Raw genomic sequence first — 72,089 nt, 5'->3', positions numbered from 1 at the left:
CATAAAACTATAGTCTAGTATATTTTTTGCCAGTATTTTATGTTAGGGATTTTTCAATTTTAGTATCACCTTTTTTTTTCATGCTGAAATAGAAAACTATCACCATAAATATCCTTGAGGTCCTGAATCCATGCAATTAGTTTCAAAAATACTTAATGCTTCTTGTGCGTTGTCACTTTAAGCACAGAATATAATTTGAGTTTAAATGCAGTGAAAGTCAAGAGCACAACAGTCACCATAAACATATGGGTCAAGCAGCAGACCTACTACAGGGTTGCATTTCACTTGCATCTCCTAGTACCAGTAGAAAGAGGTTTCTAATCAAACACCCCTGGTGAACTCCAAAAAAGACTTGTTAGTGAGAGAATTAAGCAATATTAAGCCAAACTACAGCAAATGCTGGCATATAATTAACATAGCATTGTCAAAGATATCTCATAGTTTAATTTTAGTGGATAAAATGTGGTATCTCAGATACCATGATATGGGTGTTTGTTCACAGCCACTGTACCTGTCAACTATTATTACACTGAAGCTGCCGTGTTCCCTAAACAGTTTTGATTTCCCAGCAAGAAGAGAATTTTCTCTGATGTGCCATCTGCAAGGTACAGTTTACCAAAGGAAAAATTTATCTCAATTTTTTAATAATTTTCTTTCAATTCCAATAAAATCTGATATATTTTTATAATACTTAGAAAATAATAGCAAATGTGACTCACCACATGTGCCAGTATTTCATTTGATATTCCTCTTCTCCCACTGACTTTTCTTTCCAGCACAAAATGTAATTTAAATGTCAAGTTAGACTAAAAAAGTTACATTCCTGTGGAGATTGCTGGGTTCTCATACAATCCCAAATAATTCAACTGCCTTCCACTCCTTTACCTAATTTCTTCTATTTTAGTACCCCATTCTGCAGATTCTAAAAATAACAAACAGCAGAAGGGATAAAGTAATGCACAGTTTGTTTACATATGTGACAGGAGAAAATATACTTTCATGCCTAAAAAGCAATGGTCCCAATTCATCATAGGGTCCAAAGTTCATATACCAGTGAACACTGAAAGATTATGATGTTTTTAGCAAGGCCACTGCTAGCTGTATAAAATGAGGAATATAAAGCAAGTGGGAAAATGGTAGAGATAATAAAAATATAAAGGAGATTTATCTTATATTTAGCACCCACTTGCCACTCAAGTGCATAGGCAGCATAGAGGATGTCCATGGCACAGGAGATGCAGGTCTGCTTTGTGCAGGTCAGGAGACCTTATGTTTTGGAAATCCATTAAAGACTGTAAGGATATTTAGAGTCTTAGATTTTGGATTTAGGCCACACCGAGACTTTCAGGTTCCCCCAGGAAAGTTGTCATGCATACACAGAGATATTTGCACTTTGCACAAACTTGTCTTTCACTGGGGTAGAACCAGAGGCACTGAACACGGACCCCATCAGCACCTCAGTGCTCAGCTCAGGCTCTCCCTTCTGGGTCACAGCACAGAAGGCAATTTCAGCTCAATCTCACTGTCATATAGTCAGGAAAAAAATGATGGAAACCAACCACCCTGAGTTAATGCTAGAACTCAAAAATCCTTTATTTCACTGCTAAATTTGTTCACATCTTTTCACTTCTATAAAAAATTCTTCTTCATGAAGCCAGATTTTTCATGAACTTTCTTGCTTAAAGATATTTTTTTTCCTCTGCACTTCTAGGAGCATTTCTGAATGCACTCCCTGCAACATTGCACAACAGGCATGGGAAACCTGGGGAAAACAGCTTTGCCTGCTGATATCAGTTAAACATCAGAAAGTTTAGTATTGTGAAAACTAAGACCTGAAATTTATCCCTAATCTTTGTGTCTTAATTCCCCACATACAACAGCATTCGCTGGTTTGTGAGGATATACTGCAGACCAAGACAACCAGTTTCTGCATTACTGGTATCATAGAAATAATTTGGACTGTACACTGAGGTTTCACTCCTCCCTGAATTTGAAAAAATGGATTTTTCTTAGACTAAATGCAAATTAGAGGTGCAATATCTCAAAGACACTAAAAACACCGCAAAGTGTAGTAAACAGCTAGCTTAGGGTTCAAAAAGAATTCAAAACTCACCTGGAACTGCCATAGGAAACAGCTGCTGGAAGAGCCAGCTAGAAAAAAGCCTTCAACGGAAGAGTTAGAAGCTAACCTGCATGGGCCCTTTACCCTTTCTGTATACAAAATTTTGTTATAGGCATAAAAAACCCAGCTATGGCACAGAAGATTTCCATGGTCTTGACGGTGTCTGCAGCAGTGGACAAGACCTGCTATCAAGAGGTGTTCCATGTGAGATTTTTAGAATTATTTTCTAGTGAAAATATTGAAAATATAATCTACAGTCAAGTTCTGCTGACTCTCACTGACTTCAGGGGCCATTTGCGCAACTGAAAACTCACTTTTACTTGCTTTCTCTGGAAATCTCTGCATCATCCACTGCTGTCACAGCTTCTGCAGCAAACAGGTGAGGACCTTGTCAGCTCCCCAGGTTTGACGAATTCCTGTAGTCAAGCTCATCCTTTGCAACCAAGGAGTGATGATCCTGCAGGAAAAGTTTTTAGGCTACATTTTACTACCAAGTATCTCATTCTAGATTTAATGCATCTTTGTTTTGCCTTAGCTCAACAGCCGTAAAAGAGGCTCCATCCTAAAAGAGACTCTGGAGCCTGATCAGTCTTGCACAAGCATTTAAGATTGTGTATTTTTCTGAAGCTTTGTGAAAGAGTACTTTCAAAGTGAGAAGCATGTATGCTGATAAAGGTCATCTTCCCTTTTTGGACACACCCATGAAGGTTCATGTTCTACCTTATCGCATTTTTATCCTAAGTCACCACTACACGAAGTGATGCAAAGTGTTGTTTCAAGGAATAAGGGTATAAAATACAAAAGAAGAGATCATTAGTACAACTCCAGGTCCAGTAAGTGGATTTCATTCACCTAAAAAAGAAGTAAATATATAAAAAAGACAGACAAAAGCTCACCATCCACTGCACATCATGCCCGTGGGGTAGAGTAGGTCCAACTCACCAATGCACTGCTCTCAGGTTAGCATCTCTGCTGTTTATATAAACAGCAAAATCAGAGAACCGTCAACAAATCAAACCCCATATGTAACTACTAGACACAGATTCCATGTGCCATCAGAGGCTGTTCAAAACTAATGGTGGAAGTGGAAAGGTCTCCTGCAGCCCCCTGTATCTTCCAGGGGTTCATCAGGTTACTCTGCTTCACAGAGAGATGAAAAGCACCTCACACTGCCTACATTTACCTCACAGAGGTGTTGGAGGCCATAATTAATTACTGTTGGTAGAACTCATTGAAATTGTCAGAGAAAGGCGCTAGAGAGTGCTGTTATAAATTATTACACTTGAAAACATTTAAACTCTTCAGCTTTCCAGTGACTGCCTTCTCACAAACTTGAAGCATTTCCTTTTCTCCTCCTGAAATAAAATTTGCCCTCTTGACATGCACAAACCGTTAGAGAGGCTGTATTTACAAGAACCTAACAGTATTTTCTCAAGTTTATTTTGACATTGACTTTTAATCAACATGATGATGGTTGAAAAAGCTAGTCCAATGTTTCACTAAAAAGGAATATTAAAACTACATTGATTGTGTCTACAAAGATATGCAATTAAAAAGTATGAGTCAAGTGTTGTTATTTAACACTTGACTTTACTTATTTTGAACTCATGTGGCCCTGTTGTGTACATGGTTAAATGTGTAGTGCTGTGTGTTTCAAGTAAATCGGCTGTAAGCAATTTTATATTTTAATGAAAATAATTACAGTTTGAGTAATATGAAGTGTATCTGAAGTATAACCCCTGATGCTACTTCCCCAGAATTGGCTGTGATATAAATTATCATGATTTATTATGGTTACTCTGTGCTTTATGTGTTTATAGGGGATCCTGGCTAGCAATGATGATTCTTAACTAACAAAGAATTGCATTTCAAAAGCAATTTTTTCTTGGATCTCATCTGTAATTCTTCCACAAAAGTGATATGATTTAACTGTGTTGCAGTATGTGATATTGCAAAGATGGCATTATTGTGCTGTCATTTTGACAGCTTACTTTAATTTGCACCATTTAATGGATGAATACATTTTTTTTTTTTAAGTCTGGTGTTATTCTTTCTTAATATACCATATGCCATCGATCCCACATGCACTTCTTTGCATAAACACACCAAATTGCATAGTGGTATAAAACAACCTATGTGTCATATACAACCTATCTTTTGAATGACACTTCAGAAGCCGAAGTCCTGTCTGTTCTTCAAGGATACTGTGGATCCTATGACATTTCTGAGCCCCTAGCTGAAATATGTTATACAACATGTTATGTACCAATTGGCATCTGTCCACCTCAGAGATGGGCAGTGTATTTTTCAGATACACTGTAGAAAAGACATATATGAAAGTCATTTGCCTTGCAAGAAGCAGCACTATAGAAAGTGTAAAGATTATAATTACATTACTGCAAAAGCTAATATCTGCAGCAGGTGGTTTCAATTGCAACCACTATTTTAAACTATTTTGTCAAACAAAATCTCTTTCAGCTCCTAACACATTTTGCCAGCTAATGGTAACTCCACATTAGTACTCTCAAAGGTTGGACAATCATTCCTTTTGTGTTCTTTCAGGGAGAGCAGCCTGATCATTCCTTATTGGGGAAGTTATGATGTCACCTTCAAAGGGAACAGAGAATACAACAGTCTGACCCAGGCCTGTGCCCACGCCTCTCACAAATGTACACCTCAGCTGAGCAAACCTCAGCTCAACAGAGATTCAACACCCAAACTCTTCTAAAGACAGATACTTAGTCTACTGCTCAGAAGTTGTGCAGCTGCATAAGATAGAATCATAGAACAGTTAGGGTTGGAAAGGACCTTAAGATCATCAAGTTCCAACCCCCCTGCCATGGGCAGGGACACCCTGCTGTAAACCATATCACCCAAGGCCTTGTCCAACCTGGCCTTGAACACTGCCAGGGATGGAGCATTCACAGCCTCCTTGGGCAGCCTGTTCCAGTGCCTCACCACCCTAACAGGAAAGAATTTCCTCCTTATATCCAATCTAAACTTCCCCTGTTTAAGTTTTAACCCATTAGCCCTTGTCCTATCACTACAGTCCCTAATGAAGAGTCCATCCCTAGCATCCCTATATGACCCCTTCAGATACTGAAAGGCTGCTATGAGGTCTCCACGCAGCCTTCTCTTCTCCAAGCTGAACAGTCCCAACTTTCTCAGCCTATCTTCATATGGGAGGTGCTCCAGTCCCCTGATCATTCTCGTGACCCTCCTCTGGACTTGTTCCAACAGGTCCATGTCCTTTTTATGTTGAGGACACCAGAACTGCACACAATACTCCAAGTGAGGTCTCAGGAGAGCAGAGTAGAGGGGCAGGATCACCTCCTTCGACCTGCTGGTCACACTCCTTTTGATGCAGCCCAGGATACAGCTGGCTTTCTGGGCTGCAAGAGCACACTGCTGGCTCATGTTCATTTTCTTCTCGACCAGCACCCCCACGTCCTCCTCTGCAGGGCTGCTCTAAATCTCTTCTCTGCCCAGCCTGTAGCTGTGTCTGGGATTGCTCTGACCCAGGTGTAGGACCTTGCACTTGGCATGGTTAAACTTCATGAAGTTGGCATCCGCCCACCTCACAGGCATGTCAAGGTCCCTCTGGATGACATTCCTTCCCTCCAGCATATCAACCAAACCACACAGCTTGGTGTCATCAGCAAACTTGCTGAGGGCACACTCTATCCCGCTGTCCATGTTAGCAACAAAGATGTTAAACAAGACCAGTCCCAACACCAATCCCTGAGGGACACCACTCGTTACTGGTCTCCAGGCGGACATTGAGCCATTGACCACAACTCTTTGTGTGTGGCCATCCAGCCAGTTCTTTATCCACCGAGTAGTCCATTCATCAAATTGATGTCTCTCCAATTTATAGGCAAGAATGCCACTAAGCTCTTCATTCTCAGAAGGACCTTTATCCCAGGTTCATATGAGATGAAAATGTCTACACAGTTTCAGTGTCACACCTGCTTTACTTGAGTCAGTCCACAAAAACCTCTGTCAATGTGTTCAGTAGAGCTTGCATTCATGGCACAGGGGTAACACCTGAAGGCTTCAAGGAAATCTTCTGTGAGGCATTAACTCCTTAGGGGAAAATTTCATGGTGTCTTTGGGAAATATTCCAATTTCAGAAAATGATTTCATGGCAGGATGGGAAGCAAGCTGATCATACCATGAGAACTTACCTTTATTTTGTAGACTTTTGTCCCCTTGCCAAGGACACCTAAGAGTTAAATAATTTAAAGCTATAATAAAACACAACAACAAAAAAGATATCCTAGTAGTTCTATTTTCCTTTTACAAATATTATTTTTGGACAGAAATGCTGCAAACAAAAATGCAATAAGAGCTAAAGATATTAGTGGGAGGTATCCAAGTTTGGAAACGATTTTGTTGATGCAAACTGAAGAAATACAGCATACCCATAACTAACTTAGCTCTTTGATGTTATACATGATACTTAGTATAACATTGCAATCAATTGTACATGTCATAAAAATACAGAGATTCAATGTAGATTAAGCCTGCCATGAATTAATACTTCTGTCAAGGTGTATCCTGGGATGTATTAAGCCATCCTTACTTCAAATTCCATTTCACACATTCTCTACAACTCACATGACCAAGAACATGCAATCGTTTCAGCAAGAGCAGAAAGAGTTTATTTTAAATTCCATCATACTGACTACCAGTACATTTGGAATGAGAAAATACATGAGATATTTAGAAAATTATGTGCTTATTCATAAATGTTAATTATTGTGGAAAAATAAATAAAATTTTTTTAAACTTAAAGCAGTAGCAAGGGTTTAATCGGTGACACACCTAAAAAAACTGTTAGGAGTTTTGTATGACCAGAAATAAGGTATTTGTACATAACCACAAAAGACATAGTGGGAACTGACACACACTTCCAGCACCTACTGAAAATTATCAGAATTTTAAATTATCTTCAGATGCATATTAAGAGAGCTGCAGAATATTGAACAGCAGATCAGAAAAATGACACAAACATGATTTTTAATTTATTATTTTTTTTTCTAATCACATTAGTTTGAGTTGTCACTTTAAGTAGAAAAATATCAGAGTTAAACAGTAAAGAAAAAAACAGTGAATACTTATGTGTCAGGAAAGCTGCTTCCATCTCCAGTGACAGATGAGATGGATGGTGGTGAGGGGGGAAATGGTGGTGAGGGGTGGATGGTGGTGAGGCACTGGAACAGGTTGCCCAGGGAGGTTGTGAATGCTCCATCCCTGGCAGTGCTCAAGGCCAGGTTGGACAAGGCCTTGGGTGATATGATTTAGAGCAAGGTGTCCCTGTCCATGGCAGGGGGTTTGGAACTTGATGATCTTAAGATCCTTTCCAACCCTAACTATTCTATGATTCTATGATTCTATGATCAGACAATCAGCCTCCTGATACGCATGATGCTGGATAACCCTCTGCAGTGTCAAACAATGGATCAACTTACCTTCTACCTGCAAAGCAGACTTTTCTTGTGTGCGTGGAAAGGACACTTACCTATGTCTGGGACAGACCTCCCCCCATCCTACTTAACCTGTTGAAGAAAAAACAAAACAAAATCCAGCAAACAAAGAAAAACCACCACCACAAAACCAAAACCAACAGAACAAAGGGAAAGTTTATAGAAAATTGAAGGCAAAGCCAAAAATGTCTCCCAAACCGGCCTTGGCAGGGGAAATTTCTAGGCATTTCCATCCCTCTTTCAGGGTGAGAATGGATCTCTGCAAAAATGCAGCCGGTTTGGGGACCCTGATGGAGAGCTTTTCTGGACACTGAGAAAAGCACTGAGGCAGACTGGTATGAGTATTGTAAACTCATTTCTGATGGATTGAGTTGGTCAGCCCTCTTCCTCCTTCCATTAAATATGAGAACACTGATCTATAACACACACATATGGACATCAGCATATAGGCAGCAAATGCCAGATCAGATATAGTAATACTAAATTTAAGAGGTTACAAATGTTTTTTTCTTAATAGTACATATTCAATATTGTCACTAACGACAAGCCCACAGATATAACTTGAATACTTTTCTCCTCTTTTATGTGGTAACATTATGAAAGAGAATAATTTCAATTCAATTTAGTAATGGCTTTGCTGCATTGTCATTAGAAGGTGATTAAAAAAGCAAAGCAACTTTCATTTTGAATCTCTAAGGACAACCACTGTTTTAGTGAAAATTAGTCAAAAAGTTTCATTGCTGCCATTGGGTTATAAAAAGATGAAAGATTTTCAGTGAGGAGGAGGACAAGGGAAGTGGTAACCTGCAGGACTGTGATGTCGTTGGTACTGCCCACCACATCAAGGGAGAGACCAAAGTCTTGTGAAATCAGTACTGTATCACCTTTACAGCTGTGTCCAGCCCTCCCTCTTCATGCTTTTAAACACAATTTTAGCATTGTATACATGCAGCAGGATTGCCACAGAAGCATTTTGTTCAGAGATGTGAGATTTTCTGTATCAGATAATGCTACAGTCCTGTCTGATGTGGTACATGAGGAAAGAGATGCTTAAAAACACTCTAAATTTCTCTTTATTCCACCCACATATGCAGTCATTACTTAGCCAAAACTGTGTGCTGCTTTCACATACTGCAGAACATCTCTGCCCCTCACTCCGCTGAGGGAAGCCTACAGAGGAACAACACCATCAGCCATTTGTTCAGCTGCTGCAAGGCTGCCAAATGCACAGAGCCGGATTTCCCCAAGGCCTCCCTTCTCTTTTCAGGACAGAGATCAGCACACTTACTGTGTTTTGGGTGTTCTCAGTAGAAATCCTGGCCACAAGATTTAGAATCAAAGGCACTGAGTTTCAAACTCTGATGAAAACTTGACACTTGTAGAGAAGTTGGAGTACTTATGGTCAGAATATGGCCATAATATGATTCTATGATTCCATGATAATCTCTAAAATATACAGTTGCTGTTCATAGCCAACAGTACTTGCCCACACAAACAGTTTAATTAACTTCAGTCACAGGAAACAGTAATTTTGTCTGACACTGGAAAGGATTTCTAAAACCTGGAAGAGAGCAACACCTTAAATAGTATTAAGACAGAGCTATCTTTGCCCAGCCATTACGGCTGTATGACTACAATTTCAGTGGAAAAAAAAACAGAATCAGTGTTAACTGTACAAGTATTTCTGCATCACCTCACCAGTGTGCGGGAGCAAGAACTGGGCTTCTTTTAGTCCTTGGAAAACATAAAGCAAAGGAATAGTAGAGGGAAAGGTGGAGATCTCAGAGTACAGTAACATATTTGCAAAGCATGAAACAGTGACACAGTACCTGAAAAATGAAAAAAAAAATAATTCCTGTATGAGTTTTCATTTTGTTCAATCTCAAAATGCAGTTACACAGTTGAGGTACTCAACGTCTGAATTTTAAAATGACTTTTCTGGGATAGTCACTCATTAAGGGATTGGTTCTATGAGGTATCAACAAATGGACTAGTGTCCACCACCAGTTAAGTGATAGGTATACTTCAAGTCAAACGTATGCTCCACTATTTGCTTTTAATGTTTTTTTGAATGTAGACTACACTAAGGTCCTGGTTTAGATCAGACATATAGTCCTGCAATATTTTCTTAAAGTAATGCCCAGTCTTGGAAATAGAACTTAGCATCTTGGATTCTTCTCATAAAGTGAAAAGGGCCATGTGTCTTATAAAGACTAGCCCCAAGGGAACTGAGGTAAAGTATTTTTGTAGCCTTAACACAAATTTTCCTTGTGTTTATAGCTTCATTATTTTAGTGGGTATGTTATTTCAGTGTGTTTTTCTGCTACTTATTTTCTATCTTTTTTACAGTTCTTTTTTTTTCCTCTCTTTAAATAAGGAAAATGAACACAACAGATGATATAGAAGTAGCTTTATAGCAGAGCTACTGATTTTTATTTCTGTTTTCTGAATGTTGAACAGTCAGTTGCTTAATAGGCTCAAAGAATATTTCTGTAACATTATAATATTAAAGTTGCTGTTAGTGTCTAGTTAGTTTCTGGAGCTAGAGAAAGCTCCCTATATGAACAGAGGTGAAAATTTCTAGGCATATGTCTTCTGTTAAACATAGTTAAAGAGTTAAATGAATTAAAGCAATACACCTGACAACAAAAGAATTGTTTCTGATTAACAGGAAAATCCAAGATTAAGATGCTGTTACTCTATAATTGCAAAATCCGATCTTTGGTAATATCTGTCAGGATAGAAGAGGAAAAAGAGCAGTGAAAGCACTAAAAATTAACACTTAGCTCTTCTAAGGCAAATTTATCCAAAGTACTGGTCTTCATATCTATGAGTTGCTCCCTACTTCTGTAGCAACCTATTGACATTGGTAGGACAGACACTATCTAGCATGTCTGTCAAGTCTGAGCAGTGTAATTTCCACATAAGTGCCATTTTTGCTTTATGCCAAAAGTAGGTGAATTGGTACAGCTTCCACCAAAATGCACAAAGACAGCAGTTATTAAGCAAGCATAGCTAAACCAATGTATTTTTTACTCTGATCACCCATCCAAGTTTCCAGCATATTAATTATTACATATACTTTACCTAATGTCAACTCACCTGCCATATCTGCTTTACTAGTAGCTCATTTGCCTAATTAGCAGCAATCTGCATATTAACTGAGCCTATAAGTTCCCCGTACAGTCTGTGGTTTGGGACTCCAGTGATCACCAAGCTGTTGGTAAAAGTACTGATAAAGAAGTAATGCTTGAGTAAATTCTACAAGCCATCACTCTAAGGAAAAATAACTTCATAGTAGGGATGACTGGGTAAAATAAGGAAGCCTGAAGGTTTTCCCAAACCTCAAGCAAAACTTTGAGCCAGATCTTTTACAAGATGAAATCCATCCGGGGGTCCTGAAGGAGCTGGAAAATGAAGTTGCTAAGCCACTGGCCATCATATTTGAAAAATCATGGCAGTCACGTGAAGATCCCAATGACTGGAAAAAGGGAAATATAACCCCATTTTCAAGAAGGGGAAAATGGATGACTCGGGCAATTACAGACCAGTCAGTCTTACCTCTGGGCCTGGCAATACCTTCGAGCAGATTCTCCTGGAAAGCATGCTAAGGCACATGAAAATCAACAAGGTGCTTGGTGACAGCCAGCATGGCTTCACTAAGGGGAAATCCTGCTTGACCAGTTTGGTGGCCTTTTATGATGGGGCTACAGAATTGATGGACAGGGGTAGAGCAGTTGATGTCATCTACCTGGACTTGTGTAAAGCGTTCGACACTGTCCCACATGACATTCTTGTCTCTAAATTGGAGAGACATCAATTTGATGAATGGACCACTCGGTGGATAAAGAACTGGCTAGATGGGCACACACAAAGAGTTGTGTTCAACGGCTCAATGTCTGGCTGGAGACCAGTAACGAGTGGTGTCCCTCAGGGATCGGTGTTGGGACCAGTCTTTTTTAACATCTTCATCGCTGACATGGACAGTGGGATTGAGTGTGCCCTCAGCAAGTTTGCTGATGACACCAAGCTGTGTGGTTTGCTTGATACGCTGGATGGAAGGAATGCCATCCAGAGGGACCTTGACACGCTTGTGAGGTGGGCTGATGCCAACCTCATGAAGTTTAACCATGCCAAGTGGAAGGTCCTACACCTGGGTCGGAGCAATCCCAGACACAGCTACAGGCTGGGCAGAGAAGAGATTCAGAGCAGCCCTGCAGAGGAGGACTTGGAGGTGCTAGTTGATGAGAAAATGAACATGAGCCAGCAGTGTGCTCTTGCAGCCCAGAAAGCCAACTGTATCCTGGGCTGCATCAAAAGGAGTGTGACCAGCAGGTCGAAGGAGGTGATCCTGCCCCTTTATTCTGCTCTCGTGAGACCTCACTTGGAGTATTGTGTGCAGTTCTGGTGTCCTCAACATAAAAAGGACATGGACCTGTTGGAACAAGTCCAGAGGAGGGTCACGAGAATGATCAGGGGACTGGAGCACCTCCCATATGAAGATAGGCTGAGAAAGTTGGGACTGTTCAGCCTGGAGAAGAGAAGGCTGCGTGGAGACCTCGTAGCAGCCTTCCAGTATCTGAAGGGGGCCTATAGGGATGCTAGGGATGGACTCTTCATTAGGGACTGTAGTGATAGGACAAGGGCTAATGGGTTAAAACTTAAACAGGGGACGTTTAGATTGGATATAAGGAGGAAATTATTTCCTGCTAGGGTGGTGAGGCACTGGAACAGGCTGCCCAAGGAGGTTGTGAATGCTCCATCCCTGGCAGTGTTCAAGGCCAGGTTGGACGAGGCCTTGGATGATATAGTTTAGAGCAAGGTGTCCCTGCCCATGGCAGGGGGGTTGGAACTTGATGATCTTAAGGTCCTTTCCAACCCTAACTGTTCTATGATTCTACGATTCTAAGATGTGAAGTTTGTGGGGTTTGGGGGGGATTATTTTGTTTTGTTTTGTTTTAATTTGTCATACCCTCTTGTTCTGTGCCCAAAAATCATAAATACCAAAATATCAAGACAAAAGGCTCTTTATGACATGAGAAATTCCAGGAAGGAAAGGAGACTTCATGAGAAAGCACAACATTTTCACATAGATTTCAATGTGTGTGTATGTGTGTACAGAGGGGCAGAAAGGGGTACGTCGAGCTAACAAAACAAAATGTACCGTAACATGATGAGTTGCTTTGCTTACCAAGTCAAAATAGCCAGCACAATGCATTAAAACCTGGCAGAGTCCTTACGTTCCTGTCCCATGATGTGTAGACTACGTCTTCAGTGGGAGCTTGTTAACATCAAGTTGTCCAGTACTCAGCAAGAGCCCAGCAGAGCCATGGCTTTGCAGAGAGCAAAGCACCACAGAGCTCTCCTCTTACAGCTAGATGTATCTCAAAAGCTCTCTTGAGTTCATTCAAATATTTTAAAAGTACTTTGGAGAGGTATATATGTATAGGCATAGGAAAAATTTCAAGGCAACAGGCAGAAGTATGCTCAATAGACAGTAGAGCATAGGAAAAACAAGGCAACAGGCAGAAATACGCTCAAAGGAGAGCAGATATGTAAGTTGCTGTAGTTAATGTTTTACTGCTTCAAAAAAAAACAAGTATACGACAAAACCAAATAAATGCAATAGATTTAATACACAGAACAGTTTGGTAGGAAACACAATGCATAACTGATTCCATTGAAGCAGTCTAGCAGAAGGACTACTGCTTTATTAGGTTATTTTAAGAGGCAACTGATGTGACTTCTTCTCTCACAACTACTGCAACATGATTGTAATTGCCATGGACAAGATTGAACTCAGTGTGGACCAAATAAATGGTACCCAATGCATATCAAAGAAATTAATTAAGAATGTAAAGTCTAACACTAATAATTACAGCTTTTTCTTTTGTTTCCTTTTAATTTTGGAGTTTCAGAGAACACTTGAGTTTGAAATTCTCTTACACACAGGACTATACATTGCACTTGACCTATCTCATGTTGCTTCTGCTGAAATATCTCAGTCCTCATGAAATAACCTAATTCTACTTGCAGGCCCCTTTGATTAGACAGTCCTTGTTGATTGAGATCTGATTAGTGGAAAACTAGGGAGGATGTATTAAAAAAAAAAAAGACATTACTCACTGACAAAAGTGAAATAACAACCAAAGGTTCCTCCCTGCAAATGCTTTATACTACAGTTATAAAACTTCTATCCTACAGAGACCAGCCTTGTGAGTCAGCTCAAAGTTGGAGCGGGAGAGCTCAGCACTGGTTATAAATGAGTTTGCATAGGTGGCCAGGATCTGGCCACTGAGCTGGATAGACGTTATCATCCCTTCCATTACGAAGAACTCTTCTGAGCCTGTTTTTCATACCTGGTGTAGGCAGCTGTTGAAATCTGGCCATGTGGGACAGCAACCTTATAAAAGTGGATATTAGTGTCATTTATACGCATTCATCTAACTACTTTTCCTAGAAAAGCACACATGTGGGAAGCTGCCCCTCATCATGGTCTAACAGTCTAGCCAAGGGTTAAAATATTGATCTTTACCTGGAATGTAACATAGCTTTGCATGTTTCATCAGGCATGTGGTTCTCACTTCAGTTCCAGAGCTCTTCTCTGGGAATTAAAAACAGAAAAAAAGAAAACCCAACCCTGAAGCAGTTGAGATCACTAACATAGACTATATTTAAGCAAAACAAAATAACAGAGAATATGTTTTCTATTGTTAGTACAATAGAAACTTAAACACCAAAGTTTAAACAAATTGTGCCATTCTCTTTTGCAGCAAAGACTTCATTATTTCACTATTTCATCTCACCTTGTGTTATTAAAATATAGGACACAAGTAGTAAAACACAAAGTAAATATGCACATATCTTTACACCATGTAGTGTAGCTATAAATCTTACCCTTTGATAACAGCTGTACTACAGCAATCATTTGAGTAGTGCAGCTGCCACAACAATATCAAATTTTATAGTTAAAAAGCAGTCAAAACTTTAATGGTACAGTGGAGGTAGAATATATATTGTGCTATAAATAAACATTATCTAATGAAGAAATGAAACATTTTTATTTTTTCTTGACATATTCTATATCATATATCTTTTCTCCTGTAAGCTGCTATAATAGCAGCCATTATACTTCAGCATGTATTACAACAAAGTCTGTAGTTGTACTAATTATGCTGGATTTAAATGAGGAATAAGAGAACTTCGGACAATGTAGCCTTGAAAGCAAGGCCTTCATTTTATTAAATCAGTATCTTAAAATGTTATCAGAGTTAACATATGCTGGCAGAGGATCTGAAACAATTGGGAATGCAATGAGAAATGAGTGGGTTTTCCCCTTAGATGATGACTTCTGCTGTGTTTGTCTGACATGGTGTAACTGATCTGGTGAGCAGAAGACTATGAGAACTGATGTACTTGGTTTAGACAAGTAGTCACTGCCCCATTATTCAAAACTATGAAAAACCTCCAAAATGGTATAGTAACACACGTCTAGTGGAGGCATGCTCATGTTCCTCCCAAGGCAATATGTGCCTTAAAGGGTCCCCTTAAACTGACTTTGGTTTGGGGGATTACTAGTGTGCTTACTTTGCGCCCAAAGATGCAGTGACAGCATTGGTGGAATTTATGGAGACGGTCACCTGCCTACTGCATAAAGAGTGAATGAGTACAGAAGACCTTCAGCAAACATGCTAGAAACATCTAATCTTGAAGAGACCACAGAACGTGACTTATTATGCTACATAAGGAAGAGCCATAAAACAGTGTCTAACATTCAGGTGTGTGTTTCTACAAGCATTTTTACTTGACTGCAGACTGAACTTCCAAAAGATATATCCCAGTTCCTTCTACCCACCACATCAGGAGCCACTACAAAGAGCTATCTGAAAACCCCAAACTGGATGCCCTATGAAAGGCACTAGAATTCGGGTACACACCAAGGGCAGACCCCGTACAGTCTGACCACTAACAGAGGGTCTGTCCATGGGACTACACTAGTCTCAGTCCAAGGCTAACTCTAAAACATAAGCATGGTAGATTCTAGGTCCTCAACACCATTTATTCTGCCCTTCAGATCCATTCTTACTGCTCCACTGCTCACTAACATAGATGTAGCCTCAGACCACTAAATAAAAGACCAAAATCCCCAACTACAGTACGTCACAAGATGAGAAAGACGGATGAAATATCAGGAGGGAACAAATATCCTGGGTTCCAGCAACACTAGGGAATTTGGAAAGTAAAACTCAAACTCCATTCTCTTAAAAATCTTCTTTGGAAAGCTGTGCTTCCCCTCTTCACATCAGAAATATTATGCTAGAAGCATCTTTGCCAAAAGGGAGATTACCAACTTGCCTGGAGTTTGCCTCCTGTTCAGTGTGAGTTTCTCTAAAGGTGACACATGGATGTCCTTGTGGGAACTGCAGCAACCTGGGGAAGCTGATCCTATGGAGATCAAATCCCTGACAAACAGCTTACTGCAGTTAAACTTTTTGTGTGCCCACCACCAGAGATCCTCAGGGTGCTTTCGCTTGCCATCAACAGTGCATTTATCTGAAAAACCCCAGGAGATTCTATAAGCTCAACAGCTGTTAGCAGAAATGACAAATCCTAGATACCTTTTTGTCACATTGCAGCCTATATAATTTACTCCATGTTTACAAACAAATTATTACAGAAAAATATTAAGTCCTGGCATTTAGAAAAGCTCTTGAAATTACTCACTCCCCTGGAATTCATGACAAATTAAGACTATGCTTCAACTCCTAATAAATGTAGCTAGAGCAGAGTTTCATAAACATTCTTGAGATTTCTTCTGTAACAGCTTTATTTTGGCTCCTCACTTTTCTTGCTTAAACAAATGGAAAGGTTGGCTGATATTGTCAAAATACAACACTTCTCATGAACCAGGAATCATTTATTAATGTAATTTATTGAGCCTGCACTGTAAAACATAAAATCATGTTTCTATGGGGATGCGCAGGGAGAGGGGAGGATGGGAGCTTATTACCCTAAGCTAAGATTATTTTCTTTAAAAAGACAAATTATTGAGATTGTGGATTCTGTAGATGTGCCTCTAGAACTTGCTTTCAGAAGCCAATAGGGTAAGTTTTATGAACCGTGCAGTGTTCGGTAAGAACAGATGTCTGCACAACCATCAGGTAGACTTTTGTTTATATAAATACACCACAGTAGATAATAGCTAATACCTTTCTCATGGTTTGAAATAACCTTCCCACTAAAAATACAAACAGGCTTTTTCCCAGTTGTGAACATGCTTAAAATCTAATTAATACAGGTGATTTCAAACCCACGAAACTGTTCAAGCAGGGTCGGATGTGTCACCCACTATCACCTCTTTCATGACACAGTCTTAATCTCCATCTTTGTTGTTATATTGCAGCTTTTGCTCTAAAGGTTTCTGCACTAAAAAAGTGAGAAGGTGAAACCACAGTTCAATTCAATTTATTTTTATATTGCCTCTCATACGAAGTCTTTCAAAATGTTTTACAGTGAGAGATAAAATAATCATATAACACTAGCTAGAATTCAGAACGGTGACTCACACACAGGGTAAAAGCTACATACCAGGAAAACAAAATTTAGAAAATTTAGAAACACAAGAAGCATTCATAAATAAGCATTGGTTCCACACTGTACAGCAATGAGAAGAGGGAAGAAGATCCTTGTTAGGATGCGATGATAGCCCTTCTTTTGGACCCTCCCAGCTCTGCAGAGACACAGAGAGGAATGTGCATGGAGGAGTGTAAGCAGGGCTGACCGAAGGAGTAAGCGTCACCCAACTGAGCCCTCTATAACTGTGATGGGCTCAGAAACAAGAGTCAGTTGTTTCCCCCAGCTATGTAAATCACAATTTCCATTCAGAAAACAGGGTAACTTCAGCCTGTCTTGAAAAAATAGTGGAAAAATGTACCACATCACTGGTCTTCATCATATGAGAAACACAATGAGAAACAGGAATGAGCCCCACAACTAGGGAGGGAAATGTTTCTGAAAAAGAAAGGCCTATAATAGGCAGCAAAGAAAAAAATGTTTATGGCAATGCCATTATTGTATAAATACAATAAATAAATATAATAAATTTATAAATAATTTTAAACCTGGTTCAAAACATGACTGTATATTAATTATTAACAGTCACAGGAAAGTTGCCTCTTGAGGTCCTAAAGTAATTCTATCCATATCTAAGCAAAACCTGACTCAGAACACTCACCCAGTTTATTCCACTATAACCTCAAGCAGCATAAGGGAAAGATGCTCCCCAAAGCACCCCTATCATAAAACAATGGCTGTTATAAACTGTGATTTCTGAAAGTTTGCTACATGTCTGAGGTTCATCGCTTCCACAGCCCACACACACAGAAGCCTGGTAAAAGAACATTTAAGAAAATATTTGGGCAAGAGCTAATATTTCTTCCTACCTATCTTCATGACCATGCTGCTCAGCCCAAGTCACATCTTCATAATGCATATAAGAAAATACAATATATAGTAACTCATTTTCTGACCTTTTAATATTTCTGTCATTGATTGTCAGAAGTGAGGACTGCTCTCTATCCTTAGGTGATGGATTATTTAATTAACTATTGACCTTTTCAGTATCACATGTTGACAATGAATGCAGTCCTATGTAAGCTGCCTCCTCTGGATGTTGTTCAGTTCTCCCATTGCACGTTGATTTGTCTCACATTCTGGGCTTAGACTTAACATTTCTATTATGTTTGTTTAAAAACAAGTCAAAATCTTGTATTTAGTGAGGGGTACTTTTATGATTTAATGCTTAGAGTTTTCTTTTGAACACTGTATTTATAGCAGTATTCATATGAATAGTAACAGAATTAAGTCTTTCATAGATAAAACAGTTTCTGCTGCTTACCTATTACTTATGTTTCTGGCATGCTTTCAGGAAACTTCTGCACCAGGAGGCAAAAAAAGCCAACACAGAAAGGAAAATTGCTCATCAACTGTGCACACGGGTCAAGAGACATCCCAAACTGAAAGCTGTAAGAGTCATTTGATATTACTCTTTGCCTTTGGGTCCAGTAAAGACTCCAGCCAGGAATATGACATTTATACTGAGCACCTTTATAAGAAAAAATAAAATTAAAAAAAGAAATTCACTACTTTCTTACATGACAGACAGCGTGAGACCTTGTGTACACATGAGCAAACTGACTGAAGACTTTGTATTCCAAAAAAGAGATTAAAAAAAATTAAAAATCCAGATCTTCATCCTAGACACACAGGACCCCAGTGTTCCATTCTCAGCAATTGCACATTCAGCTAAAATCTTTTTATAAACAAATAATGTATTTTCCTCTATAAGTATGTTGCTGGAACTGAATGTTGGACAAATGATCCATGCCTCTATGTTGTCAGAGATATTTACATGTGACTACACCACCATTTGGGTTTTCAACTGTGATTTCTCACCAGGGCTCAGAGAGCTGATTAATCTAACATATTCCTGGAAGAAACTCTCCAGTGCTTCTCCAGGAAAATAAGTTTGCAGTCTGATACACCTTCACAATAAATATTCTCTGCTAATTTCATCTGTTCACTTAGAAAACACTTTTTTGCTGAATCCAGTACCAGATAGAAGTTTTGGGGGTTTTTATGTGCTAAACGGTCATTAGCAGTTTTTCAAAGTGTTCCATTTCCTCAATTATTTTGGTAACTATATAACCACACAGTCATTTAATAGGCATAAAGCCCATAAAGTATCCCTGCACCAGCAGATAATAGCAATCAACAAATTTTCAGAAGGGCTGTTTACAAAAAATCACCCTGCTTGCCTCATTTTTTTAATATTTTTTTTTAATATGAAATTATAAGCAGCATACACAGCAGTAAATATTATTTGCACTGACGGATTTGGTAAGTGGTTTTAATCAGAAGCTTTCCTTCTGCATCAATCAGCTTTCCCTATAACCTAAAAGAGACCCTTACATATGTCATCTATATACCCAGATAGCGAAGTTATAAGTCTGATTTTTTGCGATGTTAATGCAATATTATGATGGATATCTATTAGTGGGGAGAGCAGAGTACAGACTCCAGAAAGCTTGACAGCAGCTGCTCTTTCTGTGTCAGTGTCAATCCGTGCTGGAATAGTGAGGAATGAGCGAATGTGACAGGAGAGGACTGCACCAATTATGGATGAAGGGATACTATCTACTCCCACTGGTTGATGTGATTTATTCAACGGTCCTTCTGCATTTACAGAACAGCAGATTGTAGCTGCTTATGAAGTGACAAATAGTGCTCAATGACATTGACTGACTTGTCTGATCAATTTAGCTTGTCTAAAAAGTAGCCGTGAATGGCTGTCCTTGTTGAATGACAGTCCCCGTTCAACTTTACCAATGTGAAATTTCAAATGCCATTAGAAAACTGATTAAAGATGACTTCCTTTAAACAAATAACACTACAGTCCTGTACAAGGAGTGAAAAATAGTAACTTTTCCTACAGCTTTGCTTTGAAATGCATCTCAGTGATTTTTTTTGTTTTGAGACACTGTCAGAACATTTTTATACTTTTATAAGTTCTTGAATATTAGATATATTTTGCTGGAGAAGCAATGTATTTGAGGGAGGGTAAACAAGTGAAACTTTCTTGCAAGAAGCAGCAAAACGACTTTTCATATTTTTTAGTAAAGTTCCCAGCTGTTCTGATTTATTGAACCTTGAGTCAATAGATTAATTTTTAAATGGTGATGATGCAATTCAGCTTTCATGTTAAAATGAAAAAGAAAAAAGCAAATTCCTGGTCTTGTGGCCAGAGAGCAACTTGAAGATGTGATTTCAGTGAACTCAGAGCAATCAAAATCCAAAAGAAATTGGAAACCAGATTACAAATGCTGAGGGGTTTTGTGTTTTTTTGAAGGTTCTGGAGAAGCAATCTTAGTACTATAGGAGCTTGATGGGACTGTCTCCACACTTAGGGTTGACAGCACAGGAGCTTCTTAGAAGTCTGGCTTATTTTGATAGAGCTGTTGCATTAATAACCTAACACTGAAAACTCAAACTTTCAGTGGCTTGTAGCCCTTCTGGCAGGAGGAGCTGTTAAATATGAAGAAGTGGCAGAGCCAGGCTATTGGGTGCTATATAATTCTTGCTGCTTTATAGAGCCTCAACACAGTCCATTCTAATAATGTTGTAATTGCATGATAAGGTGTTACTCGTTATAAGTAGAGACTGCACAATATGGTCTTTAAACAAACTTTGAATTAAAAACCACTGAGAAACCGTTAACAAATTGTATTTTATCTAGCATTAGATTAGTATTTTTATAAAGTCATGTCACACCTTATAAATAATACTTCTAATATTTTTTCTATGAAGCAGGCACAGGAGTTGCCTGCAAATGGTAATTACATGTATAAATATATACAAAATCATGAGTGGGTCTATACACACATATCAATATATATACAGTCATACCTACGTATAAATCAATGCCTGCATGTGGGGGGTGCATGAGCAGCATTCATTACATATTACAATATTAAACTGTTATCCATGCACAAGTATATTTATGTATATATTTCAATTTATTAGAACTAGGCAGTCCTTTATAGACTTAATAAAGAGCAGCAGCATTATAAGCCAAGAACCATTTTTCCCTTTCCCTGTATTATTCAAATTTATTAAACAATATTTCACATTTGTTTGACACAATGTCAAACTCAGGACTCCTAAAGAACTGCTGCAGCTTTGGAACTGTTATGCTTTCTTGGACTTTAATCATTTTTGGCAAAGCTCCATTTCCTGTCAGAAAGTGAAACAGCTTAGGAATGTCATTTTCACGAAAGAAAACAGAGAGAATCCGAGAGGAAGTTCTCCTCCACTCCAGAGCCCCTAAGATACTCAAACACACTCGCAGGAGGGCTGGAATACATCAAACATTAGCAGAGGGAAAAGGACACACTTTTCCCACATTAAAATACATGGATAAAGTTGAACTTTTGCTAAAAATAGTTCCCATGACTAATCCTATTAAGTTTTTAAAAAATTGGGCCGTATCTCCCTTGAAGTCAAATTGGTTTTTAGCTTCAGAATGACATTAGAAAAAGACTTTAAAGTGCCTTTGCTTAGGTCAAAGTCCATGGAAGATTATTTTTTCTTTTTTTAAGTGAGATATAAGAAATGAGGACAGGAGCATGGATCACTCTTCTAAAAAGGCAATCTACCTATTGAAGAGGTGGGTAGTATCAGTACCTCTCTGATCATTGCTTGTGATTTACGCTTTAAGTGAAACTCCCTGAGGGAAGAGGTTAAAGGGAGCAGATTAAAACTAACCCTTAGCTCTTCCAGCCCAGGGCCTACAGAAGCTGAGCACAGCTACAGGGCAAGAGGTGTACAAATCTCTGTAATACTTTGGGACAAGAGTTATCTATTTGATTCGTTCAGAGGCCTACTTATGTAAAAACCACCTTGACTACCTGTTGTGATAAAGAGACAAGCAATGGCCAGATGGATTTTGAGAATACAACCCACGCCCCAGCTGGAAAAAGACACTCTGCCAGCAAGCTTACCAATTCCCACCACATCCTGGCCACATTAGCAGTAAATATAACTAAGGACTTCTGACAACGACCAGATCCATGTACAATTTAAGAATCCTATTTGAGGCTCATCTGGCTGGTTTTCTATCAGACCAAACACTTTGACTTTATTCTGAGGTTGAGAGAATCCTTTTTTGCTTGTGTTAACCCACTAGACAGAAATCCCAAGCTAAGATAATATCACAATTGCTTCACAAGGAGATCAGAAGGAAGCTGGCGGCAAAGGAGGGGAAGAATCTATTTCTAAAGGAAAGCCATTTGCAGCAGGACACAGAGAAAAAGGGTGTTTAGCTCTTCCAAAGGATTTGGTCTAAATCCAAATAACTCATACATGACCAGGAAATGCAGGTAAATTCATCTGTTGCACTGTTGCTAGGATTACATTAAAAAACAAGTGATGGGATTTTAGGAGCCTTGCAAATGTCTTAGCCCTGTCTGCTTTGGTTTCAGCGTGTACTTAAATCTGTGTATTACAAAGCCCAGTGGAGCACATACTGCTCTGTGGACTGGTGTGCAGCAAGCTATCAGGTCAGTGAGCCTGTGCTGAAAGAACATCCCAGCACCATGTTCCACACAACCCATACGCAGGAGCCACAGAAGAGAGCATCCAGCTGTCAAAACCTAAGCAGAGAATGTGACACGTTTGCAAGGAAAAGGCAAAGAATAAAGGGAAAAAACATGACCCATACTCATGCCACAAGAAGCACTCATGCTTCTAGCTAAGGCCTGAGAAAGGTCAGGATTCAGTATTAATGAAATCCTTCTCCAGCTGAAGCACTGGAGAAGGAGGTTAGAGAAGGGCAAGTAAAATGAAAATAAATCAACGAACTTACATAGCAATAAATCTGCACTTTCTACAGTTTAGTAGTGGATTTTTCTATGAATAGACGAGCATGAAGCATGAGAGGATGAAGAATGGATGGGTCACAAGACTTGTCTTCTTCCATAAACTTTCACAGCTCCAGGTTTAAGTGCATCCTCCACTCACCTTGTGATAACTACTGAACAGGAAGCAAACGTGAACAGCATAAGCATGCATTCCATTTTGTCCAGGTAAAGACACACAGGCATGTCTTTAGGGAGGGCAAAGGGCAGAGCAGGTTATAGTAGGAAAATAACCCCCCTCACATGTGTTTTTTCTCTCCATCTCTCTAGCAGCATGGGTCAGGTATGACCAGGTGGTCCCAGCACATGACACACACACCAGGGGACTGTACAGACTCTCAGCATTGGCCTACCTATGCTTGCACTGAAGTTGTCCCCTCCCAACTTCAATGACAGTTGAGTTAGGTCAGTATAAAAATGCTTGTGGACACATCACTTGCAGCATAGTTTCTTCTCATCCCCCAAAACCCCTCCAGCAGCATAGTTTTCCTTTCTGCCCCCAGATGAACATTCGTGGTGCTCTCTGATATTCCTGCAAAAATAAATCATTCCCCCAGCCCAAACCTGTGCAATAGGTACCTTTAGTCTTCCCACCACACCACTGCCAGTTGTCCCAACAGTATCTTGTGCTTCAGACCAGCTTCACTGTTGAATCTCAAATTCAAAAGTAGTGCGTGAAATTTTGTTGTTTTCATAACTTTATGTTAATCACAGAATTGCTGAATGGTTGAAGCTGGAAGGGACACTTGTAGCAAGCTAGTCACCAAGAAACATTTCCAGTCATCTCTTTTCCAGCACAAACTGCAAGTTTCTATGGCTATATTCCACAGGAAAAAAAAAAAAAAAAAGGAAAAGGAAAAAAAAGAAAAAGAAGAAAAAAAATCCGATTTCATGAGTAGATTAAATACTTCAAAGTCTAAAACTATCAAGCCATCACTAACACATGCAATAATATGAGCATGCTGTATACCCAACAACCAAATTTTGTTTGTTCCTCCAAGAACCTATCCATTCCTCAGCACCCAGTCTTCATTCAAACCCATTTTTAAGTTTATGGTGCTGCATATGTTTTCCTGCCCATTATAGCAAACACTGACCCTCATTTACTGCAGAGTCATCCAAATCCCTTACCTTCAACAGCTACTCTGCAAAGCTGCTGCTTGTGCACCTTGATAATAAACTGAGCATCCATTTCTTCAACAGAGTCTATGAAATCTTTTTTAGTAAATCACTGTTATAAGTTTTGTTCGTATTACAGAAGGAATCATCTTTTGTACTGAGGGGAAGGAGTTTGGGGAGTGAAATCTAGATCTGGAGCTATACTATTTCTCTGCACAGTTAAATATAATCAGGGATTTAATGAAAAAAAAAAAAAAAAACAAAACCCAAAACCCAAAAACACAGCTCACAACAAACCATACCATTAATAATTTAAGTGATCACCATGCTCATTCTTCTTTATATCTTATGTCACTTAAATCCCAGCCTTTTCACATTCCCATTGTTATAGGTGGCTCCAAAACACACGTTATGCTTCGTCCTCCTGCTTTCTGTCCCAGCCTTGTACCTCCTCAAGAGTGTTGCACACAGCCACCCATTTATCTTCCCCTTTTACCACCTCACTGCCCTTTGAAGGTGGTCAGAACTTCCTGTGACCTCCCCTTTCACTCCCCCCAAATTTCCATTTATATCTAGATCTTTGCAAGCCCAACATAATCTAATGGGCAGGAGAAGGCCTGAGCCCAGATTGTTTAACAATGCCTTGAGGGGCTTATTCACCAAAGTTTGATGCTATGACAAACAGCTTGCAGCAGCTCTGAGGGTAAGGCATATAAAATGCATCATACATTAAATTTAATGTTGCCTCATTAGTCTTAATTAGATTCCTACATTACACCAGGATTATAGTTTCTTCATGTTTATGTTTGCTCTTAAAATAAAGTCTACACTAGACAACAGTTGAGTACTTTTTAACCTTTGAATAAATATGTCCTGAATTGCTACCTACCAATATTCTTAACATTGAAGAAACAGAAATTAGCTGGTCTTACAACTGGCTTTTGGACAAAGAAGGTACGTAGTGTCGGTCACAAAGGAATAAATTTCAAGAAATAAAATAGTATGAGAACATTAGAAATTACTCCTCCTGTGTTTTAAAGAGATAAGCAGTAAAGTGGAAGGACTGGTTGTTCCAAAGAAGTGGATGGTTTTGTATACCTATGGATTCTTTGGTAACTTGCTCTCTTACTAATTAATATTGTCTTCTGGACCAGGTTTTTCACAGTTTACTTTCAGCTGCAAAATCTGTTTTAAGATGATGCCACTAATTCAGCTTTGGAGGTAGGATGGAAGTTGATGTAAGAGTAGAGCACATCCCATAATTAGATAAAATGACCTATGCCAGGACCACAGCATGCCAGAGACCAGAAGTGCACACAATGATGATGAGGCTTTGAGCAACCTGGTCTGGTTTTTTGTTAAACTAGTGTCCCTTCCTGTGGCAGTGGGGTTGGAGCTAGATGATCTTTAAAGTCCCTTCCAACCCAATCCGTTCTATGATATGATTTCATGACCCAAATAATACTTTTCCCTATTGACAAAAAAATCGCACAGGTCCAGAAATGGAGCTGCTGAAGCAAAAACCTTTTTGTCATCAAAGGAAAGAAACCACACATTCCTGGATTCCCTGAATCACCCACCTGGTTCCTGCTGTGTCTCCTCATGGTGGTGATCTGACCCCAAAGTCAGCACTTCTCCCCCACATCTGCACTACCTCCCAGCATCCAATACTATCCACAGAAACTGCAGTCTGATTGCAATTCAAATAACTGGTCTTGTACAGCTGACCTATCTGAAATGGCATTTGTATTTAAAATAAATTCCTATAGATTGTGGGGTCTATTTTATGATAAAACAGTGCAATCTAGAAGATTAAACCAAATGGACTTTTTTTTTTCCATAAAACTTTTTTTGTTTAAATAAGAAAAGGTCTACTTACATCATGATTGCTTGTGGAATCAGGTTTATTTTTTTCAATTTTTTTTTTCCAAGCTTGTAATAAATTCCTGGAGTACCCCATCTTAACAACAGTTTTATATTTTAAAAAGGTTGGGAAAAGTTGCAATTCTGTTCTTTCAAACTAAAGCTTGATTGTTTTAAACATTAAAAGGATGATAAATGGTTGACAAAATGTTGTCATTCTTAATATTTTGGCCCAGATCTTGCCATGAAATAGTTCAGCCTCTTGAAAATATTTCTCACCCAGAACAGAATGCAATTCATACATGTCTATCTATTCCTTGCCAACTGACTTATCCAAGCACACACATTAGTATAGAAAAAAGTAAAACCAATTAGCATTATTACCTGTTAGTGTTCTGCTGATATTTTTAAGATCATTTCCTTTCATGTCCCATACCAATAATTTGATAAAATTTAATAAAATTAAATTATATTCAAATCTGCATGTGTCCAGTCTTACTTCTTAATTAGAATTTGAAGAATATTATTAAAAAGTGCAATTCTATATATTTAATTTGTTTTAGAGTTTAAGAAAATGTTCAGAAACATTTGCAAAAAGCTGAGCTTTGAGGTGATCTCACATTGAAATGTACATATTCCAGTGGTCACAACAGGTACACTAAAGTAACATTATTTCCTCTGAGATAAAACAAGCTGACTTAGGCTTTGAAAAATCATTTTCTTAGCTCAGGAAATGGGGAAATACTTATGAAAATTTTCAAGAACTATCTGGAGTGATAAGTAGATCAAAGTCTAAATATTTGTATCACAGACAATACTGAAAGAGTAATTTAAATGACTAAGATTTGACAGCATCCATCCCCTAGCACATTAGAGTGCATACATACTGACTTTTTTAAACTTGAGTTTAAACTTTACATCTATCTGCACTACAGTAGCACATTTTCCTTAGGACTGACATCTTGGGAAAGGCCTATGCAACTCAAAAAGGAAACGGTTTACGTTTTCTAAAATCCCCTAATCCTTCCTTTTTGCAGTCTCTCCGTAAGTTGATACCTTTTCCTGAGGGGATAAAAAGCTTAGTGGTTTCTTTAGTTCTTTTAGGGCTTTTTTGTATTGTATTTACCAGTAAGGAAAGAAGAAAAGAACCAGGTAACTCCTGACAAACTGCAACTACAGAACGGCTTAAGTCCCAAACAAACAAAACCCCCAGAAATACACAAAACTCCTACCATTATTCACTATGCGTTTTGAGAATTTTTCAGTAAATATGGATTGCTGATGGATTCACAGGAGGAGAGATGACTGGATGCACAAGTACATATCTTTAATATATAACATCATGTATAATTACAATACAGTGAGGAGTACCTGAAACAAATAGGGAGAAGAGGGAAAAACAGCAATAAGTAAATGATGAGTTGACATATATACAAAATAAGATATGAAAGTGTAAACCCAAATCATAAAATCATAGGATGATTTGAGTTGGAAGGAACCTTTAAGATCATTTCGTCCCAGCCCCACTGCCACTGGCAGGGACACCTTCCACTAGACCAGGTTACTCAAAGTCATTCAACCTGGCCTTGAACACTTTCAGAGATGGAGCATCCACAGCTTCTCTGAGCAACCTGTTCCAGTGCCTCACCATCCTCACAGTGAAGAACTTCTTCCTCATATCTAATGTAAATCTAATACCACAAAGTATTTTAGAGCTGGTAAAACTTAACAGGATTCATTCTTTTGTCAAAAGAATCAAGAAATGTCATCTTCGTCTCTTGCATGGATTTGCTGCAAAGCAGGATGCATCCAGGCAGGACACATCCACCTCCCTTGACTTTGGCTAATACAACCTCCAGGAAAAAAATAATAGACATTGTCGAAAGGTTGAGACTTATTATTGTCTTTTTATTTCCTCGTTGTGGTGGGTTGCTGGCAGCAAGGACAACCAGCCACACTGCTCTTCACTGGGAAAGGCTCCCAGCATGGCTGGAACTGGATCCATAGGAGAAGGGGAGCGTGTGAACACCAGACACCCCGTACTGCAGACCAGACCTCCAGATGTTGGAAGAAAAGCAGCACTGCTTGGCAAGTGAGGGAGGAGGCGGTGAAGAGGGTGATCGTGTCACTAGGAACTTCTCTGCTCTGCAGAGCTGGCAGGAGATGAGAGGCATGTTGTACTCTGCAAAGAGCTGCAGCAACTTCCTTCAGAGAAACGGGGAACTTGGTAAAGAGCGGCTGCACTCTAAATCACAGATTCAAGGCTTCTTCAGGTGAGGCACAGCTGAGAAATGCTTTACACACTGGGATAGTATAAGCCAGAGTCCGGTCTGCCACATCACCATCACACTCCACCTCCAGTTGGATCACAGCTTTTTTGTTCTACTGGATGTGGGTGGGGGTGATCTATTGCCTTCCTCTTGGGTTTCATTTGCGGCACAAGGAAAGCTCTGAGATATTACCCAGAAAAGGATTAATTAATTTATTCTGTCTTTCCAAAGAAGGTTTGAATGTTTCAGGAACCAGCCATCCTCTTTGCATGCAGATTGGCTCTTCTGGCAAGAGTGCCTCAGCCCAACTTGGTTTGAGTAACAAAAGTTAATTTTATTGATGCTCAGCTTTCTGTGATGCTAGGTAGGAGGTCCAATGATGCAAATCAAATGGCTGCTCCAAAAATACCACAGTGATTGATAACAAGGCAGTGATGCAGATTTTTGACACTTTTGATCCTACCAGAAGCAAATGCTAAATTTAGACATGAGAATTTAAAAAACTAATGCCATGTTGCTTTAAAAATGATCAGTGAAAAACATGCATAGTTTAACGAAGGCTAATGTTATTCAATGAAGATTTTTTTTAACCCAAAACAAAAATATAGCAAGCAGGATTAAAACAAAAAGAGGAGAGAGGGAGGAGGAAGGAATTAAATTGAAACAAATCTAGGTATAGAAACATGTCAAATATGGCGTTAAAGTTTAATTTCACTTTTAATGAAGAGGTCATATACTGCAATTTGATTTGACTACTGTGTATTACTATATACATATGGATACATGTCAACTATTATGTTAGGTGTATAACTGACCTACCTGGAAGCACTTGAAAAATGAATATTATTGACACATACAAGAAAAGCCTTTCTCATATGTCTATAATCATGTATGTTCATTAACTAATTATAGTAAATTATTATGTGCTTTTTCAAGACATCTTATGTTACAATGGTGTCATTTTCACTTTGATCATCTAAAGGTCTCACAGGATGACGTTTTCAACCAAACGAGGCATCTCTGTACATGTGGCATGAACATGTACTAGAGACTCAGAAGTGTTAAAAAAGAAAACCCACAACCTGTATTTCAACAGTTTGCAAGATACAAAAATTATGTAACTCAAAAATAACATCCCACAAATTAGACAGAAATACTCAGGTAACGTTGTTTTTAATAGTGGATAAACACCAAAAGGAGATGATATTCATTTTGTCATATAATATTTGACCATTAAATGTTTTACTAGGTTGTATCATGCTCAATCTATGCAACCATATGAAAAACATATTCTTAACAAGCAACCTAAAAATGTTCTCAAAAGTCTCGACTTTCAGCACTACCTGCTATTGCATTTATACAGTGAGAAACTAAATATGTTTATTAAAAAAATAGAAGTACCATTACCATAATGCAGTATTTCCTTTCCCCTTAGTCTAATGGTCACTGCAAGAAATGTTGTGAACCTAAGCATTAGATAGAGTCTGATTTTACAGAACCAAGGTTTACAACTTCATCACTGTTCATTTCTGCCTTCTGTTGCACCTTTCATAAACCTACTGATTAATATCAAACAGTGAACAACTCTGACAAGCAGGATTACTAATCCAACATAACTGTTTATAGTGTGAATGAAAAAAGCACTCCATTTCCAGCCACTGTACTTAATAATAAATTCCCGATGTACTTAAATGTTGAAGGGATTACATAACTGTCAAAGTTCCTTTAAATGTTAAGGGTAGTAATCATATTAAAGACATACTATACAGAAGCAAAAGCAAACGTCAGTTTAGTTATTATTACCATATTTGAATAGAGGTTTAAAATATAAGGCCAGATTCATAAACACATTGAATTTGTGCTCATTACAGCTGAAGAGAGCAAAGAGGACAAGAAGCTTCAAACCCCCCTAGTCACATTGCAGTTGTGGGCCATATAAAGGTCAGAAAAAGGAGCGTCATGTACTGTAGCATAGGCATGGGGCTGTTCTTGATTAGACCAGCTGAAACAGTACCTCCAGGACAGTTATGCCAGACAGACGAAGGGGAATACCACACATACCTCCTCCCTCTCTCCCTCTTCCACTGTGCGTACTTGATACAAGAAAGCTGTTAAATTGGCTCAATACCATCCTAGGACAGTTCTGAAGCACCCACTTAAGACATGCTTATGACAACTGTGACCCTCTTGGGTATCCTAAGACAGTGATAGCCAGGAATCTGGTGCAAACAAAATCAAATATTCATACGCTTATACATGTGGTCGTCTGATACTTCTTCTCTGACCTATGCCATTGGTTTTATCACTTCATATTAAACACCCAAGTCAATTAGTGTCTTATTAACAAGCAACATTACAAATTGTCAAACATGTCCAGTGAATATTCTGATAAATTAACCTGTAACAAAAACTGAACAAAAACGAGTATAAAAAAAAAAAAACAAACACAAACCCAAGAAACAAACAAATCCCCAAAGCAGCAAAGACCTAGATCTTGAGTTGTGCTCTATATTTACCTTCTTCACTGCACTAGAGTCATCTGCAGGATTAAAACCTGAACCTGGCGCCTCCCCACACTATGATTATTGGCAAAGAAACAATTCTTCAACTGATTCCAGTACTCTTTTAAAGGACCAGGGTTATTCACACAGAACCACACCCCACATCCAGCAAGACAAGAGGAATGCTTCCCCATGGAAGTTATGTACATGCAATGAAACTCTTGTTCCCAAGTTAGAAATGGCACCCCATTATTAGCATTCCTGATATTCATAGTGCTGCTCACATTCCATAGACCCCAGCAGCATTCAGCCAGAGCCTCAATTAAAATATGTCTAATCATTACTTTTATATTATCATTAAATCAGTTAGTTTCAAAATTGCTCACCTGCAGAGTCCTGCTGCAGTGCTTGCTTTGGGAGGTAGGGCTATGGCTGTAGTCTCACCTGAAAAAATGGATGCCAGTGATGCTAGCTGGGGCTAACATCCTGGAAGAGCATCAGCTCTACAGCTGCACCGAAATCCATTCCTTCAGTGCTCACTGAATGGCACTACTGGAAGTCACCCTCTTACATGGTGCCCAAACTGCCAGCTTTGTCTTACAATAAATAGAATAATGAAAAGGCAAATAGGAGCAATGTTATTAATGCATTACACGCTAAGCTCCAAGTATAGTTACAACATACATGACACCTAAAAATTAGGTATTGTCTGGTAACCTGCTTACTGCTGGTAGAAATCAGTCTCCCATGACTTGAGAATCCCTGAGATGTTGAACGTTTCCCTTTACAAACTCAAAAATTCAAAACATTTGCCAAAAATATACATGTAAGAATAGAGATGTCCCTAGGTAGAATCTGGAGGTCAAATTGCTTTGAAACGTTGTGTCTTTTTTTAGATTAGTTATCACTATGGTAGTGATAAATATTTTGTGGAAAATATAAATAAAGCAGGCTGGATGATGCATACTCAGAATGGGTGTCACTACAGACTGACCTCCCTTCCATCCTTTCCCTTACCCTCCCACTTCCTTCTACTCTCCCAGTGAAATTTCTGGGAAGGATTTTTGCACAAATGTTTGTGTGGAAAGCACCAAGGGAGTCACATAGGTCCTAATGCATTTGATGACCTGCAGTGTGCTCCCTGTCACCATGGCTATCACACCTGGTACCTCTTCATGTCAAGCTGTTCCTTTACAGGAGATGGGGATAAAATTGGTTGTGCTTTTATTTCTCTGACCAGCTATCAACACAAACCACTTTCTTTAAATTAAGTTTTAGTTAGTGACCCTTTTTTAAATCTCTGGTTTGGTGTCTGTCCACAGAGAGAAGACCTCGTGGCTTAGGTCTTCTTTGATGGTTTTCTGAGGGTTAGAAAGGTTCAGAGAGGGAACTCCACACTCCTTCACTGGTTCCTGAGGTCTCCCTGGCCCACTGACATTTACCATCTAATGCTTGATGACAGGGCAATGGAGACTGCATGTTTCAGCTGCATTTCTAACACTATCAAAGCCCCTCTCCCTTGTAACTGAACTGTTCTAATTATGCACATTTCCTTTTGCTGTATTCCTCAAGGTCTTGTCTCACCAAATGATGTAACTCTTGATTACAGCTCTTGTATTCAGCTTGTACAACAAGGCTGAAATACTCCTGAACACCTTGATGACAAGTACATGGATTTGCCTGGCAAAACAATAGCCATGTTAAAGCTCTTTTAACATCCTGGTTTCTTTGCTGAAAGCATCTGCCTATATTGTCAATTCATCCTGTGCCTCTTGGGTGTCTGACTTAAGCAGAAGTATGCAAGTCCTATAAATGAATACATGCCACTGGGGGTAGCACTTACAGTAGAAGAGTATTGTCTCAGGAGTGATAAGGGTGACAGAAGTGCAAAGCAGAGCTGAGTGGATCTGGCACTCACACTGCAAACAGCACAGCATTCATACGGGCAGATTTTCCCACAGAATGAGATGCAATAATTTATCCTAAACCCTTCCAACTTGTGTGTGGTTGATTATTTAGGGTGGGGCTTTTGTTTTGTTTTGTTTTTTTCCTCTCTGCAAAGTTGCTATCTTCTGCAGCTTTTCTCTAAATAGCTATTTAAGAGATGACACAGCCAAAATGAAGTACCTCATTTGAAGGAAAACTAACCAGTCTGACCAAGTAAATAATTGCTAGTCAACACTAAATAATTACTAGTCAACACTATTCTCACATGATTGCATTCCATAAAAGTGGTACACTGGGAGGGGGGGGAAGAAAAAAGGTGGGGTTTCTTTAATACTAAAACACTGATGGTCTAAGCTAAATGTTTAAAAAGACCCAATTTTTCATCACTGTTGTAAAAATACAAGCAAATTAAAAATGAGTCTCCCAAAGTTTTAAGCAGGAAATTCTGCTTACTCAGTGACAACCTTGCTCTGAGCATTTCAACTTCCTAAAGGTTAGAGCACGAAAGTCTTCCAGATCCCCCAATACTATGCAGCACTGAAAACCACAGAAACTCTTATTCTAAGCCAGGCTGGTTCTCTAATATGTCTTCTGTGATGTCTCCAGCACTATCCACCACCAGATGCTTCAACAGACGCAAGGGTGGGTGAAATAAAGGTGGCTGTGGGACATTCGTTGTCTTCTGAAGGAGATCAAACGTTTCCATTTCCCAACCACATACAATATGAGATCATATATATATGGGCACTGTCTCATCACCATTTAGAACCATAAGTTGCAATTGGACATGTTCCCACAATACTTATGCCCTGCCTGGCACTTCTGTTGAATAAGGAAGAACCCAGTTATCCCAGGGTCTGAAGTTGTAGCAGGAAAGTCTGAAATATCTGTGACTGCCTATAAACATCCGCTTCTCTTCTCCCTACTTTTCCTATCCCGCCCCTGTCAGGTCCTCTTCTGTTGCTGCTTAGCTGCATTGTTCAACAATTTGGTAAAAATAGCTATAAATAAACAAGCAAAAAACCAAACCAACCAAACATTACTATGTTTGTCCAATACATAAACTCAGCAGAGTAAAATTCATATATTTTATAAACATTTGTACTAGCTTTTTTAAGAACTTCAATTCTGTGTAATTAGAGAAATTCAAGTAAAGGCAACAAAAACTTGTACCTTTCCCTGGAAGGTTTGTTAAGCTTCAAGCTTATGCTCATGCGTCCATGAGACATGATCCTCTTGCCTTTCTGCTGCCTGTTCTCCAGCTGTTGGTGGTTAGAGTGAGACAAGAAGACTGATATTGCTTTTCAAAAGATTTATGCTTCTCTGCTGGTGACATTCTGCCTTCACCAACCTGGTCAGAGAGCAACTCCAAAGCATGCACCTTTAGACTAGAATTCCCAATAGCAAAAAAACAGCATGAAAAGAAGATAAACATCCAGAATTACAGTCAGTTCACTTACTCTTCCTTTTCCTAGCTGGTAACCTCAAAATATAAGCACAGCCTTCAAAATGCAAGCTTATAATGTCAACTAAAGGTCACAATTTTATTATTTTTAAACTAGCTAAGTAAGAGTCTTAAAATGTCCAAGTGGAAAGAGTAATGATGTTCTAGTTGGAACTAACAAGGCTGAAATATGAAAATCCTTCAGAAGCAGGAAATCTGTGTAGTTAACAACCAGCTCTCATCTTGCTGTACAGCAGCAGGAAAGGAGGGGAAGTCCTATGCTAGTCTTTTCCCCCTTAGGAAAAGTACTATGGGGTCTACATTATTTGGTGTGTCTGGACTTGAAAGGCAAACTTACCAGAAAGAGAAGTCTACCATGGTGATCTAGTGAATTTAGCAGACAGATTCTCCAGGTGGTAATCCTCACAGTTCGGAATTTCACTGCCATAAAAGTCACATAATAATATATACACAGGAAACAAATATTAAAAAAAAAAAAAAAAAACAAAATCCAAAACAACCCAGACAAACAAACAAGCAAAAAAATAAAAACCTGAAAAACACCCCTCAAACCACCCCACAAGAGAATTCAAGAAGAGAAAACACAGCAAAAGATGCTAAGCAGTTCTGTTCCATCAGATATGCTTCCAGGCCACCCCAGCAGGAACATGAATCACTGCTCTAAGGATACGTAAATTTTGTAAGATAGTTTTAACAGACTTTTGTAATACATACATGATTTAAAAACATATTTTTATTTAAAAGTTCAGTTTGCAAGCACATGAAAGCTTTACAAGTGTAGATTTGTGCCTTTTAATAGTGCATATTAATACTATTGATATAATTATCACTATTCATATTTGAAGACTCCTGAATACAAATTTTTCAAAGACTACTTGAAATTTAGAATGGGGAGTAAAGACATCCACAATTTAGTGGGTAGAAGTGGAAGGCAAATTTTTTTGGAGGCTAATTTTCCCAGGGTTTAAATATTGTAGACAATCAATGCAAAGCTTTGAAATGAACTTTGGAAAAACTGTTGATTCTCCTTATTACTTTTATCTGATACATAAATCCAATAGGCAAAAATTCATATACTTTACAAAGATTTGGTGTCGTTTAATAGAGTGCTTTGAGATCTCATGATGAAAGATTGAGCACAAGTACAAAGTAATATTAGAGATAGCACCATTAATTAGAATTATTAAAATTCATACACTAAAACCTATAATCTAAGCAGTAGGGACCAAGTTATTAATGGGCGTTTAAAATAAGGGTGAATATTAAGAATACTGATTTGGACAATTGAACCCAGCATAACAAAATTGGCCTTTTGGTTTTGTTTAGTCTTTGGAGAACAACAGGTAAATTCCCATAAAACAAGAACAAAAATATGCTGTGTCCGCATCTTTTAATTTACTTTTTAAGATAGTCAGTTAGTATTCAACAGCAAGTGCTAGGTGAAACGAGACGTTCCTGGAGCAACCAGTGATGTGATGGGCAGAAAGATACTTATTCTTTTTTAACTCATTTAAAAGGTGGGGACCAACAAACCCACTCTTAAAGGAAGCAGGCTGGGAACTGAGATGGATGATACTGAGGGTCACACTGCAGTCACATGGCAACCTCTCATGGTTCATTCCTCAGTTTTCAGGCTTCAACACTTCTTGCTAATGCCCTCAAGATTAAAACACACAAGGAGCCTCCACATGCAATTTGTCTAAGCCTTACTTGGCAGTGGAGATGAACAAATGCTGGGACTGTGCCCCTTTCTCTGTCCCATCCTGCCATTTCCTTCCAGACAAACCTTGCTCTACCAGGCACAGAGCATACACACATAAAGCTCTGCTTAAAGGCCCCAAGATCATCCAGCAACACAAATGTACAAACGAAGCTACACAACAATGGCCACATCAGCAATCTGCTGCCAGCCTGGAGGCTGTGACTAAGTTGCACATACATTTGCATAAGTTATATAAAAATGAATGTATAAAGTTATATTTATCTGTACTTGTGTCTTCTTTGATATGAGTGGATGTTGCTTGTCCACCCACAGTACAAACTTACAACATTGTAGGCTTATGAATACAGAAAAGAGGAGAGAAAAATACAACAGATTTCTCCTAGGCTACGCTTCAAATATTGCTCACATGAAGAAAGTTGTGGACAGCAGTTAGGGCTCATAGAGTATCGACAACCTGGGCACCAATATGTCCTTGGGTCACTGTGAATAAGGAAATCTGTCTGATGTGGTGTGATAAATAACTTCACTTCTTCACCTTCATTTTCTACTGCATTCAGGGACTTGGGACCTATCCCATTAGTTACAGTTCCCTGTATGCACTGCATCTTTCTGTATCCCACCCCAAACTGGGCACAAATGCAAGAAATCAGGGTCTGAGCCAACTCCTGCTGGAAGTTAATGGGAATTTTCCCATTGACTTAAAAGACAGCTGAAGCAGGTCCTCACTGCATAGCAAATGAAGGTGTTATTTGAGATTCACAAACACAATTTTCTGTTCATCTTCCCACTTCCTAACTGCTTAATCTCAGTTTCCTGGACTAATGCCATGGGTTGCTGTTCTGTAGTTGATTTACAACAAACAGAAGAAAAAACTCTGTAAACTTGTATTTTACTGCCAGTCACTTCACTTCAAATTCTTTCGGTACTCACACTGGAAAAAAAAAAAAAAAAATTACTATAGAGATCTGGAGGAAATACAGTATTTGGCTTAATCCCTAATTGAAGAAGAGTAGATTGTTATGGAGGCACAAATTATATTGTACATAATGAATTTCATCAGAATAGAAATATAACAATATTGCTTTTTGCCTTTCAACTAGGGAACATCATATTCTAAACTTGGGAATCATTTAGCTTTCAGATTTCTCAAAGTAGTTGCAAGGAGACTTGGAATTTCAAAGTAATTGCAAGGGTATGTGAAACTCAAATCCAGCTTAATGAAAAAGCAGAAGAGAAACTAAGAAATTTCAATTAGTATAACCATCAATAACTAGATTCAGTTTCTGGGTGAACAGTATCAGGTTAGTACAAGGAAACAAGAGATGCACCTAGGAAATATCAATGTTTTGTGGAAAGGCAGAAAAAAAATCGGGAGATCTCAAGCTCAAATCACCATTATGCCTCTGAAACATCACAGCTTAAAAAAGGACAAACTGCTTGAGGTAACAAAATGACTGAACTTTCCTCACTGGGATTAGTTTTATTTATCAATAAATTTTTGCTTTTCCCTTGAAAGGTGCCTAGTGGGTAAAGCTAATATATTTAGTTTCAGAAAGAGAATTAAAAATAAAAAGTCCTACTAAAAATACAATTTATCCCTACCTATAGTGTATTTATATACATAACATCACTGACTCTCCAGGGAACATAATCCAGACCATAACTGTACCAGCACAGATATATCTGTAGTTGTTGTTGCTCTGTATCCACGCACTGATCTCTGTAAATACTGGATTAACAAGTTTTCTTGAAACACTTATTGTGTACCCAGTTGAACAACATCTTCTTTGGATAACACAATATAAATTACCTAATTAAGACACATGATGTGTGTAATAAACCCACATATATATAAAACATGTGCAGCAAACAGTTTTTCAGCCCAAAAGTCATTGTATTTTTTTTATTATTTTCATTTTAGGAAAAAAAGTATGCCATCTAGACTAATAGTCTCCCAAATTTCCTTTTTCTTTCTTCTTCCAATTACTAGGCCACTGGCATAACACAAGTCTGGAAGAGAGCTCCTAACGCTGGTAGATTTCCAATTAATTTTCAGATTTTAATCCAAAAAAAAGGATGATATGTTCAGCTTTAAAAGTTGATATATATCTATCACGTTATAAACATAGTATGTCAGCAATATAGACCATTCCATATCACCATTACAATTATTGCTGAATAAATAATTAGCATGCTACAGAGTAAGCATAATACATATAATCCCAACAGCATGAAGTCCCAAAGGATGAATGTGATCCTTGAGTACATACAATGGAGGATAACAAGTAGCAGCAGAGAGCTGATGCGTCCTGTGCGTGCAGCACCAAGGAAGTCATTACAACAATAACAACAATAACAAAAAAAGCAGCATTCAGTTCTGGCATTCACGCAATAAGATGTATGGGAGAAAAAAAAATCTAACTTAAAAAAAAAAAGGCTTTTGCTGTAAATTTATTCAAGTGAAGAATCAAAATCCAAAGGTTGCAAGTTAAGGCTAAAGAACTTTTGATGAAAACATTTTAAACACTGAAAAAATTAACATCATAACAACATATTAAAACTTATTCTCTCCTGAAGAGGAATATTTCTTGAGCTGAGGCTTAAGAACTGCCTAAGATGAAGCATAAATTAGAAATATCAAGGTGGAATAAAGCCCTGTGGCCTAGAGATCAAGAGGTCAGAGTAGTCTGTTCTGACCTTTAAATATAAGAGCAGCATTTTATTTAGGGCTTCTATTATTTGTATTCTGCTATCCCCGAGAGTTCCCTGCCACAGTTAAACCCTGCATCATGAAGATCCTAAGCAAAGAGAGAGGTTTCATAGGTGTCCCCAAGAGTTTACAGTCTAAAAGCTCTATCTTGAAGCTTGCAGTGAATGAAGTTCCACATAAGTAGGATCATTTCCCCAAATTCACTGATAACATTTATTATAATGGTATTTTTTTTCATTTTTCCATCACTGTATTTGAAACTTTGACTGCATTCCTTGCTAGTAGCCTATTGTGTTTTACTCATATGAGACTTCAAACGGCATGTAAAATTCCCAAGTTTATTCACTTCAAACTCCTAGTGCCAGCTATTTCATATGGCAACCCAGAAGGCAGGAGGAGGCCGGTGGCTGACATGACATGTATGTGCTCCTGGAGAATACACTGGAGACTTCTCTCTTTGATCTGAATCTCTCTAATACAAACAGACTCATCAGGTTGGCTAGACACACTCTATTTTAACATTTTTAAGGACTTAAAAGTTCCCAAGTTACCCAGGGAAAGATTTATTAATCTTCATTTGGGCATACCTGAGCACACCTGAGCACACCTGAGGGTGTCCCAATTTTGAAGTCGTCTGTAGAAATAACCACACTTTCGAGGTCTCCCCTGTTTGAGGTTCAGTGCTCATGTGCATCCTTCTGGCTACTGGTGCCAAGAAAGGATGCATACTGTGTTTAAATGGAGTAGTTCATGTCCCCAGAACTGTTATATTGCTGATCACCACAATAGTTACTAAAAGCCTGTGCTCCAGACTGGTGGGATTTGGTTTCAATTTTTAGCACACTATTTTCACTGCATCCTACACCCAGCCACAGCTTATCTATCATTTGATTCTGACAGATACATATTTTATATTTTGACAAGCAACCCACTTGACTGCTTTTCTGTGACATCATCTTATCTCTGAATGTACCAACCTGTTAATAACTTCATTTTCTGGTTGAATTTTTTCAAATTAAATTAAGCAGGCGAAACATGTTAAGCTCACCAAGTCCTCTTAACACTTCTGCTGAAGGGCATCTTCTGATAGCTTGATTTTGAAAAGGGCAGGATACAACCTGTTCAGAGAGGGATCTGGTCCAAAATATCAGGTTTCTGGAAGGTGGAAGATTTCTTCTTCAGCCAAGAAATATAAAAAGACGAGACATAAAACCAGACAGCAAAAATTAAGTATTTATCACCTGTTAGCTAATATTCTAAAGATTATATCACTATTCAGTAGCACTTAAAAGGAAAACCTTATGAGATAAAAAGGAGCAATAAATTTTAATAAAATAATTTTAAAATTTTCTACCATAGATAGATGGAAGTTAAATATAGTCCAATCTTAGCATGACTTTTTTTTTCTATATTGCGACAATAAAAAAACAGCAGAAGATTTTCTTTCATGTTAATTAATACAATTTTAAGGGGGGGAAATATTCTTCCTGAATATACTATATAACATTAATTAAATATAGGCATTTTCATATTTATCTTATTCCATAATTAGCATTTCTGTGTAAGCAATACTGCACTGGACATGAAATCGCAAGACAGTGACAAAATTTAATTGGACAACATGGACGGAGAATCAGAAAATCAGGCTCTTTTCCCAGTTGTGCAGCTCAGAACATTTCTTCCCATTCTGTGCCTCAGTCTGCTGAAATTTAAATTGAAAACGTTGCACTAGAAGAAAGAAAATCAATAAGAAAATGTAGCGAAACTTATTTTTTCCAGTTGTGTTACAAGCCTAAACACAGCGCTCTCAGTTCCTGGAGGCTTCTAGTGCATTCAGGTTGTCTGAAAAAGAAAGTTAGCATACTCAGAGCCATGAGCATCAATCCTGAGCTGCTTGGCTGCCGGGCTCAAGGAGAGAGGCCTGAAGTAACAGACCTACACTGTCCCCTGAGGTGTATCAGCATCTCTGGCCATCACCCCATGCTGGAGAACCCCCAGTGATGAACCTTTGTGCTTCCAAACACATCCTGCCTTGAAGAAAATGGTTTTGGTATGTGCCTACCCAAAACCATCAGGGCCATGAGAAGGAAAAACCCAACAGCATGGTTCAGCAGTAGAGAGAAGGTAAAATTCTCTAGCCAGTTCCTTTTCTTTGCACCTACAATCTGCTCTGCACTGAGAGGGTGGATACTCTTCCCCTAGAGTTGCACCATTTAAGACTGTTCAGAGACCTGAACTGCATAAAATACCATTGCACATATTACCACTATGGTGGGACTTCATTAGCATTTGAAGATTGCCCACTTAGGGCCAAATCCTTATTCCATTCGAGTGTAACTTTCATCTGTAGTGGTGTCAGGCTCCAACAGGGAATTTTGAAAACAAAGTATCTCATTGGGCCTTATACCAACAATCTTCAAAGATAGCAAGTGTGAGAACTGCCGCCCAATACTGGACAAAATTGTGAGAATGAGCCAGGCGCTGCCAAAGCTCTCCAAGCTCATGCCTTTCCCTACCCCACTTCTCTCCACTGCTAAATTCTAAGCCAACCATATTTATTGGAAAACACATGAAGACCAGTAACTCAAGAGCTTGAGTTATGAAAAATGCTTTCATTTTTCTCACCAATGCTAAAAATAATTCAGTGATCAGTGATCTGATCTCGTCCACTGTGTTCCTGTAACTACCCTATTTTAAATCACTGCAGGCTTTGTCTAGGAAAGAAGTCCAGATCTGAGCAGAGGTAACCTGGGATCAGAGACCAGCCACAGAAAAGACTGAGAGTTTTAAACAAAGATCTGTACTACCCTATGTACAGCAGATGAAATACATTCCATTGTATTGGGAAGTGAAAAAAAACCCTCTGTATCTTCAACTTGTTTAAAATAGATTTAATTAGAACTAATACAGATGCATCTTTCCTACATGGTTGATCTAATGAACACTGGCAGTTTTAATTACAAGCCTATTTAAGGTGAACATATTGCATTACTTTGGAAAAGATGCGTTATTTTACATGTAGGTGTACCTCCTACTTCTCTATCTGTCACACAGGCAGCATCTTTAATAGCTGTTAATGTTATATCTCATTTTCTAAGTTCAATTTTAAAGTTTCTAAGCACAATCCAATGGAATCCATCCCAAATTTAATAATTGTAATCTATTTTATTTTTTTCTCACTATTTAGTTTTCACCACAAAGAGAACGACAGGTCTAATATGAGGTTTCTGAAATGGTATACATATAAGCTTCAGCGCTCCAGAGCACATAAAATAAATATATGATCAATGAAATGAAACATGACAAAATGTTTCATATTGCTGTTTTTTTTTCTTTTCAAAACGTCTTTTATGGTTAATGCCCTCAGTCACTTTTTCCATACCTTTTTTTTTTTTTTTTTTTCTTTTTTTTTTTGGTAATATATAGCTTTCCTAGTTCTGATTTCAAGTTCAGGGTGCCTGGGGAGAATTGGAAGATTTCTTCAAACCAAGACTGTTCCTTCAGCCTTTCACATGAGAAAATTGTTAGGCGCATTAAAGTATTCCTGACTATGTTGCATTCCTTTGTTCAGAGTGAGTTTTGGGAACACATCCTTTTCTCATTATATTTCCATAAAATATATTTGATCTATTCTATTCTTAGACTACCTCTGATGTGGTCTGTGAATGGAGCACAGTATAAAAATATGTCGTCTTTTTTTTTTTTATATGAGACAAAATGTTTCCATTTCTTAGACACATAAAAAGTCGCTATATAACACTCCACGAAAGTAAAACTTCACATAAAATTTTGGTATAACTCTGCACAGATCATGAAAGGAATGCATCCTTGCAGCATCCAGTTGTAACTCAAAGCCTCATCAACTGAACGCAGCCAGTGACAAAAGGAGAAAGAGGGAGAAGAGAGGAGCAGAAAAAAGGAAAGAAAAACAGAAGGAATAAGACCTGGATAATACTACCGGGAAGCAAGTTTATATTTAGAAGCACAGAAAGATGTTAACCATGTGCCTCATAGAAAAAAATAAAGCTGCTGTGATAATAGTTGACAATAAAATCACCTTTGGAAAAAGCCTTAATACTTTCAGAGCACAACCCAAGATATTTCCAAATGCAGACAGATGTTTAAAGTGCTCACACAGATCACTGCAGCAATTTAGGTATTCTTTCCCCCTTCACTTCCTTACTTTCTGATTGCTGTCTTCTTCAAGACCTCAGAAACACCAAGTAGCAGCCATGCTGAGCAGCTCTTTTCTGCAGCTCAGGCTTGGCTGTTTATCGCTACACCCACAAAATTATAGTTTTGATCAATCTCTTCAGAACCCTTTTTCTCCAAAGTTTTCCATTTGCCCAAGGAGGGGGGCTGCTCCAACCTGATATGTTGGAAACCTGAAGCCCAAGGTAATAAATTTGTTCCTGGTACAGATTCACCCTGATCCAGTAGGGAGAGAAATGTCTCCATGCACACAGCCAGGGAAAAAAATCACCAACAGCCAAACATGTCTACGATTTTCACTTCAGCAATGTCATCTGATGTGAACTGGGAGCCTGCAGCAGCCCAGCTGCATTGGTTACTGACCACAAATGACTTAATCCCCAGGATAAACAAGGCCTAACTTTCATACTCATCTGCCGATTCCCTCACAGCTTCCTACTCACAGTTCACGGAAGATGACTTCTTTTTCCCACGACTGAGAGTTGGGATCAAAGGCTTGAAGAATATAAAGCTTTTGCTTTTTTTAAACTCAGGTTGCAAAACCCTTTGCTTCACTATGTTGGAGTGTTAAAAAAAAAAACAAACAAACAAACAAAAAAAAACAACTACAAAACCCTTGAAACTAGTCATGGAAAATTTTAAAATCTTTAAACATTAATTGGCTTGTGCAGGTACAAGCAGCAGTGGCTGCATGAGAGGTACTTTATGCCTCTCATTATCCTCATAAATAAGTATATTGTTGATTGTTTAACAGACAAACTGTCATTCCCTCCAGATGTTATTTGAACAGCCATGGTAAGGTTTCAATAGGCTGAGTCAGAAAGCAGGTGAAGGGCAGGGTTTGGTTGATTTATTTTTTAATTTTCTTTTAAATCTCATCAAAACTAAAAAGCATTAGAGAAAAATCATGTGAACAAAAATGTAAAATCTGTGAGGAGAAATGTTTTGGGTTTGTTTTTAGTCAGCGTTTCACTTTAGAGGAATGAAACAAAGCTTAAGATCTCAAAATCAGGCTGGTGGTTTCTGTCGGAAAGTCTCCAACGTATCGACAGCACAAAGCAGGGGTCTGATGCTGCACTAATGGCAGGGACTGAAAATGTGGGAATTAGTCACATAGGTGTGTCGGCAGGGTTGTGTCATCTATCCTTTAATGCACCTGGTTGCTATCACTTTTACTTCAAAGAGCACTAAAATCCAGCTAATAAAATTTTAAAAGAAAATCATATAAAGTGACATATAACTAGGTTTCACATATGCATAAAAAAGCTTTAACATGTTCTTTGACATGTGAAGTGTATATTATCTCTTATCAGGCCTTTCCCAATTAAAATAATAAAAAATATTCAATATCTAAAAAAAAAATAAAAAAAAAAAAATCCCAAACTCACCCACATTAAGAAGTACTGCATGTGTTACAGGATTATTCTGATAAAGGAAATTTCCCCCCACCCCTTCCTTAAATTTTCTTGGGTAGTGTACAACAATGCATATTCATCACACTGTGCACAGATTTGTACACATAAAGGGATTTATATGGCAGCAAGTTTTTTCTCCCTAGGAACTCCTCTCCCTTTCCAGCAGTAACTTTACCATGTGGCACACCTCTCTCTTCCTTTGGGGCCCTTGACTCTGCTACTGCCACCCCAAGCAAGCTGGTCTTACAACCCAAAGACCTCAGCAATGCGCATCTCAGGAAGTCCCAGCCATGCAGAAACACCTGCATCCCATGCAAGTGATCTGTGTCATGTTTGAAGGGACACTGTATCTCTTGTCACTGTCTTAGGGAATGGCTCTGCAAGCACTGGAGATGCTGATGGGAGTCAAGACTACCCCAGCACACATCTTCTAGTTGAACTACTTCATTAAAAGAAAAGCAGTGCACTTTGGGTCATTAAAATTAATTATTAGGGTAGATAATGTAATTCACATGAACTCCCTTTGTAACTGTATGGATGAATTTCCGACACTTTCTCCACTGAAGAGAATCATGAACTCCAGCCCTCACTATAAGGAGGTAAAGAGCCAGTGGCCAACAGACACCATTTCTTTGCTGTACTTTAGGCTTTGTAGCTGCGGCCCCTTTCCCCTTTGCTCTACCACGTGCTTGCAGTTGTCCAGGTACCTCTGCACAGGCTGGCTACACACAAGCAACCTGACTGTGGGCATAAGTACAAGATGATGCAAAGGCAGCTGCTTACAGACACTGCACAGGAGAATATCCCAATGTGGGACCTCACCTTCAGATAAGGTTTTCTCCACTTCACACAAAAATGCTCAACCATTTTTGTCCAGAATGAATTAAAAAAAAAAAAAATTAAAAAAAGAAAAGAAAAAATAGTATGCTTGGCTTCCCATCCTGTATACAAAATCTGAAGTGGCTGGATCAGAAAAGCTCCACCATCATGTGCTGTATATTTATTTATGTGCAAGGTAAAGGCCAGTGATGGAGCGAGCACTTTGTTTCACTTTGTTTATTGATATTTCTTCATATCAGTTCAGCGATCTACAGGATCAATTTCTTAATTTGCAACATCTTTTAAGCATGTCAGAGAGCAGAAATGAACCACATCTTGCTTCTTAATAAGTTTCTGTATAAATCACTGCCTTATTAAAAACAAAATGCAGTATCCTCCTCTAATGATCAAATTCTCCGGTTTAGCAATATTAATGACCCTTTACTGTGGCACACTGAAATATTTTTATAATAAAGGTTAGGACTTGCATTGTATTTATTGTAAGCAGGGATTTTATGTTTTTTAAAAATCGATATTTTAATACTTAACACCTAAATATATGACCTTCTTATGGCTACATTTCAAAGGCAATGTGTGTGTTCCATTTAACTTTTTTTTTCTTAAAAAAAGCTCACTCTTCAGAAAGTTGTAAATATTCTAAAAAGCCTGTTAATCATGAATTCTTGTAAACTGAAATTCATTTAGGGCAAGGGGAATCTGTATGATTTTCAAGAAGCATTTGTTTCAGATGCATTGGTTAGCGTGTCAGCAATCCAACGTGTCATGCCTGGTTACACGTGTCTTCTTGTGTTAAAATTATGTTCCTGACATACTGAGGCTCAATGCCCCATCTCCATTATTTGTCAGGCTGCCCATTTTAAGAGTGTTAGCTTTTAATTTCCTTTTTTTTTTTTGCCTTGCATGAATTTGCTAGCTAGAGAATAAGACTGATGCCCTCTTCAATCACTGGTCCCTGTAGAGACTGCCCAGCATGACTCTTGTACCCACCAAACACACTTAAATCATATATGGCAATGGTTCAAGCACACAGGAGAGGCAGTACAGTAAACAGCTGTATCAGCTGAATATGACAGTATTGTTTGATTCCCACTGTTTTCCTAGAGCCCTCTCTGAAAGCCCAGCTCCTTGCAGGAGAAATAATGATTGCTTACATTTGTCACCTGTGTTAAATACACTCATGTTAAATGTCACAGTCAGCTTCTTGATGAAAGTCTGTGTTGGTGTAGCAAGATAACTGGCTCTCTTTGCAGGACACATTCAGGTAACTCTTCATGCTATGGATGTTTTAGCTACAGGGCATCACTTCCAGTGGGCACAGAGGTGGCTGACAGCAGATGGCATGAAAAACTTCATGGTTAGCTAGAAATCCTAGATAAATTAAGCAAATGTGGGCTTTGATGCCACTGGAAGCGATCTAGGTAGAATTATTTTTCTACAACAGAATTCATATCTAGCTGTTAGAAACTCAAACACATGCCAGTCTCTAGTATTAACATTTGCTCTGTAAAGTTAGATTCATCGAAGTGTTTGGCTTCTGTCTTCCTCTGAAATACTGATCATTGTCAGCCCAGCACCCAGGACTTACTTTGGAATAGCAAGAAATCAGTAAATGGAAGTTCTCTTAAAGGACATTTTGAATTTATTTTCCTGCTTGAGTACCAGTGTTGAAATGTCAAACCTCTCAACACAGGGCTCAAGACTTAAATATGTATTTTGGTAAAATTATAACTTTTTCCCTTTATTACAAATGTACAATAGACAAAAAATGTAGTATCAAATTTTTATAGGACTACAGTGGTAATGTGACAGGTATCAAACAAACATTTTGTGCATTAGTTACATGGTTTTTAGTTCCCTCTTGCACAGAGAGACCCATGGTACAATGCTCCACAGTGGCAGGGGGAGTAAATCCCATAAACACCCAGCCTTTACTTTATCATACTTGTATCCTCTCTGTACACTTGACAGTCAAAAACTGGAAGTCAAACGGGACAGAATCCAAATCTATAGAAGTAACAAAGAAATTAATAATCAAGCTATCAAGCATAATTATGTCACAAGTCAACATTTCTCCATAAACAGTAGTTGATATATGCTGTATTATCTCATGCACTCATAAAAAGTAACAAAAATTACTTGTTGGTGTAAATTTTAACAGCAAATCCTGAATTTGGAAGCTAACATAAATACTGACATGATAGGTGACTATAAGAGATCTTGAGTGTTGAATAAGTCTGAAAATTTCACCCAGTGATGTAGATTGGGCTAAAACTTAATCTTTTGTAATTCAAAGTGTAGCTTTTCCTTATTATAAGATTCCATATGTCTGCAAATTAGCCCAGTACTTCCATTTTCATCTGTGTTGCTTACAGCTGGACAGTTTATGACCCAGAAATGATAAGATCCTAGGTTCTAATTTGGGACTTTCTGAACTGCACCAGAAGTTTCTGAAGAAAATTTGAAAGGCAAATTTGTTAGTCTGAAGCTAAACATGGTTTGGTGGGTTTTTTTTTCGTTTGTGGTTTGGTTTTTGTTTGGTTTTGCTTTGGGTTTTGGTTTTTTTGTTTTTTTTTTTTTGTTTTTTGTCTTTTTCCAATTAAATTGACTGATTTCCTTCTTGCAGCATTCAAAAAAATAAAAAATAATAAACATTTGAGACTTGCTGCCTCTTTAGCTAGACAGGTTTCCCACAGCTGAATCCTTTGATGATACTCCTTGGACTTTCTATTTTAAGAAGTCATCCCTTTCTGCTTCTCTCTGGAGGCAGACTCTTGCTCTCCTGCCAATCTTCCTGTTGACCTTTCTGTCCTGTGTACTTAGCCCTTCCATCTCTTTTCCAAAGTCTTTTCTCTATCCTTCCATACTGCTAGACCTTCTTTATTTCCAATGCAAATAAGTCCTCTTCAGTTGCCAGCAGACCTCCTCTTCTGCCTTGGTTGCCAAACTGTTTAATCTTCTAGCCATTCTCTTTCACTTTTGCCAGATTTCTCCAGCTTCCAGAGAAAGTGTGTTGCTGAGACCACCCCATGTAATTTGCACCAGTATAACAGCCAGTATTGGTTGTATAACATGCACCAGTATAACAGTCAGTATAAACTGAAGGAACCACTTGTAGCAGTAAAAAGTTATGTTATTATGACATTGAATTTATATGTAAACACTGATCTTAATTGCACATGAAGAGGAAATTACTTTTGAAATACTATAGGTAATAATTTTAACTCAATCTCTAATTTCCAAACCAAAATGTTATGTTAAATAACACATAAAACTATACTGGAGACCACCTTTTTTGCATGGAGAAGAGAGGCCTGATTACTAAACATCTCTTTACCATCATCATCATGGCTTGACTTCGCGAACGAAGATTTGGGAAGGGCATTTACCCACGCTTACTACAAGCACGCTGATGACTAAGAAGGCCAATGTGGGATAGGCAAGTCCGGCTACAAAAAGCACAGCAGAAGGTCTCCTTGGGTGGAACAGGTGGGACACGATTCTTCCTGCGTTGTCTTTTCTCCTCGAGACTAGTTCTTCGTGAGCTCTCAAAGAAGTCAGCAGCATTATGTATGGTGTGCCTCCAAGTCTCCCGATTGGAGGCCAAGGTGGACAACTGATGGTAGTCAATATGGCCAAGGCTAAGGTATTGTTTCAGGGAGTCCTTGTATCTCTTCTTTGGGGCACCTCTCTTGCGGCTACCAGTGGCAAGTTCACCGTAAATTCTTTACCATGAATACTATAAAAATATCAATATAGTTAGATCAGCTTCTATTCACAAGTTTCATGTGAACTATTTGTCACAATAGCTGCAAGACAGTACCCGATAACCTCTTCAGAAACTCATTGACATAACTGTTTGCAAAAACTATAACTCTCACTAAAGATATTTTATTAAATCCCTCCACTCCACATGGCAGATCAGGAAGAACTGTCCAAGCCTAGGGACTGAGAAGTAATGTTCTTTTTGGCTTTGGACAAAGCCCTCACCTACATATGCGTATTATTCCATCCCAGCTACAGCAATACCTTTAGCCACTCCAGCCAGATTAATATTTAAATATATTACTATGCCAGTCAGAAGCTTCAGGCTTGATTACCATGGTTCTCATAGTCACAGTAGGAAATCACTAAATAAAAAGGAAACACAAATATTTTGAAGTACAGAAAACCGGAACCGGAAGCAGAAGTGGCTCCAAGCCCATCACCCTTACACCAGTCCTCTTTCCATTAAATATCAAGTTAGATACTTCATTTCAAGTTTTAGAGACCTTCAGAGGAACAGACCAGCTCAGTGGGCTCCATCACCCAGCATGAGCACACTTGCACTTGAAAATAGCCTTCAGACAGTAACATGACCAAAAATCGAACTCATGCAGATAGACTAAGTGGTTTAGATAGCAAAAAGATATTCTCTCCTAAAAATATGGCAATTATTAGAATACTAGCACTTCTAAAAGACACTAATAAATCTCGCTATATTGACCTACAGCAGCCTCACAAAAGTAACACCATACAACTCCACAAAGCCCTTCTTCATAGATTAAGAAAAAAAAGAATAAGTGTCTCCATTGAAAAATTTTGAAACCAAAAAGATTAATGTTGCATAAACACCTACATTCATACACAAATTGATAAAAGCAGTTGTAAAGTTAGCCAAAACATTTTAAAATACTCTTCTTGCCTGGTGTAACTCTGCTCAATATAAAGACATTGTCTGCTCAGCCCAGAACATTTCAGCCATTCTCAGCCTTAGACCTGTGAAGTCTTAATAAGTTATTGTGATTTTGAGGGCCTTCAAGCTCTCCCTCTACCAGGTTTTACCTGACAAAGGTACCTAATCTACTAATCAAGTCCACATTTTATGCAGTATAGTAGAACAACTTTCAATTTAGGGAATAAAACACCCTCCAGCTTAAGAAAATTCTCACATTACAGCATGTTAAGAAGAATCTACTTCAATTGTGGTCAGTTGGCATAGAGAGAGGAGGTGGGGGGGATACATTCCCATGTGAAAACCTCTCTTACTAAAAAAAAAACCCAACCAAACCCTGAAAAAATAAAACAACCCCCCCCCCAAAAAAAAAAAAACACCAAAAATCCCCAACACAAAACAACCCCAATCAACTTCTCTCCTTCCTGCTCTTGACATTTTATGCAAAGTAGGTGAATCTGGAATGAGAGATCATTTTAAAAAATACTCATTATACTATTTATGTACATAAATGTGGTTGTGTAAAAGTATAACAGGAATGCATTCACAATTGGTTTAAGTAATTTTCTCTTGGCAAACCACCATAAAAGACGGGCGTCATGGCGCCACCAGAATCCTAAATTGTGGTGAAGAATCATCAGTACACATGGCATTAATCTCTGTCTCCTTGCAGGAGACACCCTTGCCTGCATTACTGGCCTGTCTCTTAAATCTAAGACGTTGTAACTAGAGTTTAAAATGACACCATAAATAAAATATACTCTCCCTCCCCAACTAAAAATTTGCTCACTTTATTAAAAAGACACAGATTTTGTAGAGTTTACTCCCAGTAGAGCTCTTCATTGCTAAAGCACACCAAAAATGTAGTACTAATGGGTTAATAATAGATCATGTAACCTTTAGTATTCATACTGGTCATGATTCAAACTACTGAGAGACTTTTTAAATATAATTAGTTAACCCATTGGTATTACATTCTTGTTACTTTGGATTGATCACAAGACTGTAGGGATCTCATTATACCATATCAGTTTATTTTCCCTAGTGACTGAGAACGCTTAGCTGTCTTTTAATACCTTACTATTAATCACTTTCTAAGTTTTTAAATCTTCTTTTTCCTTCTTCCAAACTTAGGCAGTGTTCTGTTAACAGAGCGATTTAAAATATCGCCATTATCTTGGCAAATTTCTCCGTGACTTGTAAATATTTTTTAAATATTCCATCAGATGAAAATCGTCTTTTAAAGGAAAATGTCTCTACCGTGTCTCTATTTTGGTTAAGACAAAGAAAAGGGGGGGGGGGGGCCCCCGGGAAAGGAGACTGATCGTTTGGGAACACCCACTCAAGATAAAATAAGGATCCTGAAAGATTTCCTGTGGAGGTTAATGGAGGCCAGGCCAATGGTAAATGACCTTGAAGTCCCCAGATGAAGCTTTGTGTTTCTCCTCGCATTATTTATGTATTTTTGTAAAAGATTCTTCAGCATGCAAAGCTAAGTTTGTCAACCCTGATATGGTAAGAGTCCAAAAAATATCACAAGTACCACCTTTATATACACAAAAAAAAAAGGGAACTCTGTATGGAAATATTTTTAGTTGATTTTCTTATATTCTAGTCAGTGCAGTATTGCCAAAAACATGCTCACATAATTCAGAGACAGTACAGCAGCATAGCATTAGCATATTGAATAATTAGCAGATATAGGTATTTTAAATGACACTTACCTAGAATGACACATGTTTAATTCAGACTGCGAGCCATAGTGTGTTTTTCCCAACAAGTTATATGACTGTAACACTGTCTAAAAAGCTATTATTTTAGGTACCTCAGAAAAAAGAGGGGGAAAAAAAAAGTGTTAAGGATCCATACACAGGGTTTCTGCAAATGAATATGATGTATTCCAGAAACAACATGCATTCACAAAGACACTCAATAAGAAAGGGACTGTTTACTCAGTTTATAGCTTGAAAACCACTAGGGACTGTGTTTCAGTATGGGAAATTTTAGTACAGTGCATTGTTAATGCAAAATAAAAAACAAGCCTGGGAAGTTAGGATCATATTTTTTTGAAAATGCTTGTTTGGACCATTAAAAAAATATTGCCTTCTAATGTCAAAGTAGGAACAAATACTTTTTCAGATGAATAAAATCTGTAATCAGTTAGATCAGTTAGCAATATGCCTTTTTCTGGCATTTAATCAAACAATGAAATCACATACACATTTCCTGACACAAAAGACAAATGATGTAATAATCTGAAGGAGTTTCTCTATCTCCTTGGAACTTTGCATACTTGACTTGTTTTCCATATTTTGTGACTTTAAATGGTGGGAAAATTATATTAAAATGCTTGTAGCAGTTCCTCTAAACTAGCATCCTTTTTGTTTTATTGTATTTAATATAAAAGCAGCAATTATTTGATTTCAAAGTTATGAAAATATGTACCTTATGAGAAAACAAGCAATTTAAGCTTTAATTGGTGTCATTTTTCACAGAACTGGCAAGATTCTTGCATCCCTGGCATGTTGTTTTCTATAAAACTGCAGAGCTGCTTTCAATGAATGTTTTACGAATGTATAAGTTGTTACATGAAGGTATGTGAGTGGATGTCTGGAAATATAAGATTTCTGGGGGGATTTATTCACAAAAGATGCATTTCATTTCATAGTGTATATACTGCAATTTTTCCTTAATATTCCTAATGTGCTTTGCTTCCCATTAAGCATTTCTTCCCTTCTCATATGGGAAGAAAGGGGAGGTATGCAATAGGGATATTTTGCACAGGAGAAATAGAAACAAAGATGGGGGAAACAATGGAAAAAAGTGCTTTGAAAAGATTATTTTATGTACATATTTTCTATAAAATTAGACACTCTGACCAGTTAGTTTTTGGTTAGTTTTAGTTAGGTGTGTGTTTCTTAGTGAAAGGCTCAACCCCTAATTTAACTTTCCTCTAGGAAGCTTATAATACTCATTCCCTTACCTTTTAGGGGCATGATTTTCTGTTTAATTTATCTTAAATGGCACATACAATATATGAGCCAGAGGTCTTTGATACTAGTTCCTGTAAAGATGATCCCAGTTAAAGAAGTTGGCATGTGTGTACAGCTGTCCAATCCCACACCTGTCATGGAAAGGGGTATACGAGTGCAAATAAGACACTCAAAATGTCAGCATTGAGGTCTTAGGAAGAAGCAGGAGTCTCATGGACACTGTCCTGCTGTGCCACTCATCTTCAATGCCCTCCCAGAAGCTTGCAGGAGCAAGCTAGGAGAGGGACTCACTGGTCCCCAGGGTGGTAAACAACTCCAGAAAGAGCATACTTCACCAGTGGATTGATCGAGGACTTGGTGTTGTCTCACTTGCAGCATGGTGTCGAGAAAGGTGTGAAGGAATGATGTTGTTGCGGATACATCAGTCCAACAGCAACAGGGAACAGCCCTAACTCTCCATAGGACAGTCTTTCTCCTAGCACAGACACAGCTTCCACCACTCAATGAATACATGCAACACAAGGACTTTGGTTCTTTGATTTAGCAAGCAAGACCTAGACATGACATCATCCAAGAGGATTTCAATAAGCAGAGCTTTCACCCTGCACATGGGCCAAACTGGTGAAGTGACTCAATCATGTACCCAAGATTTTTTTTCTTCTGGAATAACTACATGCTATTAAAAGCCCACCATTGCCACTGGATTTGGAGTCTACCCTGTACAATCAGCCATGTGTGATGTGGTCAGTGTCTCAGAGTCAGAGCACAGAAGACCAGAGCACTTTTTTTCCCCCCTCTTAGACCTCAGGAACACCATGTGCTGAGGCATCACAGGCTCTGCATGGCAACCATCAGCAAGTCAGCCTCAACCAAGAGGGCACATTGGTGTTGAGCACTTAATTAAGGGTTTTTAGCCATTTAGTCCATAATTTCTCAGTTCTAGATTTTATGAGGTAGACACCAGCTCCTTTGGCTCACAAAAGTTTCTATTCAACCACGTATTTACTAGAACTAGTAGTGGGTACCTGTGAAATACCCAAGCAGAGTGACAGTCACTGCAACACTCCTCTGCCCATCTACCTTCTTATACATTCTCATTTCACATCAAAACACCTACTACCATGACTATCTGCCTGTGGCCATTCCTTCTTTACACTTCAACATTTTAATTAAAAAGCAATAAAACACTTTAATTTGAGGTTTGTGCATAAAAATACAAGTAAAAATGGCCCAAACACTGGGTAAATGCTATTGAAATCTGAGCTGAAAAGCAGTTAGAGTAACTTTAACCACCTGAGAAATGCAATAATCACCCTGAAATGCACAGCCTGGAGTGTTTTATTGCCATTATAAACTGTAATTTATACATTAAAATAAGGAAAACAGTCAGACCCATCCATTTATGAGCTATAATAAATATGGTTATGACATCACTGACAACCAGTCACAAACTTCCAAACACATCCAGAGCTCTAAAGCAATTTCACGATTACCTTTTAAATCTGTTTTCTATCAACACGTGTATTTCTTGGGTGTGCACACAGCCAAGGGTTTGAAGCAGCAGCCATGCCTTCATGGATGCAAAGGCCTCCTACACTCTGCAAGCTCTTGGTTTGACTTTGTCCTTCATGACTCTTGCACCCAACTTGTCCCCAGCTGCTCTTATCATCCCCTATCTTCCTGATGACACCCATGCAAAATAAGAAAAAAGAAAAATCTGATTGGGAATAATGTTTTTTTTTTTTTTTTTACTCTCGAAACACTCCCTTAACAGAATTTGGGAGAAATGCTGCTACTGGAGAAACTTTTAAAAGTTTCTGGATGTAATGGTCATTTTAATGGTCATGCAGTCTTGAATACAGCTTCTCCATTGCATTTATAGATTTCTCCTCCAAACACAGGCCCAACATTTGTTCTTTCCATTGATGCTAGTTTCTTGGGGGAGGAAAGTTTCTAGAAAAGATAAATAGTACCTCAGAGAATGGCTCTTCTCTATGAACAAGCTAACAGGGGAAGCCCATAATAGAAATATAAATCAACCACCATATTTTGTGTGTGTGTGTGTGTTTAGGTTTTGTGAGTTTTTTGGGGGGACTGGTTGTTGTTTTTTTTTCTAAGAGAGTGTTTTTCTCTTGGAACCAGCAGTGCAGCAATTTCTTTCTCTACTAGTCCTTTCTTGATGAAACTTGTCCTGGTCCCTCTGCCTTCCAGCTGCTGATGCTTTTGTCACACGCAGTGTAGCTTCACTGGGATCAAAGATCTTTGATTTCATCCTCAGACTCTGATAACCTGGAGCTAAGCTGGAGAAGACAAGCTGTGTTAACAGTTGCATGGGCCTGATCCAGCAGCAGCTGCCAAACACAAGGGCCTCCTACATTGAGGACAGCAGCTGAAGACATTCAGATCAGAGAAAATTTGCTGTGCTAAAGGAAAGAGGAGCTGGGAGTCACAGGGCAAAGACCAGCCATGAATTTGGTGCCCTGCTGAGCACAAGGCAGACTGAAGCAATGTACTAGGGTGACCTGTCTGATTCACCACCACAAGCAAAGGCTAAATACCAAGTGAGGGAAGAAAAGAGCACATGAAGTGCTGGAGAAGGCACAGTATTTGATACACCTATTTAAACACAAAGTCTTGTGAGATCTGATGGTACTAACCCTGTTATTTTACATTATAGCCTTCTCACTCAAAGCATCTCATTCTCCTTCTATTCCTGTCTTCATAGCCCAGTGGTCTCCAAGCTTTTTGCCTCCCCACATCTTCCCTTAAGTCAACCCAATTTCCATGCAGAAAGTATTCCTGATTTTCATTCTGCTCACAGGGAACTCACCTCACCAGGGGACCAATTTTCATATCTTCCAGCTTCCCTTGCCAAGCATCAATCTCACCAGTGGCGTATCACTTCTTCCAATCAGCCAGCTTCACCCAAATATCTTAACCAAACCTGATGATACGACCTTTGTCTCTATGACTTCGCCTGCCACTAATATAGGTCATGGTCTTTCTTATCAATATTTGCAATTTTACATTACCTTGAGCATCACTGGCAGAGGTACATTTTTTTTCCACTAATGTTTTGTTTTCAGGTGGGGAAGACACCAGTCACTTCTTCACCTATGCTGGGAAGTTCCTGGTAAAAAAAAACAAAATGAAACAACAAAAAAAAACAAAAAAAAAAAAAAAAAACAACAAAAACAACAAAGCAAAACATGACAGGAAGGGGATATTGCTCCTGCAATACCCACTGCAGCACATACAGAGACACACGTTTTTTCTCCATTACCATCCTATATTGCACTATGGTTAGTAATATCCCATAAAAGGCCAAGGAAGTCTTCATAGTTTGGCAGCAAATGCAGCAGCAGGCCTAAAGTTTTGCAAGGAAATTTATTTTCTTGACCAGAGAGAAGACCAGGGCAGGTCCATCAGGAGAGTCACTGTGAAACCATGGTCAGCACAGGAAGACTGCTAGAAGACATCGACTTCTTCAAACTTCTTTGTAGCCCTGGCTTTTCACCAGTTAGGTAAAAGTAGGCCAGGCACTAAGGAAGCTATTTCATTCTGAATTAAATATGTTAATATTTGAAAATGTTCATTTTGAACAACTCCCATGGATCTGGTTGACATGCTTCTACTGGGAGAAAGGAGAGAGAAATAAGTAGTCAAAAATAATCAACATTGGTGGTTAATAAAATGCTACTAGGAAGATGCAGAGAAGAAAGGAAGATGGAGTTGATTTCTTACTTAAAGCTTTCTCCAGCCTTCATTGTGCATCAAAACAGGAACTGAATGTATTTTTTAAATGTAAGCAAGTTAATATCTCTGCTTACTTTAGAACTGAGCAAACACAGACAGAGGACCAGGCAGGGGATGTGTTGTTCTTAATCTGTCGTAATGCTTGCATACATATATATAAGGACACACACCCACAGCAATGCTTCTCAACCTTGTGTTTGTAATCCCAGTACTTCTAGTGGAAGAAGTCACCTTGATAACCTAAGTTTTAAGAAAATTTATAATACAAATTCAAAATTTCAAGAGTGATTATAATAGGTATGTGCCTGTGTCTTTTGAGTATAGATGTTTGTCAGTGAAATATTATTTTATGAACTGGAACTTTACTTCATGGATTTTTCAGCATCAGTTTATATCAATTTTTTCACTGATACAGAATTTTTCTCACTTTCATCAGAAAATAATATCTTAGTTGAAAAAAACCTCTTTAGTGCTCTTTATTAATGTTTAAGTAATTTTAAATGTTTATCAGTTTAACATATCCTAGATATTCAATTATTTGCAGACTTTCACTTACACATTCTTAATGGGACAAATATCTCGCCTCATTTGTTTTTATTTAGAAAATTATTAAGTTACAACAAATATATTGTGTGACCTAAAATTCAGAATATTTGGCCACTTATAAGTCAATTTATAAACAGGGATTACTCACTCTCAAAATGCCGAGACACTGTTCCTCTCAATATTTGATATGTGTTATTTGCTCTCTGAACTGAATGTTCCATCACTGTAATGCTCTTGTTCTTTGATTAGGTGATCTAAACTACATAAACAGGTGGCTAGTCTGATTAATTGGCTTTGCTTTTCTCTGAGGGATAGTGGAAATACTTTAGTTGGTGTGAATGACAGGCTATACAAGGGTGGAAAGCGGACTAGCAGAAATAATGAAGTTTTTAAAACTTTTCTTATGCACAGAAGCAAGCACTGTGTATGGCTTAGTATATGGTGCAACAGGTTAATATATCTAGTCTTTTTCTTAGAAACTACAGCAATAAAATAGTGAAAACAAAATGTATTTTTAATTCTGAATTCAAGCTTCTTGTTTTGAGATCTCTAGTGAAAATGAATTTGTACAATTGTAAACCAAACCTTAACCCTGCAAAGACACATTCATATGCTTATCTGTACCCTAGTTGAGCAGAACCATTTTCTTCAATAGGATTCATCATGGGACTACTTAGAGACATTAGAAGCAATTAAACACAAGCATAAAACTCTTTGCAAGATTGAGACCTAAACTACTTCAATTTCTACTACAAATTATGTTCATTTCATAATTAAAGCAATTTTTTTGCTACTGACATGGTATCTGATCTCTACTGAAATGTATGGAGATAAAACTCTGTTAGTGCAAGTGCATTTCAGAAAGCCAATATGAACAGTGAAATACCTACATTTGAATTTTTAGTTAAAATTTGGGTTTTGAGTTTTTCTCATTTTTACTTCTTCACCATTCTTCATTATCACCACTACTTCACTACTAGCCCTAGATGTAGCCTATCACTTGTGTCAGTTTTATGTCTTCTGGTCTGTCAGAGGTGTCTTCACCTCTTCAGAGATCCCACTTGACCCTCCTTATCCCTGCAGCCAGATAGGCTCACTGCCAACTTTACAGCATCCAGTAAAGGCATGTGCATATTAAACCCTACCAACCACCCAAAAATGGAATGTTCCAGTCATTGTAAATTCTCTTCCTAATCAGAAACTACCTTGTATACCATAAGTTCCTAATAATTAACATCTCTACAAAGTCAGAAAATACTATCGTTTATTGGAGCAAAGTTGGTGTTTGTTCTCCATCACATATATTATATTTTATCATGGGCAGACACAGAAGCTGTTCTGGAAGGCTACCAGTTTAAGGCCATGACCTGCAAAATGCAAAAAAACAAGAAACGGGTAGATAAAAGGAGTCAATATGACAGGCACACTATGGTATTTCTATGGATCCTCCTTTAAAGAAAAAAATACCTACAAGGATGTTAATGAGTACAGGCATTGTGCCTTTTCTGAGGTCAAAATCATGTTCCTCCAAGTCTGGAAAGTGAATATTGGACTCATGATCAGCCTTTTGTGGTTTAAAATCCAAGAATCACTTACCCAGCTATTTCCTCAGCACTGCCAACCACAGCAGAGAAATACATCTTAGGACCGAGGCAATTATACTGCTGAAAACGTTAACATGGGTTTGGTTTCTGGTTGGGGTTTGGGTTTTTTTTTTTTGTTTTTTTTGGTGTTTTTTTGTTGGTGGTGGTTTTTTTCTTTTGGGGAGGGAGGGAGTGGGGAGGAGGGTGGGTTAGCACTGGGAGGAGAAAGAACCACTAATCCCTTTCTGAAAAAACACTGCAGGTTTCAATAGTGATAGCTCTTCTGAGGTCATAACAGGTTTCAGATCATAAGTGTAAACAACTATATTTTTTACTTTTTTTTTTCTCAGAATACATGCACTTTCAACTTTTCATGGGCCTTTTCCAACTAATTCTCTAAGATTACATCAGTAAGCCAAGGCCAAAACATGATATGACTGCTGAGACCCAACATAAAAGTATTACTATTTATATTGACAAAACAGTTAGGAAGTCTAACCATAGCTGTGGCTGCCACGATGATCTGGAGGAAAGACTTGGGAGCTCAGGGGAGCAGCATGGCACTAAGGTAGACAGAGTGGGCTGCAGACTTGCTGCCATCACAGTCCCGCCACTGCTGGGTTCAGCAGGGGAACAGCAAGCTGAGCACAAGCTATTTCTGCACCCTGATTTGAATGCCATTTGTACTACTGGAGTCCTATTTAGATTATTGTGAGTTCTATTTTGAGATTTTTGAATACTCTTTTGACTCTACTGTACTTGTAATCTGGGAATATCAGGAAATATAACACTAACCAAAACATCTCTTCAAAGAAGGCTTTTTTAGTTTCCCTTCTGAAGCTGGATTGAGAACATCACAGGACTTCCCCTGTCATGCCCTTCCACAGAACACCCTGTTCCCTCTGTGGCACTGCTAGCTCAGGGCTCTGAAGCCTTGAGGTGGTCCTCAAATTATGAGATTTTATAAAAAATACCTTTTTTTTCTCAAATCAAAAGTAAATGAGAGAGTGGGAATGCCTGATTATTCTTCATTATGAACGTACTTCATATATTTATTTAAATCTCTCCACATACGGAATCCATTTGCATATTTTAAAAAATTAGGAGAGCTCAAAATTCCCTTCAATTTTGAAGGAAAAGATAAGCATCACTGTACTTACTGAAGCCAACAGCTTCATCTTCTTCCTCAGAATGCCTGAAAAGAACTAATGTCCAGGAGGACTTTTTGACCTAGGAACAGAAGGGACAGAGATTGCCCAACATGTCTATATTTTAACTAATTCAAAAATCACAAGTTAAACTTCTGCAGTAATAAAGCATATAGCACAGCATTCATTTTCTTTTCCCTGTGCATAATATTTCTGACAATGGAGGTCTACTCTTTGGCTTTGCAGCTCTACTACAACATCAAACTGAAGTGCCTGATTTATGTTTCCAAAAAATGTATGTGGTAGCAAGAGACTCCAAACAGCACTCTTATAGCAACACACAGTAGCACATTTCAAGACAACCAAACTTCCTGAGCCCTCCTCTATGTTTCTGGCATGCTTCAAATAATTTCCTAAGACCCCAGAGAAAGTAAGCAGCAGGCATGGTTGATTTATTGAAAAATTACCTTTTTAAATTTTAGAGTTAATGGCTATATGCTATGCCATTGGTAGTCCATGTCTGATGCATATATTAATAGATAAAATTATCAATAAGGCATGAGGTATAGAAGCAAAATGCATTCACTGACAAAATAAAAACAAATATGGCAGTCCTTCTGCTAATTCTAAGCTGCTTCTTTTCTCTAAATGACAAAAAAAAAAGTGTCCAAGTGTCTTAAAGACGTCAGTAGAATCATTGAAAACTCCCTGTTTTGCTCCTGGCCAGCACAGCCCATCTTTGACTTAGTATTTCATAACTCTTTTCTAATGCTCCCAGAATGATAGAATGGTTTGGGTTAGAAAGCCCTGAAAGATCGTCCAGTTCCAACCCCAAGCCATAGGCAAGGACACCTTCCATTAGACCAGGATGCTCAAAGTCCCGTCCAATCTGGCCTTGAACTCTGCTAGAGACTGAGCAGCCACAGCTTCTCTAGGCAACCTGTGCCAGCGTCTTACAACTCTCATAGGGAAAAACTTCTTCCTTATGTCTAACCTAAATTTACCCTCTCTCATTTTAAAGCCACGATCCCTTGTTCGATCCTACGTTCTCATATACAAATTCCTTCTCCAGCTCTCCTGTAGGCCCCCTTTGAAAGGTACTGAAAAGGTCTCCCTGGAGCCTTCTCTTCCCCAGGCCGAACAAGCCCAACTCCCTCAGCCTGTCTTAGAATCATAGAGTTACAGAATACTTAGGGTTGGAAAGGACCTTAAGATTATCTAGTTCCAACACCCCTGCCATGGGCAGGGACACCTCACACTAAACCATGACACCCAAGGCCTTGTCCAACCTGGCCTTGAACACTGCCAGGGATGGAGCATTCACAACCTGCCTGGGCAACCCATTCCAGTGCCTCACCACCCTAACAGGAAAGAATTTCTTCCTTATAGCCAATCTAAACTTCCCCTGTTTAAGTTTTTACCCATTACTCCTTGTCCTGTCACTACAGTCCTTAATGAAGAATCCCTCCCCAGCATCCCTATAGGCCCTTTTCAAATACTGGAAGGCTTCTATGAGGTCTCCAGGCAGCCTTTTCTTCTCCAGGCTGAACAGTCCCAGCTTTCTCAGCCTATCTTCATACAGGAGGTGCTCCAATCCCCTGATCATCCTTGTGGCCCTCCTCCAAAGTTACTACAATAGGTCCATGTCTTTCTTACATTGAGGGCCCATTGCTGAACATAATACTGCAGATGGGGTCTCACTAGAGCAGAATAGAGGGAGAGATTCCCCTCTCTTAACCTGCTAGTCATGCTTCTTTTGATGTAGCGCAGGATACAATTGTTTTTCTGGGCTGCAAGCACACATTGCTGGGTCATGTTGGGCTTCTTGTCAAACAACCCTCGCAAGTCCTTTTCCTCAGGTTTGCTCTCAATCCATTCTTCACCCAGCCTGTATCTGTGCTTGAGGCTACCTCAGCCTATGTGCAGGACCTTGTATTTGGCCTTTTGAACTTCACCAGTTTCACACAGGCCCACCTCTCAAGCCTGTCAAGGTCACTCTGGATGACATTGATTCCCTCCAGTGTATCGACTGCACCACCAGCTTGGTGTTGTCGGCTAACTTGATGAGGCAAACAGTGCTCAATCCTACTACCCATGTCACCAACAAGTATGTTAAACAGCACCAGTCCCAGTACAACCCCCTGAAGACCACCACTTACCACTGATCTCCACTTCGACATCAAGTTGTTGACCGCAATTATTTGAGTGTGACTAATCAGTCAATTCCTCACCCATTGAGTAGTCCATCTGTCAAATCCATGTGTCTCCCTTTTAAAGATAAGAATGCCATAGTGGACAACCTCAAATGTGTTGTACAAGTTCAGGTAGATTATGTCAGTTGCTCTTCCCTTACTCACCAATGTGGAAACCTGTTGCAGAAGTTCGCCAGATTTGTCAGGCATGATTTGCCCTTAGTGAAGCTATGCAGGCTGTCAATCTCCTCATTGTCCATTTGCCTTAGCATAGTTTCCAGAAGGATCTGCTCCATGATCTTGCTAGGCACTCAGGTAAGACCGACTGGCTTGTAGTTCCCCAGGTGTTCCTTTTTTGCTTTTTTAAAAAAAACAGAGGTTATGCTTCCCCTTGTCTAGTGAGTGGGAACTTCACAGGGCTTCCATGACTTCTCATATATGATGGACAGTGGCTTGGCCGCTTTATTTGTCAGTTCCCTCTGGAGCCATGGGTGCCCCTTGTCAGGTCCCATGGACTTGTAACCACCTGGTTCCTTAAATGGTGTTGAACATGATCTTCTCCTACCATGGGCAGTTCTTCATTCTCCTAGTCCCTGCCTTTGCCTTCTGTGACTTAGGCAGTGTGACTGAAGCACTTGCTGGTGAAGGTCAAGGTAAAAAGTCTTTGTGTTCCTCAGTCTTCTCCATATCCCCAGTAACCAGGTCTCATGTTTCCTTCTGGAAATGGCCCAAATGTCTTCCTTTGGTCTCCCTCTTGAGCTATTGGGAAGCCAACAAACAAACAGAAATGTCAACCAGCAAATCCTTGCAAGTGCCTACCTTCACCTCGAGCTGAACACAGTGCAGATCAGCACTGTCACACACAGCTCATTCCTGCGTCCCTAGCTGCTCATGTATCACAGTACTTGTGCTCCGGTGGCAGCACATTTGGTAGCAACATAATTCACCATAAGGTAGAAACTTCAGTCTCACTCTTGCTAACATCCAGGAACCCCCTCTCTCTGTCTGAACATAGAAACCTAGATGTCTTCACGTATTGAAACAAAGCTATTTTTAAAACCTATTTGTATGCTTCAAAATAAACGTAAAATGATGACAAAGCAGAGGAATAGTATGCTTCACTAAATAAAGCTTCCAAGTAATGGCCATCATTTCCCCAAGTACTGTTGAGTCTATAACCAATACCTGGGTAAGACCAACTCATGTAAGAGGTGGTCACCTCTGATTGCTCAGGTTTGTTTTGTAAAAACCAAGATCAAACAAGAAACAGAAGATATGTGCATACCATACACTGCCAAAGTTTTCCAGAATCTTGGGGGAGCTTCCCACCTATGAGTCTCAAAAATTTTTCAGCAAGTTAGCAGTCCATTCAAGTCAGATGAAATAATATAACTACTCTTATTAGTGGATGTGCAACACTTCATTACACAGCAGCTTTGAAATAAAATATCCTTTTTAAACTAAACCAAAAAGAAATCATGTTTTCCATTTTTTTTACATTAAGATAACAATTCTTTATCATGACATAAACATGATGACTGTCAAAGAGCAAGATGAGGAAAGCAACAGTAATATATTTGCAAAGGAAGTTATTTTGGGGAAAAAAATTTACTTAGGGAAGGAGAAAAAAAGTCCAAATGAAGTAAACAATATAGCTCATAATCATCAGCAAAGTGACACTTTGCACAAGCATTTCTTTTCATCAGTCACTACATTAATTGGATTAGAACTGGTTAAAGGATTGAATATAGTAAATAAAAAAAACCCTAAACAACTGGAAGTAGTTGCCCATGAATCAAAATACAGCCAGCTAAGGCAAAATCAGATCACATTATGCTGAACCTACTCCTACCTGTGCTATAATTCAAGACCCAGTTTGTGCATGTACAGCTAGCTATAATAAAGCATAAAGCTTATTAAAGATTTCAGCTGTTCGGAATGATCTGACTTGTGGAATTTCTACAAGAAAATAGGTTAAAGAAGGGCGGTTTTTTTATTTTCTGTTTTGTTTTTTTTATCATCTGAATAGCTTTAACACTAGATAATAGAGTGTAATGCATCAATACACTATAGCTAATTTTCTCTGCTTTAAATATCACTCTCATTCATACTGTGATTCAATTTAAAGAATCATTCAAAGATAAATCTAAATAAATAACAAGCTAGCTTTCAGGCAAACAAATGAATTTGCATTGTTTTATATTCATCATAAATATTTCACTTAATTACTGAGGTACTATGTTCAGAAATACAAAACAACATTATAAATTTATTAGCACTGTCCCTGCTGATTTTACAGAAGTTCTGTGGAATGTAAAAGCCAAAAGTAGAAACAGGCTCAAGAGCATAACCAAAAGAACAGAGGCTGCATTCAAATGCTAAACTGTACCGACACACTGGTTCTCTCAGTATATTTACCCCAGCTAAAGCTTTCTGCCTTGAATCAGGTGTTATCCTTATTTATTCTCGAAACCCAAGGCCAACTAAACTCTTTTCCTTCTGTTGACTTTTGAAACCTAAACATCTGAATCAGGCTAGTTCAAGTATTATCTTGAAAACTACCACAGGAGTTATTTTTCCTGTCATTGTAAAACTGTGAAAACGTAAAAGGATGCAATAGCATTTTTAAGAGTCTTAGTGAGGTCAGCTATGTGAAATAAAAATAAAAAATGCTACTAAAACATAAAGGCTACAGTACATAATGTTTAACATCAAAATTATTTAAGTTCTTTTAATGGCTCTAAAAGCTATCAAAATATTTTTAAATGTAAATATGTCAGTCTTTTAGAAGAAGATACCCTCCTTTGTAAACCAGAGCATCACTGGTGATTTATAATATTCAGAAAATCTTAATTCCAGAAGAAACATACAAGTTCCTCTTTATTTTTAACCTAATGGTAGATCTAAAGCGGAATAGCTTTTATTATTAGCAAAACCTCTTATTATTTTTATTTACTTATAACAAATGAAGATAAAATCTGAAACAGTGCAAATATGAAACCATTTTAAGAACAGATTTTTTTTTTCCTTTAGCTTTAAAACAACTTCAGAGGTAAATAAAATTGTGGATATCATATTTCCCTAGGGATTAAGTATCCTTACTGTTCAAATGTCATTAATTACCCTTAATGCTGTTATGAACTATTTGGAGATTATCATTATTAAACTGTTATAGTATTTCTTAATTCCTCACCAGAAAGCCACAGAGTAACAAGCTGAGCCTATCCTCCCCCTCTTTTGTTGAAATAAGTATAGCCTAGAGGAATTGTGTCTGAAAAGAAAAAGTCAAGAAAACAACAATAAAAAATATTTTGTTTGACTAAGTGAGCAGTAGAGGGAAGAGCTGGGGTTTTAAACCATATGCTATTTCATAAGCAGAGTGTCTGGATCTGATGCAGCCCGATTCGAGCGGCTGGTTTCTCTGAGTAACCGAGGAAGGAGCATAAATCCCTCTAATACAAGCATCTTATCTGTAGCATGCCTGTTCTGGTAATACTAGAAAATGTCTAATAAACCCCCCTCCCAGACGAAAACATCCCCTGTTCATAGCCACAAAGGACAAGAAGGCAGAGAGACCCTCTGTGTGTGCACATGTGTATGCAGCCACATCAGTAGCACAAACACATGCCTGATGCACAACATATTTCCCTAAGCGCATGCTGAAGTCTTGGGGCAAGTGTTAGAGGAAGCTATTGTGAATAGTGGCTGAATATTAAAGCAGATAATATAGACTCAAAATACACACCACCACAACAAAACAAAACAAAACAAAAAGTCTAAAGAACCCCTAAAAAACACAAGTCCACATAAGATATCCTTCCCCTGCCCATTCAAAAAAAAAAAAAAAGAGAAAGAGAGAGAGAAAAAAATGTAAGAAGTTAAAAAATTGTGTGGTCCAAGCCTGCAGAATGAGTGAACTCGCTGAGATCCAAAAAGTTTAATTTTAGGGTCCTAAAGATATTTCACTGCTGTAAAGAATATTCACTAGAAAAGAATACAGGTACTGTAAATATTGTACTTGATATCAATATATGGCATACTTTAAAAATGCATGCATTTTTGTCATATCCTCAACTTCCTTTTGCAAAATGCTAAACCAAAGAGAATTTTAGCACAGTTGTTATTTAAACTGTGTCACTTGGCTCTTTCTCTGAATAACTGTTGGGCTGGGAGGATGAGTTTGCTCCAACACAGGGGCCACGTGTTCCTACTACAATCCAGTTACTCATCTCCTCTTCCAAGATAAATCACTGTGCTTGGATTCATATTTTGAAGTCTGTATTTTACTTTGTTATTATTATTGAACTTGTACTTGTCATTCAAATACACACCAGAACTTTTATGCTTGCATGGTTAAAAAAAAAAAACCAAGCTAATGTAATCAGTTTGGCTACAGGTAAATTTGATCGCAAATCTCAAACAGAAAAAAGGTTCAACTTAAACTTTATAATGACTTCCTGGAAAGATGAGAGCAGACAACTTTAAAGTATTTACTCACTTCTGCTACTGAAAAACAAGCTACTTTTCAGCTTGAAGGCACACATTAAAGCACACACTTCCTTACCTTGTGGTTACGCATTAGATTAGCTGCCCTGTGGTTTCCTGATTGTAATTTTTTTAAGCAAAGGACTAAGAGGGCTTCCCCAAGGACACAAGCAGAGGACCTTACACGGTCCTGCTTTCTTGGTTTGCATTTCTAGCTCCCCTTACCCCTGCTCTGGAGAAGCTCCCAATACATGCCTGAAGCACAGTGGGCCATATTAAGTATTTTAATAGGACAGGGAATCTGGAAGGTGAGGCTGCCAGCTTCATGAATTACCTCCAAAATCAGTCAGAAACTAGATGCTGTGGGAGCATCTGTGCTAATAGAGAGAGAAAGGGACACCAGAAAAGGGATTGCTGAAGTGCTGCTCAGGATTTAAAGGTAGGAAAAGATCTTCAGGAGGACCACCACGAAAAGTAGCATAATGAGATGGTGTGGTCTAGGGAAGGAGATGGGAACAGGCTTTTTCCTGTCCCTTTTCCAGATCAGATCAACATGCTGCCGAGTCCATGACTCCCTCATAGAGCTCTGCTAAAAGGTAATGCAGTGCTCATGCTGTTACCAGTTATTTCAGTGAGGAATGTCCAGCTATTTGTGGTTATTTTAATTGGTGACTGGTGACAGTACTCACTTCTTAATATAATCATCTGGCATCTACGTTCTCCCATGTCCTGCTCCATCCTGAATGCTCATTCTGTCTCATGGCTGCTTTCTCATCCTCATCAGAAGCTGCTGTCTCATTATTGCACTGTTCTGGCATTATCAGGTCTGGTCTGTGTAACACCAACCCGGGGGCAAGAGCTGGCATACTTCACTGGAGTACACTGCCTGTCCAGAGAGCATGCAAAGTTGGCAAGTGCAGCAAAGCTTTAAAGCAAAACTGAATTAAAAACCATTCAAAACTATTTTGTTCAGACCAGTAACTAGCAGTTCAGCCTGTTGTTTCATACGTAAAATAGATTTTGTACCAGTGAAAAAGCATAGCTCTCAGACATCTAGGTATGAGAAGGGAGACTCAGCTGTAGACCTTGACACATTTCTTCTGAGCATCTCAGAGAATTTTACTACCGATAGCAATCTTTAATTCACAGTACTTTTAGAAGGTAATTACCATTGTGTTATTACAAGTAAGAGTAAGCGACTTAAGCATCTTGAAAAACGACAGAGTAAGAGTGTCTCTGTCAGTGTCACTTGCCCAGTGACTTAAACACAACTCTTCCAGTCTGCTGGGCAACGAAAGTCCCATTAGGCTTCAGACCCAGGCCCAGCTCACTTCACTGTGTAAGTAAAACAAACTCTATGTGATTCACCTTCCTCTCCCATTTTGCTAGACAGTCAGGAGCTAAGATAACTTTAACATTCACCAGAAGACTTATCTTTCCCCTTATACTGTGGATTCAAGACTAACTGTGGACTAGTTAAGATTAACAAAAAACTTTTTTTCATTTAAACATAGAAAAGAAGATCAGCTCAGAAGCTGCGTCTTTCCAGCCTCCCTTATCACCCACCCCTCAAAGCAACATACTCCTCCTTGCACTGTTCCCCCACACTGAATAGCCTCCTTTTCCCACAAGCAGCACAGTTATTCAGACATCCTAGTATACTGTGTGGAAAAATGCTTATTTTTTTCTTTCACAGATTAAGAATACAAAAAGCCATGACAAGCCAAGAGATACTACCTGGGGCAGAAGATAACATGTAGCCGATCATCCGACCAGTGGTATCGTGGTGCAGCACTTCCTGGAAAAGTACTGGGAGGCTTCAGCTGGGAATCACCATCTCTCCCAGTTTGCGTCCTTCAAGATACCACAGCTCATAGGTCCCATTCCCTGCTTTATGCTGCTCAAAACCTGCCCATGTTATGCTTTGACGAAGTTTGGTAGCTGCTAACCCCCAGCATAAGTAATGGAGAAAGCACTATCCTTTCATCTCAGCAGGTACCCTTTTTCAAAAAGGCCAGGGAATAATCACAGGACAGTAGTGACTTATTATTTTTCTTGGTGGAAAGAACCTCTGCTGCCCAATGCTCCCCTTCTCCCACCTGGCATCACCACCAAAACCACCACAACGATGAACAATGAGGTTATGCAAGGTCTCAAGGTCAGAATATTAACTTTAAAAAGTCAAGAACAGTGGGAAAGGGCTGCCAGATAGACTGCATCAGGTTTCCTGGCCTGCTAGGAAAACTAGGTCAAGGTTTCCCAAGTTGACAGTCAATGTTGGATGTCCAACTTCATGCATGTTAACAAGAAGGAAAAATAAATTCTTTTGGAAAAACCACTAAATGTCTATCTTTGGGGGGAAAAAAAAGAAAAAAGAAAAAAAACAGCAGCCACACAGCTGTATCTTTCAAGGTCTTTGCAGTTGAACACCCCAGAAAAAAAATTAATTACCTTGAGCCAAAAGCCCTGGGGGAGAGGGGGGAGGCAGCCACCCTGCAAAATACAACGGAGGAAACCCTGTGGGTAAATAACTAGTGGGAGCTCACAAGAGCACAGCTCTCAGGATGCATGTGTGTTTCTACTGTGGGAGAGAGAACAATTGAATTATGAGGAGCTCTTAAGCAAGTAAAGTAAACATCTTTTGGCAATTTAGTGCTGTACTTTGAAGCCTGGCTATGTCATACAAATGGTGAAATAGCACGGACACCCTTCTGCTGGATAGTTTGTTTAATATGGTGAGTTGGGAGTTTTCGGAGAGCAGCACTCTTTTATGAGCTCATGAGCTGGAGGAGGGAAAGTGTGGAAGGAGCAGAAGAGGGTTATTTAAGCAAAGCTATAGTTGCCTGGAGCCTATGGGAAGTGGCGTGAGCAGGAAGGGTCTGCGGGAGGAGCCCTGCAGCATCTGTGAGGCTGCCACCACAGGAACCAGCCCCAGAGCATACCCCTCCAAGGGGAGAGAGGGGGAGAGAGAGGTATGGGGCAAGGGGACAGGGATAATCACACTAGTGGGGTTAATTGCTATAAATATCAAGAATCAAATCAATATGTCAAGATGTGTGTTCCACTTTTCACATGTATGCGGCACGTAAATGAGAAATGGAGAGAGAGGGAGGAAGAGCTAGAAAGGAAAAGGAGAGACTACTAAAGAAATAAGCCCCCCTGTACAGACAGCCTGACGCCAGATGGCTTCTTCTAATAAATATTCAACCTTAACTCAGTTCCCATGTAACTTTGTTGTAAAGCTGCCAGCACACCCACACAGATCTGGGCCAGCAAAATGATTACAGTAGTACAAACAAAATAGTGCAATAGAGGAAACAGGCAGACAGGGTCCTGTATACGGAAAGACAGAGCTGTAAAGATGTGAGTTGATGAACCTTTAGATTTAATACTGAGAAACTTAAAATAATGACTTGGACAAAGGGGAGGAAAACCTCTGGGGGTGGGGAGAACCAACTTCTTTCTTTTTTGCTAATGCTTTTATTGTTGGGAATACAGAGAACATCATTCTGTTAAGGCAACAAATGAGGCACTATAAATCAGTTGCTGTTCTGCATATTTTCTTCATTCAGCTGGAATTCAGATACCTTGCCTGAAATCATAGTCCAGCTTGCATTTTCGCTGTCTATTGTGCTCATACGGGGCACAAATTAAAATGGAAGATTCTTTGCATGACATTTGTTATATTAATTGGGAAGAGAAAGAGGAGATTTGGTATATTTTTCTTAAGAAAACACTGTCTCAGTGCTCAAAAACATGCATTTCAGTTGTGCGAGTGTTTTTGCCCCAAGCTCTTTAATTTCAAAATTGGATTATGAGATCTGAATATCAGAACACACCATGTTGGCAATCCCAAAACTATCTAAATAGGACCACGACCAAATCATAATCTAATGCTAAGATTAAGAAAGAGGAAAAGGCAGTAAAAAAAGGACATGCTTTGCAAACAGGCATGTATTGATAATGTGGGAAAAAACAAAACCAAAACCAACTAACCAAACAAAACCAACTCAAACAAAAAAAACCCCAAAAACAACCCAATCCCCCAAAAAAACACGCACACAAAAAACCACCACAAAAAAACACCAAAAAAAAAACCCAAAACAACAAAAACAACCAAAATTAAAACCCTTAAAAAATTTTTTTTTAAAGATGTTATGGATTTATACTACTGAGGGTTTTTTTTTTTTGGCCATGTTTCATGCAGAATACCTCAAATTTAGAGGCAGAGAAAATGCAGGTAGCCAACTCAAAATTTCTACCTGCAGTTAAGGTGGTTATTTAAAAACTGTCTATGGGCCAGCAATAGGTCAGAGAGATAAACTATGCATTTACTTAGGTTAAGAGACTAGCAACATGAGGCTAAGCAATTATTTCTCAAAAACACAGCCTTTTTGTGTTACAAGCTAACTCATGGTGTGCTTCTGGAAAGACTTCATTTTGCATAATACAGAAGAGTATAAATAGAATTAATAAGATAGAATTAAAAAAAAAAAAAAAAAGCAGGGGGAGAGTAGGCTTAACGTCAGAAAATATTTCCTGGTTGTAAGAGCTTCCCTCTGCAAAGCAGATCGACAAGGAGATGTAGTTGGCTATAGAGTCAGGCTTTCACCACTTCCCTCAGGAGACTGTCACTGTGGAGGTTTTAAAAACAAAGCTGAACTCAGCACTAGTAAATATGCTGCAGGGAATAACCCTGTGTTGGACAGATATGGACAAGACCAATTAACAGATCTCTTCCATGTGTACTTTCTATTATTTTTGACTGCTGGGAAGAAAACTTTGCTAGAGAAAAGCCTAAACCTACCTCCACACTTTGCCTTTTCTTTTAAGAAGAGAACAAACTATCACGTTGCAGGCTCATGTATGAAGCTCGGTTCATTACTGCCACTAAGTCTCTCCCACCAGTTTTGCTCAGTTTGCCCTCTATACCCACTGTTATTGAGAAGCACTAGAAAGAATTTCCTGGAGAGAAAGTAAAAAAAAAAAAAACAAAAACAAAAACAAAAAACAACCCAAACCAAAAAAGCCCCAACCCAAATGTCTTTTATTTCTGATCTTACCTGGCCCCTTTATAATATTCATCTACTTAGAGCAATGTTTGACACTTCCTTCCCACCAACCCCCATTAGAAATCAGCTGTGGACTGCCTCCTTGTGCTCCTTCTCCAGCCTCAAGGTACACATTACAATTTTATTCTTATCTGGAGCACGATAGCATCAAACAAGGGAAGCAGTTGAATGATGGCAGGCAGGCATCTTGGTAAGCTCCATGCCTGAAGAAATGCACACCTTTTGTTTATGGCTAGCAGGATGAAAGCCATGTGATAGACCCGGACACAAATCTGTCAGCCCTTGGGAAAACACCAACTCTGAAGCTGCTAACAACATGCCTCCTCGACACTGTGTACCATAAGCACATCAAACAAGTCCTTCATTGACTATGCTGGCTTGAAGTTCAAGATCTCTATCCTTACCTTAATAAATCAGGCCTATGATGCTGAAAAATCCCTGTATAAAGCATAGA

The 72,089-nt window shown here is 38.7% G+C and overlaps 1 long non-coding RNA gene across 1 annotated transcript; it reads right to left on the bottom strand.

Annotated features, from left to right (window-relative positions):
• Window positions 1-27,321: 27,321 nt before the first annotated feature.
• Window positions 27,322-51,744, bottom strand: LOC133217949 (uncharacterized). Its single transcript, XR_009727012.1, has 3 exons — window positions 51,585-51,744; window positions 39,660-39,837; window positions 27,322-27,437 (listed from the first exon to the last, which is right to left on the bottom strand). It is a non-coding gene; the product is annotated as an uncharacterized LOC133217949 (long non-coding RNA).
• Window positions 51,745-72,089: the final 20,345 nt, after the last annotated feature.

Source organism: Neopsephotus bourkii, unplaced genomic scaffold (genome assembly GCF_033783945.1).
Source record: "Neopsephotus bourkii isolate Nb327-2 ecotype Australia unplaced genomic scaffold, CSIRO-AGI_Nbou_v1 NB_1181, whole genome shotgun sequence".
Lineage (NCBI taxonomy): Eukaryota > Metazoa > Chordata > Aves > Psittaciformes > Psittacidae > Neopsephotus > Neopsephotus bourkii.
This window is presented reverse-complemented; position numbering and strand designations above follow the sequence as displayed.